The sequence below is a fragment of the Dermochelys coriacea genome, chromosome 7, assembly GCF_009764565.3.
Source record: "Dermochelys coriacea isolate rDerCor1 chromosome 7, rDerCor1.pri.v4, whole genome shotgun sequence".
NCBI classification, from domain to species: domain Eukaryota; kingdom Metazoa; phylum Chordata; order Testudines; family Dermochelyidae; genus Dermochelys; species Dermochelys coriacea.
Window position 1 is genome coordinate 55111461 of NC_050074.1, and position 56761 is coordinate 55168221.

The following is a 56761-nucleotide window of genomic DNA, read 5'->3' on the forward strand; positions in this document are numbered from 1 at the left end:
AAATGGCCACAGTAGGTCCGGGGCCAGAGAGCTGCATGTCCATCTTCTTTGGCCAGGGCCAGGAGTGGGCCAGCTCTGGCTAGGTTCTGCAGTGCAATGACCTGCATGGCTGCTGCAAACCATCTCATCTGCCATGCAATCTGATTCCTGCTACCAGAGAGGCTGAGGATATGTTATGTCAGTTCACAGATAGCATGCTGGTAGATGGTGCTCAAGCCTGCGTGGTAGAGTCCCTGGGCTTAGCAGCACTAATTAAACTCATGCCCTGGGGATGGTTCTCTGGCAGCTCCTCAGTTGGTGGGTGAAGCGGGATGAAAAAAGAGGTGAAGGGGAGTGGCAGACCAGTCCTGGTGGAAGTGCAAGGGTAGCTGTGCACTGCCACCATCATTGCCCAAAGTGCAACTGGGGAACAATGGTCCCCAGGGGATGCCCTGCCCCTGAGTGAGTCCCTGCCACACGGCTACAGATGCGGGCAAGGCTGGCAGTGGCTGGCAGGGGCATTCCTTGGTCTGCACAAACCGCATGTGCCCCCAGCTATGAACACAGAGCAGAGGACACAGAAAGAGAGAAAGAACAGAGTATCCAGCAGGGCCTCCCACCCTGCCACCCTCTCTGTGCCCCCAGCAGCCCTATCCTTGCAGGCATTGATTGTGGGGGTTTCCCACATAAGACTTTAACAGATAGGGACTGTGACTCACTGCAGGGAGCACGTGCTGGTGCTGCAGGTGCAAAAGCAACAGTGGCCAAAAGTGCCTTTGCAAGTTGACGCCCTGTGAGACCCAACCCATCCCAAGGGGCTTCAGCCTGTGCTCCCCCGCAAGCTCCCCTGTCACCCAGCTGTCAGGAGAAAGGCCGCTCCGATCTCAGAGTGGAGTGAGAAGCGGGGGCTGGGACGGGGCTGGTGGAAATGTGCTCAGGCGCCTTCCCTGGGAGCAGATTGCCCCATAACTGGGCTCTACAGGGGATCTTCCCCTTCCTCTAGAGCAGCTGGCACCGGCCACTCATGGTGGCAGGACAATGGACGAGCTGGACCCCGGCTCCAATCCAGTAGGGCAGCTCATGTGCTCCCATTCGCTTGGAGCCCCATTTGGCCTACCCCTTCCTGGAGTTGTGTTTAGCCCCCTTGAAATCTATGGGCCCACATGGAGGGAGGTGCAGCTCAGCCCTAAGAGACAGTATGGGTGGGTTGGGGAGTAGATCATCCCCCACAGTGAAGAGAGACAAGGGAGGCCAGCCCCTCGCAGTCCCTGCCTATGTGCTCTTGAGGGACATCCCTTCCTGACTTCAGGTCTGACCATTACCAAGATAAATGTCACCAGCTCCTTGCTCCCATAATAACTGCAGCAGTCAGCAGTTTTCTCCTGGCCAGTGGGCCCTTTTATTCCTTTGTGGGCTCCTCCCTTTAAAGATCTGAGCATGCAAACAGCGGGCAGCAGCCGCTGAGTGCTCAGAGCTGCTACAGGTGATGCACATCCTGTGCTCTCCTCGGGGGGTTTACTGCCCTTCTCCCCACACCCTCAACTGAAAGTCCCATTGCAGGGAAAATGCGTGAGCTGCCCTCTGTGTGAGGACACAAACGCAAAGCCAGTTCTACGGTCAGGTCCGCCACCAGTGGAGGGATGCAGTCTTTCTAATGAGGCCCATGACAAGGCACCACCCTAGGCAGCCTCCAGAAGAAGCCAGGAGTGCCTGCCTCAGTTTCTCCTCTCTTCCACCCACGAAAGGAAGTGTCTGATACAAAGCCCATCTCTGGGCATAATTTGTTCTGTGCTTCCCCCAAAGCCTCTCCCATTCCTACAATACACAGCAGGGTTTTCCCATTCCTCTCTCCAGGGACACCCCCTCTAAGACACCACCTGAGAGTCAGTAGCAACACTGCCATCCTAGATCCCCTGACCCTTGAGTCAGGGTCCTGCTCAGGGGGGTCCACCCTCCCAAAACAACCCTGTAGCTTCTGGGCACGGCATCCCCTGGCCCAGCTGGTTCACCCCTGCCCCAAGGGGCCACTGCCTGAGCCTTGTACTCAACAGGGCTCCCCAGCTTGGGTCAGTTCTCCCCAACAGCTCCCACTTGCAGCTCTCCTTAGGCTTCTTCCCTCAGACAACTCTGCTGACTCCAGCCTAACAGGGGCAGCTGCCCTCTCTTAACCCCAACTGTGGGGATCAGCTGACAAGTCACAGGTGCACTGGCCTCTTAAAGGGCCAGGTGCCACCCTGTGACAAGCCCCCACCAAGATCAGGGCCCCACTATGTTAGACGCTGGGCAGACCCATAGTGAGAGACAGCGCCTGTCCCCAAGAGCTTCCAATCAATCGGCTGCCCCAACATGTGCAGAATCTCTTCTAAGGCTGCCAGACATGGGATCACAAGAGAGCAGAGACAGGACGCCCACCCGCTTGAAAGGAACTGGGGAATGACCAGAGCTTAGGGCACACGCTGGCACTCCTTGCTGCTGCAATCTTTCCCTGGCTGCCTTTCAACTCCTCAGTGCCATGCTCCGATCATCCCTAGTGCACTCGTGTTCTCTGGCTGCTCAGCCGTTTGCAGTTCTCCAGTGCTGGAAATTTGGCGGCAGTGCCTTAGTGACCTGAGCACGGGCCAGGAAGCTAGGAGCCTGGGCGCTGTCATCCCCCTCCATGGCCTTGAGCAAATCACTTAATCTTGGGGTTAATGAAAGTCACTCACCTGCCTGCCAGGAGATTCATAGATTTACAAAGTCTGATAATGGTTAACGGTTAAAGAGCAGCTTGTGAGAGGTGTTGGGTATTGTGAAAGATACTTGGAAACAGGGAAATAGTCCTTACTTTCCTTCCCACTCTCTGTAGTTTAATTGTTGCAATAATACCCAAAGGTAAATCCATCCTTGGTAAAGCCCCAAGGAGTTACACCATGAATTAACTGTGCCCAGATTTTAAAAATAGTTATTAGTTTTGGTTGTTTGTTTCCTTAGGTATGTTGCCTAGTGATTAGAACAGAGGACTGGAAGCCAGGACTCCTGGGTTCTCTTACCGGATCTCCCACTGTCTTGCAAATCATAGACTTGTAAGGCTGGAAGGGACCTTTAGAGGTCATCTAGTCCATTCTTCCCCCGTCCCCTCGCTGAGGCAGGACCAAATATACCAAGACTGTCCCTGATATATGTTTGTCCAACTTGTTTTTAAAACCTCCAAGGTCGGGGATTCCAGAACCTCCTTTGGTAACGTATTCCACTACTTAACTATCAGTATAGTCAGAAAGCTTTTCCTAATGTCTAACCTAAATCTCCCTTGCTGCAGATTCAGCCCATTGCTTCTTGTCCTGCGTTCAGTGGGCATGGAGAACAATAGATCACCATCCTCTTTATAACAGCCTTCAGATATTCTCAGCCTTCTTTTCTCAAGTCTAAACTTGCCCATTTTCTGTAACCTTTCCTCATAAGTGAGGTTTTCTAAATCTGTTTTTGTTGCTGTCTCCTGGATTCTCTCCAATTTGTGCACATATTTCCTAAAGCATGCTGCTCATACTTGGACCCAGGACTCCAGCTGGGGCCTCACAGTGCCCAGCAGAGTGGGACAGTTACCTCCCATGTCTGTCTTACAACACTCCTGTTCGTACTCCCCAGAATGATATGATCCTTTTCTGCAACTGCATCCCAGGGTTGGCTCACATTCAGTTTTTGATCCACTATAATCCCCCCCCCCCCCGCCCCCGGCTCCTTTGCAGCAGTGAGACCACTTAGCCAGTTATTTCCCTTTTTGTAGTTGTGCATTTGACTTTTCCTTCTTCAGTGAAGTACTTTGCACTTGTCTTTATTGAATTTCATTTTGCTGATTTCAAACCAATCTCCAATTTGTCACGGTTGTTTTGAATTGTAATCCTGTCCTCCCAAGTGCTGCAGGTTGTTTTGAATTCTAATCCTGTCCTTCAATGTGCTGAAACTCAAGGAGCTGATTGAGGAGATACCTGAGCCATTGGCGATTGTCTTTGAAAAGTCATGGATGACGGAGAGATTCCAGAAGACCGGAAAAGGGTAAATATAGTGCCAATCGATTAAAAGGGAAATAAGGGCAACCCAGGGAATTACAGACCAGTCAGCTTAACTTCCCTGCCCAGAAAGATAAGGGAGCAAATAATTAAGCAATCAATTTGCAAACATCTAGAAGATAATAAGGTGATAAGTAATGTTCAGCATGGATTTGTCAAGAACAAATTATGTCAAACCAACCTCATAGCTTTCTTTGACAGGGTAACAAGTCTTGTGGATTCGGGGGAAGCAGTAGACATGGTATATATTGAGTTTAGTAAAGCTTTTGATACTGTCTTGCATGACCTTCTCATAAACAAACTAGGGAAATGCAACCTAGATGGAGCTACTATAAGGTGGGTGCAAAACTGATTGGAAAACCGATCCCAGAGAGTAGTTACCAGTGGTTCACCGTCATGCTGGAAGGGCATAACGAGTGGGGTCCCACAGGGATCAGTTCTGCGTCCGGTTCTGTTCAATATCTTCCTCAGTGATTTAGATAATGGCATAGAAAGTACACTTATAACGTTTTCAGACAATGCCAAGCTGGGAGGGGTTGCAAGTGCTTTGGAGCATAGGATTAAAATTCAAAATGATCTGGACAAACTGGAGAAATGGTCTCAAGTAAATAGGATGAAATTCACTAAGGACAAATGCAAAATACTCCACTTAGAATGGAACAATCAGTTGTATACATACAAAATGGGAAATGACTGCCTAGGAAGGAGTACTGTAGAAAGAGATCTGGGGGTCTAGTGGACAACAAGCTAAATGTGAGTCAACAGTGGAACACTGTTGCAAAAAACCAAACTTCATTCTGTGATGTGTTAGCAGGGGTGTTGTAAGCAAAACACAAGAAGTTATTCTTCCTCTCTGCTCTGTGCTGATTAGGCCTCAACGGGTGTATTGTGTACAGTTCTGGACCCCACAAAGATGTGGACAAAGTCCACTGGAGAAAGTCCACAGAAGAGCAAAAAAAATGATTAACATTGCGAATGAGGGCAGTGCTGTGGGGCTACCCCACCCCCAGGACTTTGGAACAACCAGATAGTCCTGTCCCAGCATGAACTGGACTCATGGGAACAGAGTCAGGGCTGGATCCAGGCCACGCAGATATGAACAACAACATTCTTGGCTGTGAGCCTCATTAATACCGAATCTTGCTTTCATCAGCTCCCTGTCACCAGGGGTCAGTCCCTTCCCCAGTGCTGGGGGGGTTTTGTAGGCAGTGTGGGAGCTGCCTGCTCCCTGAGGGTGCATGCCTTTAGCTGCTCCCCAATCCTCTCAGAGATGTCCCTTCTCTCCCACCCTGGCAGGTGGCTCCTGGGGTGATGCCATCCAGGGAACTGAGGCACAGCCAACAAGAGTCCCTCTGGCTGTGAACTTGTAACCCACTGGTGGACGTTACAAGGCTCCTATGTGGATCCACGTAGGCGAGGGACTGTCACTGCCCCAGCTAGGTAGCTTAGCTCCATACTGTAGCAGTTCATCCTGGGTTACAAGGAGGTGAGTAGCTCTAAAGGTTCGTTATCTACTTAGAAGAACAGAGTCTGAGCTGCTGATCGGCTTGATCCCCATCTCCCATCCTGCCTGCTTTCTTCGGGCAGTGGTGCACCATAGCAGGAGTGGAATGGCCTATGGGTGCCAGTTCCAGAGCCCATGTCCGAAAGCCTGATGCTCGGTTTGAAGCCACCAGGAAGCAGGCCTGGGCCCACCATCCTGAAGCCACTCCTGGGGAGGAACATGGCAGCTGTTTAGCAATGCAAACGCCAAAACAGCTTGGGGTAGGATGTGAAAAGAAAGAGCACGTCCTCCTGAAAGTGAAGGGGGAATTCCCACACTGGGGTGTTAGGGTTTAGCCAGACACCCACTTCTCTCATGGATCTGCCCAGGGATCCATAACGATCACAAGTGGTGAGTGCCTTGGTTTCACGGCTCCTCCAGAAGCTGGTCCCTCCCTCTCACCTTAGGTCATGTCTACTCTAGTGAGCTTACAGCGGGCACAACTGCACCAATGCTGCTGCGCCACTGTAAGATCTCTTGTGTAGATGCTCTGTGCTGACGGAAGAGAGTGCTCCCACTGACCTAATTAAACCACCCCAACGAGCAGCGGTAACTATGTCGGGGAGACGCTCACCCACTGACAGTGCTGTGCACACTACCACCTATGTGTTTTGCTCACACCCTGGAGCGACATAAGGTTTGCCAACATAAGTGGTAGTGTAGACATGGCCTGAGTGTTGTTACCTGCTGGATGGAGCAGGGTTAAAATACTTCTGCTGGCCAGAGCAGGAGGCATTTGGGTCCCCTCTCTGCCTGGGGCACTAGGGATGCAATGGAATGAACGCCTGGCAGTGAAGGATCTGGCAAAGCCAACGGGAACCCCAGCACCCAAACTGCACTGCTTCACAGCAGGAGCTAAGGCAGGCTGAACCTGTGAATACAGCAAGGCTGTGTCTACAGAGCCCAGGGTATGTCTCCACTGCAGAACCCCCATGGCAGCAAGTCTCAGAGCCTGGGTCAGCTGACTTGGACTCACTCTACAGGGCTAAAAAATAGCAGTGTAGACGTTGGGGCTTGGGCTGAAGCCAGGGCGCTGAACCTGGGCGAGGGGCTGGGAGCCAGGGTCCCAGCCCGAGCCCGGATGTCTTATACTGCTAGTTTTAGCCCTGTACTGTGAGCCCAAGACAGCTGAGCCAGGCTCTGCGACTTGCTGCTGCGGGTGGGTTCTACAGAGTAGACGTACCCATAGATGAGAGGGGTCCGGGGCCTGGGAGCAGAACTGGGCTCACAGACACACGAGATCTCACTCTGGGACAGAGAGAGAAAGGCGAGGTGGTGGCTCCAACAGCAGCATGACTGATGGCACCCCAGCTACCACCAGTCCGAACCCTTCCCTGTGCTACCCTGGGGCTTCCAGTACTGTATCCCCGGTGCCTATTGAAACCTCCTGTCTTGTAAGGCTACCTGGGGTCCCTGCACATACACGCCTGCAAGGGGGGCTGCTCAGAGCTCAGGGTGCAACACAGGTATGTGACAGGCTGAAGGCCCAGTCTCAGAGACACTGAGGCTGCGTGGTCTCCCCTCATGGAGCAGCATGGCCCCTTATGGGTCTGTCTGGTGCACTAATGGCTACTCCCAGGAGACTGTTAAAAGGCTGGGGTGTAGCACAGACCCCGATGAATCCATGATACATGATCCCTGCAGGGAAAGCAGGCAGGTGAACCTGTCACATACAACACTCAACAGCTCCCTCGGTGTGTGAGGGCAGGTTCCCTGCCCACTTGCCACCCATGCTGTGCTGGGACTTGTTCTCCCAGGGAGCTCCTCTCAAGGGTGTTGGAGGGAGGTGTAGATGCCTGACACTGAACAGAAACCCACTAGACCACGTCTAGTCAGGCTGGAGTTAGAAACACCTCAATTCCCCCATGTTGGCCCTCCAGCCCTGGGATGGCATGGCCGGTTGGGTGGCTTGGCATCAGCCAGGGCTGCTGCTTCAGCAAGCGCTCGGTGCAGCATCTCTAGGGCTGCAGAAGGCCCCTGTCTCTTCTTCTCTACCAGCCTCTTTCTCTCTTCCCCCACTGGTTCAGATTCCTCACTTCCGCCTCTCCCCATGACTCCAGCTGGGACAGGCATATGGCATTGCTTTATCAGAGAGGAAGAGAGAATCCGAGTACAATTGCATAAGAGCATAACCTGTGAAATAGACCCATCAGATTAATTTCATGCTCCCCTCTCCTGCGCCCAACTTGTGCAGGAGGCAGCTTCATGGGCACCGCCCTGGCAGTTTGCAGGCGATCCGGACGTCCCGGGGACTGTGACTCACTATGGGGAGGATGTGCTGGTGCTGCAGGTGCAAATGCAACGGTGGCCAAAAGCGCCTTTGCAATTTGAACCCCTGTGAGACCCAACCCATCCCAAGGGGCTTCAGCCAATACTCCCCCACAGCCTTGCGCACCGTCACTGGGCTGTTAGGGGAAAGGCCGTGCCGATCTCAGAGCGGAGAGAGAACTGGGGGCTGGGACAGGGCTGGTGGAAATGCTTAGGCACCATCCCTGGGAGCAGATTGCCCATAACCGGACCCTACGGGGGTTTTGCCCCTTCCTCTAGAGCAGCTGGCACCGGCCACCTCTGGTGGCAGGACACTGGATGAGCTGGACCCCTGATCTGATCCACCTGGGCAGCTCATGTGCTCACAGTCGCTTGGAGCCCTCTTCTGCCTACCCCTTCCTGGAGTTGTTTTTAGCCCCCTTGAAATCTATAGACCCCAATGGAGGGAGGTGCTGCTCAGTCAGACTGCAGGGGCAGCCCCCACCCTAAGAGATAGTCTGGATGTGTGTTGGGCTGCTCCCTGCCCTGCCCTGCCCAGCCCCTGGCTGGGGGGGGTGGCTCTCTGAGCATCTTCCTGGAGCTGCAGGACCCTGCCCGGAAGCAGTCAATGCAATGCTGGTTCCCAGTGAAGGCTGGAGGCGGCTGCTGGTGGTTGCCCAGGCAGAGATGGGCCCTTGGCAGCATCCTGATGTGTGTGCTGGGGATAGAAAGACACTGGACAGATGGACAGAGCCAGGCTCTACAATGAGTGCACTGTTCGCCCTCGGATTCATGTGCCCAAGTCAAAAGACAGCCTCACTGCTCTGAGGGGCCGGGTGAAGCGGCCAAGGGTGGGCTGTGAGGTCATCCTTAATGAGAGCAGAAATGCAGTGTCAACAATGCCACCCATTGTACAGCTGTGTTTGTCCACCATGGCTGGGTTATTTCTGCTCCCGGAGTGGGGCCAGTGGGGGCAGGGGGCTTGAAGTGAGTCAGGCAGCAGGGACTGGAATGAGACAGGGGAAAGCAGAGAGATAAAGGTCTTTTCTGATAACCCACCTGTTAGCGCTGCACTTTATAAGCGCTGATAAGATAACACGGTGAATCGTGGGGACTTTAGGCACATCGGGCACATTGGCTAGGTACAGCCTGGCACCTGGGTCAGAGCTACTCCCACAGGGCTCTGCAATGTGGGACTGATGATTTCATCTGCTCAGAGTCATCCCTTATCTAGCTGCAAACCTGGCAGCTCTCTGCCAGAGAACTGTAGAGCCTTGGCTGCATCCGAAGCCAGTCTGCGGCCTTGGGATCCTGCAGAGGAGTGGGGAGGCTGGGGGAGAAGGGAACCAGCTCCTGTCCCTGCACTGGCCCTGCAAAGCCCCTCACAGGTAGCCTCTGCTCAGGGAGCTTCCATTAAGGGTGGTCCCTGGGGACGGTGTCCACTGGGGAAGCCCTGGTAACACAACTCCAGTGCTGCCATGCTGCCAGAGAGAAGCTGGCTCATGGGAGCCCAGTGGATCTATGGGACTCAGGGCATTAATAGGGCAGCTGTTTGTTCTGTCTAGTGGGGAAGCACACATGTGGTATGGGAGAGAGCGGAAGAAGCCGTGTTGCCAACTCCTATCATTTGATAGGAAATCTCATGATATTTGGTGTTTCGCTTAAAGGCCCAGCCCCTGGAGTCAGGAGATCCTGGAGAATCTCGGCTCTCATTAAAAAGTCAGTTTCTAGCCCTCATAGAGGCAGAGAAATCTGGAAAATGGGACCCGAGTCCACCCCAAAGACTCAAAACCCAGAAAGCCCATGAAAGCCCCCAGCATTGTATTGTGTTTAATAAGCTCATGATACTGTGGGATCTGGCTCATAATGTGTGAATGGCCATACTAGTGGATGTGCATCTATGTCCCTGGAGATACATTCATGGTGTGTGCATAGGTATCTATTGCTCATGGAAAGGACATTTTATTGAGTGACAGTATTGAGTAGTGCATGAAACATCAGACAGGATGCCAGGAACTTGTGGGTTCTGAGGCCGGTTCTGTCACTGTCTGACTGTGCACCCTTGGGCAAATCACATCATCTCTCTGTGCCTCAGTTTCCTCACCTGTGAAAAGAGGCACCAGGAATAGGCTGCATGCAGTGGGGAACTATGCAAAGAAATCAACCCCTTTGAAAACAACATAGCCAATAAACTCTAAACTGCTGGTATGTGATGAGAATGATGGACCCAAGGGGCATTCAGATGATGTGGGAATGGCAGAATGTACCCAGGATAGATAGATGCTGTAGGATGGCTGTTTGGAGGGTTGGATGAAAATGATTCAGTAGGTCTCGGCACATCTCTTAGTGCAGGGGTAGGCAAACTTTTTGGCCCGAGGGCCACATCTGGGTATAGAAATTGTATGGCGGGTCATGAATGCTCACAAAATTGGGGGTTGCGGTATGAGATGGGGTGAGGGTTCTGGCTGGGGGTGTGGGCTCTGGGGTGGGGCCAGAAATGGGGAGTTCATGGTGCAGGAGGGGGCTCCAGGCTGGGGCAGGGGGTTGGGGTGTGGGGGCTCCAGCTGGGAGTGTGGGCACTGGGGTGGGGCTGAGGGGTTGGGGGTGCAGGAGGGTGCTCCGGGCTGGGACCAAGGGATTTGGAGGGCAGGAAGGGGATCAGGGCTGGGGCAGGGGGTTGGGGCGCTGGAGGGGGCAGGAGGTTGGTGCAGGCTCCAGGCAGCGCTTACCTCAAGCAGCTTCCGGAAGCAGCGGCATGTCCCTGCTCCGGCTCCTACTCGATGGTGCAGCCAGATGGCTCTGCGCCCTGCCCTGTCCATAGGCACAGCCCCTGCAGCTCCCGTTGGCCATGGTTCCCGGCCAATGGGAGCTGCGGGGGTCACGCTTAGGGCAGGGGCAGTGTGTGGAGCTTCCTGTGCCACTACACATAGGAGTCGGAAGGGGGACATGCCTCTGCTTCCGGGAACCATACAGAGCCATGGCATGCATGGAGCGGAGCAAGCTCCCGACCCTGCTCCCCAGCTGGAGCTCAAGGGCCAGATTAAAATGTCTGAAGGGCCAGATGCGGCCCCCGGGCCATAGTTTGCCCACCCCTGTCTTAATGGGTAAGTATCCACATCAGAGAAACCACCATTGCAACTGGGTGGATTGTCTGGCCCATGAAGACTGAACATAACATAAGAACACACGAATGGCCATACTGGGTCGGGGGCTTGGTGATGACTGGCAGTAGCCCAGACTGAGGCAAGATGAGGATAGTGGGTTGGGGGTTCCCCAGGAAGGGGAGACCCAGAGGTAGATGTGGGGGTGCTGCCAGTGGGCAGAACCCAGAGAAAGGGGCAGTGGGGTCTGTGAGGGACACAGGGGCCAGAGCTGTGCAGATCACCGGCCTGCAGAGGGTGCTCTGTGCTGGAAAGAGCTAATTCCCCAATGACCAGCAGGAGGCACCACACGGGTGAGTCTGCTCCTTTACACAGCCCTTACAGTTGTGGAGAAACAAGGTGGATGAGGATCTTTTGTTGGATCAACATCTGTTGGTGAGAAAGACACGCTTTTGAGCTTCTCTCACCAACAGAAGTAGGGCCAATGAAAGATCCTCACCTAACCAGCTTGGTCTCGCTAACATCCTGGGGCCAACACGACTACAGCAACACTGCAGACTATTGTGGGAATGCATTCATGTCACATTTTGAAGGTTAAGTGATTAACACAATAATGGCTGCAGACAGCCTGCAACAAAGCTCTGAGAGAACAAACTGCCCCACTTATCACATTGTGGTGTTAACTCTGAAGCACAGTGATGCTCAATGAAGTGTGAAGAGAATTATTTCACAGCGGATCAAAGCACATACCACAGAAGAGGGTGGATCATATCATGAAGATCTGCACTATCTGCCATGAATGGTGTCTCCTTTTGGCATCGAAGAGGGTAGAGCTTGGGTAGTGGACTGACCTTGAAAGATGACCAATATCTTTTTGCGAGCTGTGTAGGAAACAGTAAGAATGCCTGCTTGATCCCTGGGTGATTTTGTAGTGGGAGCATTTTGATGTGTTGTTGAAAAAATGAGAATTTCCAGTTTTCAGGCAAAAGAACTTTCAGATTTTTTTTGTTCTCCTTGTTGAGGCAAAGTTGTTATTTTCAGCACTTTGATAATTATCTATTGATGTGTAACTCAGCACATGTAATCTGGGAGATGAGAGATGATAAATATGTTGTCATTTTTTTGAGTAACTGACACTATCGACCCTTTAAATTGCTTCATTGTGATCATGGTGTCCAAAGAGGAAATTGAGAAGTTGACTAAGGGGGCTCCACAAACTCAGGTGGTTGCAAAGTTCCAAATCCAGGATCAGTTCCAAAGTTATCTGAGCCACCAAGTCACATAGACATTTCAATAACCGAGATCCCAATAGCCTCAGATTTGCACTTGTATGCCGCTTACTAGCCAGAGAGCCAAGCCCTTCCCACAAACACTCGTTAATTCTGTCTCTAGCCACCAAAGTCAGTATTACTTCCCCCATTTTGCAGATGCAAATATTTTTTTTTAAATTAAATGTATTCCTTTTCTTCCTTCTATCCACTGGATAAAGGAGACCAGAAAGGTTTTTTTAAATTTCCTTCTTGTTTTTATCTTTGAAATGCCAGAAAAATCAAGTCAGATCTCCTTGCCAGGCAGAGACAGATCATGGGTGGGTCCAATTGACCACCACCCTGTACTTGTGTTGTCACTCATGTCAGGTGATGAATTCCACCGTTCTGGGCCGCTGGTGCAGGGGACGTGACCGCAACCTCTTCTGGGGATGCTGAGGGCTGCATCCCAAAGAGTGACACTAATTTGAGCCCTTATTGCAATGGCCTCTATGGGCCAATGTTGCAGGGGTGCAAAATCACTGGGGTGCAAGGCCACTCACTCCCAACGACCCTCCTACCCCAGACTGCTCCCAGAATGCCTCTGTGCTGGAAGGGGTTTGGAGGTGGTTGCGTAGGGGACACAGAGCTGCCTGAACCCCTGCCCAGGGCTATTTTGGGGAGCTGAGCCTGGCCTGCAGCGCAGGGCAGCCATGAATGAGTATGCAACATGCAGGGCAATGGTGAATGAGGCACTGTTGGCAGGACAGTGAAGTGTGCTCAAGGGAGACAATGTGTCCTACTACATAGTACCCTAGCTAGGACTCAGGAGACCTGGGTTGTACTCCCAGCTCTGCTGCTGGGTGACTGTGGCTCAGTTTCCCCACCTGTAAAATGGGGATAATGATACTGACCTCCTGTGTAAAGGACTTTGAGATCTAGGGATGACACCTCCTAGATAAAAGCAGTGCATTGTTATTTATACTAGGGCTGGTTGACAGTTTTCCCTGGAAACTGTCTTTCTGGATTAAACAAAAATTTTCATAAAAACGTGTCTCTTTTTCATGGAACATTTTGATTTGTTGTTGAAAAAATGAGAATTTCCAGTTTTCAGCCAAAAGAGCTTTCAAGTATTTTTTTGTTTTGCTTGTTGAGGCAAAGTTGGCGTTTTCAGCAGACTGCTTCCCAACTCCCTTTCTGCCTTGCTCTATTCCTGGCCCCACAGTGCCTGCTGACAGCAGCTGAGAAACCCGATGAGTGGGAGCTCCTAGGTGTGGAGCAGGCTTTTAACATTTCATGATTGCCAACGCTTGTGGTTCCATTGCAAATGTCATGATGTTAGGGCTTTCCCCTAAAACCCTAGCTCCTGGAGTCAGGTGATTTCAAAAGAATCCCAGCCTTCCTCTTTAAAAGAACATGTGCAGCCCTTGTGATTGCTGAGGAAAGCTTAGAAATGGGACCCCCAAGGCTCAAACACCAGAGACAGATACAAAGAAACTCAAATATGCCATTTAAAAACCTCTCATAATTTTAGAGCCAATCTTGCGATTTGGGGGCATGACTCGTGGTTTGGGAAAGGCAGCGATACTGGTATCCAGCTGACTAAATGCAGATGGATTCTCTGGAAAATTTGGCTCCAAATGTCCTTTGCACCCTGATCAGCACAGCGTAGAGACCCAAGGCTTCCAGCTACATCCATCACCCATGTCCGAGCTAGCCGCATGCCTCCAGCCGCCCTTGCGCTAGGTTGTGTCCATTGCTCCCCAGGTAGGCCCTTCGGGGCGCAGGAAGCCTTTAGCAGCAGCCCTGTTAGCTGGAGGCAGCTCTTTTCAAACCAGTTAGAAAGGATGGCGCATCAGAGAGGATGCAAAGCGGGTCCCCCCCCCCGGGCTGGGCTTTGCCAGGAAAGGCAGCTGAAGGATGCTGCCCAGGCGCTGGAAGAAGGGCGGTGGGAGATACTGTGAGCCCAGCTAGCTGGCAGGGTTAGCATGAAAAACACCCCCCAGGAAACTCATGGCATTTCACTGGCAGCTGGTTCCTGGCGATCCTCCCAGGGAAGCCCCCTGGGGCGAGCCACTCACCCCCCTCCCAGAGCAGCCCCCTCCCCACCAGCCGCAAGCAGAGGGTTCAGTTCTAGGACCCAGCGCAGGCGGGACCTCCTGACCCACTTTCCAGGGCAAGGTAACTCCAGGTCATCGCCTTCTTGCTCCGCTGAGGCCGGCAGCTGCGCGTTTCTCTTCCCACTCGGGCAGGGCCCCGGCTCCCAGGCGGCGCGGGGCGCCCGGCGGAGATGGCAGCGCAGCTGAGCCTAGGACAGAGCGCTCCCGTCCAACAGCAAAGCGAACAGCAGATTGCTGGCAGCCAATGGCGAGGGCAGCCTTAGGTGGCACCAAATTTCCGCCAGCCAATAGGATCCCCTCGGCAAGTCTAAAGGCATCATTAGCGATTCTCCTACCCTCTTCCGCAGCATCCTCCGCCTCACCTGCCATTGGGCTGCCCGACCCAAGAGGCAAAGAACCAACCGCAGCGAGCGCCGGGCCCCGCAGAGCTTCGCGGCCTCAGCCCTGGCCGCGGCCGCCCGCTAAGCCCGGGAGGGCGGGCGCTGCTGACGTGCCGCGAGGGCCCCCTGCGGCAAAGCGCGAACCTCCTCCCGGGATCACGTTGCCACCGGCGCCCGCCGAGGCGGCGCGTTCAGCCCGGCGCAGGAGCGGCCCTGCCAGCGGCTCGCCGCTCTCCCGCAGGGGGTCACAGCGGATCTCCGCAGAGGAGGCCGCGGGCAGGAGCTCGACCCACAGCTCCCCCCGCCCGCAGCGCCCAGATGCCTGCCGGCGTACTCCAAGAGGAGGTAAACTCGCCAAAAGGGAGAGCCCTGGGTAGCAACTTCTCGGGACCGGCTACGTGCGCTCTGCTGACTAGCTCCCTCATGCCGCCAGCTCGAGTCCTTTCTCTTTTCCCAGGGGGGTTCGTGACCTAGAGCTGGTAAATCCGGGGGTAGAGGGGACGGGGGGGGTTAAAATCGCCTTGCTTTTAGGTTACTTTCACTTTTAACGAGCGCAGTTTGATGTTAGTCTGAGTCAGCCTGAGCCCACGTAAGTGGAGCAAGATCTTAAATAGTTAAGTATGCCACCGACATCTTCTTGAGGAAGGGGGTGGCCGCGTTTGGAGAGAGGAGTGAATCATAAACTGCTGGTGTTGCGGGGAGTGTGGTTGGGTGGGTGGGTTGGTTTTTTTTTTTTTTAACAAAGCCTTCAGAGAGCCACAGAAATGGTCCCATGCGAGTCTCTTGTGCAGATGGCCGATGGCTTTTATTGAAACTCCCAACAGAAATCTTTTCCTGTTTTGAAACCGACGTTCTCCTGCAGTGTTTGCAACCCAAACATTGCAGCGCTGTGCTAGCCTAGGACGCGCAAGGTGAAATTGACTAGAAACCAAAGTGAAATTGACTATGCTGTGAACAAGGCAAGAGTAAATGAGAGGTTGCAAATGTCCAGTGTTCAGTCATCCTCGGCTCTTAATAATAACCGGGGGTGGGGGGAAATTTAGCCTTTTAAAAATGAATGTTCTCCGGGCAGTTCCCGTTCTAAGTGGATTCAGCTGATTTCCCCCATCTAACGCCTCATGTCCACAGCCACATCTGTGCACAGCGGGAGTGAAATGCTACCAGCTCAGAAGGGCAGAGTGTTCCCGCCCCTTTTCAGGGGTGTAAAGGACGAAACGAGGTGCGAGGCTGCAGAAAGCCCTGCCCTCTCTCCAGCAGAAATGCATGCCAGGGCTGATGTGTTTGTTTCCTTTTTTTAATATTTATTTAGGGACTAGATTTAACTGACACATCTCCTGCCGTCTCACTTTTTCTCAAAGTTGTGAATGACCCTGCGCTAGGTTGCTTGTGGGGTACTGCCACATGCTGGCCTGAGATTGTATGACTGGGATCTGAGTCCAGCTCTATGGGGCGCACAAACTCTAGTAGGCTGTCTGTGCTGGCTGTATACCAGGCACACCTACTGGGTGCTTAATGTTGGCAGTGAGTGGGGGTAAACATTGGGGAAACATGGGAGATGCAGTCATTCAAAAATTAAGGAAATTAGTTAGGGAAGTGGATTGGACTGAAGAACTTTATGGATCTAAAGGTAGAGGAGGCCTGGGATTACTTTAAATCAAAGCTGCAGAACCTATCGGAAGCCTGTATCCCAAGAAAGGGGAAAAAATTCATAGGAAGGAGTTGTAGACCAAGCTGGATGAACAAGCATCTTAGAGAGGCGATTAAGAAGAAGCAGAAAGCATACAGGGAGTGGAAGATGGGAGGGATCAGCAAGGAAAGCTACCTAATTGAGGTCAGAACATGTAGGGATAAAGTGAGACAGGCTAAAAGTCGAGTAGAGTTGGACCTTGCAAAGGGAATTAAAACCAATAGTAAAAGGTTCTATAGCCATATAAATAAGAAGAAAACTAAGAAGGAAGAAGTGGGGCCGCTTAACACTGAGGATGGAGTGGAGGCTAAAGATAATCTAGGCATGGCCCAATATCTAAACAAATACTTTGCCTCAGTCTTTAATAAGGCTAAAGAGGATCTTAAGGATAATGGTAGCATGACAAATGGGAATGAGGATATGGAGGTAGATATTACCATATCTAAGGTAGAAGCGAGACTGAAACAGCTTAATGGGACTAAATCGGGGGGCCCAGATAATCTTCATCCAAGAATATTAAAGGAATTGGCACCTGAAATTGCAAGCCCATTAGCAAGAATTTTTAATGAATCTGTAAACTCAGGAGTAGTACTGAATGATTGGAGAATTGCTAATATAGATCCTATTTTTAAGAAAGGAGGAAAAAAAAGTGATCCGGGTAACTACAGGCCAGTTAGTTTGACATCTGTAGTATGCAAGGTCCTGGAAAAAATTTTGAAGGAGAAATTAGTTAAGGACACTGAAGTCAATGGTAAATGGGACAAAATACAACATGGTTTTACAAAAGGTAGATCGTGCCAAACCAACCTAATCACCTTTTTTGAAAAGGTAACAGATTTTTTAGATAAAGGAAATGCAGTGGATCTAATTTACCTAGATTTCAGTAAGGCATTTGATACCGTGCCACATGGGGAATTATTAGTTAAATTGGAGAAGATGGGGATCAATATCCATCAAAAGGTGGATAAGGAATTGGTTAAAGGGGAGACTGCAACAGGTCCTACTGAAAGGTGAACTGTCAGGTTGGAGGGAGGTTACCAGTGGAGTTCCTCAGGAATCAGTTTTGGGACCAATCTTATTTAATCTTTTTATTACTGACCTTGGCACAAAAAGTGGGAGTGTGCTAATAAAGTTTGCAGATGATACAAAGCTGGGAGGTATTGCCAATTCAGAGAAGGATTGGGATATTATACAGGAGGATCTGGATGACCTTGTAAACTGGAATAATAGTAATAGGATGAAATTTAATAGTGAGAAGTGTAAGGTTATGCATTTAGGGATTAATAACAAGAATTTTAGTTACAAGCTAGGGACGCATCAATTAGAAGTAACGGAAGGGGAGAAGGACCTTGGAGTATTGGTTGATCATAGGATGACTATGAGCTGCCAATGTGATATGGCTGTGAAAAAAGCTAATGCGGTTTTGGGATGCATCAGGAGAGGCATTTCCAGTAGGGATAAGGAGGTTTTAGTACCATTATACAAGGCACTGGTGAGACCTCACCTAGAATACTGTGTGCCGTTCTGGTCTCCCATGTTTAAGAAGGATGAATTCAAACTGGAGCAGGTACAGAGAAGGGCTACTAGGATGATCCGAGGAATGGAAAACTTGTCTTATGAAAGGAGACTTAAGGAGCTTGGCTTGTTTAGCCTAACTAAAAGAAGGTTGAGGGGAGATATGATTGCTCTCTATAAATATAACAGAGGGATAAATACAGGAGAGGGAGACGAATTATTTCAGCTCAGCACCAATGTGGACACAAGAACAAATGGGTATAAACTGGCCACCAGGAAGTTTAGACTTGAAATCAGACGAAGGTTTTTAACCATCAGAGGAGTGAAGTTTTGGAATAGCCTTCCAAGGGAAGCAGTGGGGGCAAAAGATCTATCTGGTTTTAAGATTCTACTTGATAAGTTTATGGAGGAGATGGTATGATGGGATAATGGGATTTTGGTAAGTAATTGATCTTTAAATATTCAGGGTAAATAGGACTAATCCCCTGAGATGGGATATTGGATGGATGGGATCTGAGTTACCCAGAAAAGAATTTTCTGTAGTATCTGGTTGGTGAATCTTGCCCATATGCTCAGGGTTTAGCTAATCGCCATATTTGGGGTCGGGAAGGAATTTTCCTCCAGGGCAGATTGGAGAGGCCCTGGAGGTTTTTCGCCTTCTTCTGTAGCATGGGGCATGGTTGACTTGAGGGAGGCTTCTCTGCTCCTTGAAGTCTTTGAACCATGATTTAAGGACTTCAATAGCTCAGACATAGGTGAGGTTTTTCATAGGAGTGGGTGGGTGAGATTCTGTGGCCTGTGCTGTGCAGGAGGTCGGACTAGATGATCAGAATGGTCCCTTCTGACCTTAGTATCTATGAATCATTCATGAATGAGGAGGTACTCTTGTAAATGATCTAGCCACTCCCCCACCTCTGGACCCCAAAGCAGCTCTGTTCAATCTCCATCATTCTCTCAGGGCAGAGGCAAGAGGAGACAGCATAGCCCTTAGGCCAGGAGATAACTCTTCTCTCTCTCTCTCTCCTCACCACCCCATTGGTCTCCAGCCAAGCGAGCCCCCCGTCATATCTTCTAGCTGGATTTCAGAGCTGTCTGTGGGCCATATGGCCCACAATCAAAGGCCTACGCAGGAAAGATGACCATCATAGCTGTGCTGCTATAATTATATTGATGTGGCCAATGCCAGGTGCCCAGAGGGAATGAACAGAACAGGTGATCATCAAGGGAGTCATCCCCTGTCACCCATTCCCAGCTTCTGACAAACAGAGGCTAGCGCAGGGCCGGGCAAACTTTTTGGCCTGAGGGCCACATCAGTTTTCCAAAATTGTATGGAGGGCTGGTTAGGGGAGACTGTCTCTCCCCAAATAGCCAGGTGTGGCCCGGCCCCCACCTCCTTTCTGACCCTCTGCTTCTCAACCCCTGACGGCCACCCCCCAGGACTCCTACCCTCCTGTTCCCTGCCCTCTGACCCTCCTGACCTCATCCACACCCCTGACCGCACGCCCAAACTCCCCTGCCCTCTATCCAACCCTCCTTCCCCCTTACTGTGCTGCTTGGAGAACCAGTGGCTGACGGTGCTACAGCCACACTGCCCAGAGCATTGGGTCAGGCCATGGCTCTGCAACTGTGCTGCCCAGAGCTTGGCCAGCTGCCCAGAGCGTGGCATGGTGTGCTGAGGCTGCAGGGGAGGGGGCAAGCCTCCTGGACCAGGAGCTCAGGGGCCGAGCAGGACGGTCCTGTGGGCCGAATGTGGCCCGCAGGCCATAGTTTGCCCACCTCTGGGCTAGGGACACTATTCTTGCCCATCCTGGCTAATAGTCTTTGATGGATCTCTCCTCCATGAATTTATCTGGTTCTTTTTTGAATCCTGTTATAGTCTTGGCCTTCACAACCTCCCCTGGGAAGGAGTTCCACAGGTTGACTCTGAGTTGTGTGAAGAAATGCTTCCCTTTGTTTGTTTTAAACCTGCTGCTTATTAATTTCATTTGATGACTTCTATCTCTTGTGTTATGAGGAGTAAATAACACTTCCTTATTTACTTCACACCAGTCATGATTTTATAGACATGTATCGTATCCCCCCCTTAGGTGTCTCTTTTCCAAGCTGAAAAGTCCCAGTCTTATTAATCTCTCTTCATACAGAAGCCATTCCATACCCCTAATCATTTTTGTTGCCCTTTTCCAATTCCAATATATCTTTTTTGAGAAGAAGTGATCACATCCGCACGCAGTATTCAAGATGTGGGCGTATCATGGATTTATATAGAGGCAATATGATATTTTCTGTCTTATTATCTATTCTTCCTTAATGATTCTCAACATTCTGGTCGCTTTTTTGACTGCTGCTGCAGATTGAGCAGATATTTTCAGAGAACTATCCACAATGACTCCAAGATGTCTTCCTTGAGTTGCAACAGCTAATTTGGACTCCATCATTTTGTATGTATAGTTGGGATTATGTTTTCCAATGTGCATTACTTTGCATTTAGCAACACTGAATTTCATCTGCCATTTTTTTTGCCCAGTCACTCAGTTTTGTGAGATCCTTTTGTATGTCTTCGCAATCTGCCTGGGATTTAACTATCTTGAGTAGTTTTGTATCATCTGCAAATTTTGCCACCTCACTGTTTACCCCTTTTTCCAGATCATTTATGAATATGTCAAATAGGACTGGTCCCAGTACAGACCCCTGGGGGACACCACTATTTACCTCTCTCCATTCTGAAAACTGACCATTTATTCGTATCCTTTGCTTCCGATCTTTTAACCAGTTATCGATCCATGAGAGAACCTTCCCTCTTATCCCATGAGAGTTTACTGTGCTAAAGAGCCTTTGGTGAGGGACCCTGTTAAAGTGACATTGACTAGAAGAGAGTTGTGGGGAGACAGGGCCCCCAAGCTGGGATGCAAAGAAGACAGCTCTCCAGCAACCAAGTCTTCTGGCAGCATGGATTTGCCCAGGCTGTTCATTTTAAATGGAAATATGTTTGATTCCAAATGGCTGCAAGGGAACCTGTAGGGTGCCTGGGGATCCTCCAAAGGGAATTTCTCGGCCTCTGTAACAGTCACTGTGGGGAGGTATTGCTGAGGCTGTGGATTCTGCCTCTGGGAAAGGGAGGAGTTGGGTTGCCACATAAACAGCATGGATTGCTTTTCATGCCTCCCTCAAGAAACTGGGCCGTCAGGAAGAATGTGTGTGTGAGCCAGCTTCTAATGTCCTGCCACCAAAGATGCCAAATAAACTTTGGAGAGGCAGAGCTGCCTGTCCAGGCCTCCTCAGCGTGCCAGAAATATCAGGCTTGATTCTGCCTTTCTGATTGGGTAATGTCTGTACACCCACTTTGCACAGGTGAAAATGGCTGAGGAAGGCATAGGGCAGCCCAGGCCCATTTGGGCTGAATCTTAGGGGTCAGATGCTCTAACAAGTGGTTGGCCCTTCTGAAAATCAAGCCCATCATGCCCAGATTCAGACCTGAGATGGGAATCTGGTGCACAGACATGAAGTGACCACACCTGGCTGAGAGGAGGATCAGTTACTCCAGATTCAATGAAAGGATCCTGCCTAGTGACGTCACTCGTGCATGTATGACCTGGCACGCCTGCTAGTACAGAGGGGTAGGGCATGTGACGAATGTTGTCATGCTTGCATCGGGGGAACTGGGAGTCAAGACTTCTAAGATCTATTCTAAACTGTGCCACTGCTTTATTGGGTGACCTCGGGCAAGTTACTTCTCTCTGTGCCTTGACTTCCCCATCTCTGAATAATGATACTGACCAGTAGTCATGAGATGCCAACTCCAGGGTTTTAGCTAGGAGCATTCAACACTATCCTTATCCCTGTCACTCCTCACCCAGAGATCTCAAGGCACTTGGCACAGGTCGGCCAGTATCTCTCTCTCCGAACTGGACAGAGAAGGAAAGTAAGAGAGAGGTGAAAAGGCACCACAAATGGGTTGTGAGGCTTAACCCAGTAATGTCTGAACTGCCCTGAGATTCCCCATGGAAGGGGCTGTGGAAGGGAAAGTATTGGTATTAGGAGAAGCCCTGGGAACAAAGTTTCTCATTTCCCCTTGTTGCTGGTTTGCACAATGTAATTTATCGGTGGCTGAAAGAAACAAGCCCAGCCCAAGCTCTTAAGGACCCATGAGTGATTGATGTAAAACATCTATTGACAAAGCCAAATGAAAGTGATTCCCTGTGCCCTACAAATGACCCTGCAGCTGCTCAAACACCAGCCTCAAGGGGATCTCTGCTCATGTGCATCTTTAAACACCTTTGCTCCCACTCTCCATGCCCCTCAAAGCCCCAGGGCTGAGATCAACCCCTGTGCAGGGCACCACAGATCCTGAGTGGTTCCTAGGGATGAAGTGGTGTCTAGGACTCACACTGACCCTGGGGTGAGGGGTGGGTTGCACCACAGAAGAACAACGTGCCATTGGCTGAGTGCTGCTGGGCATGGCCGGAGAACCCCAAACCGAATCCTGCTACCACTCAGAGGCTGCTTTAATGACCTTCTCTTCCCCGCACACCCCTGCTCAGGATATGATGCAGAGAGGAAGTGTCTCAGTGAGACAGCCAGCCCTGGCCAGGGGAGACCTGTTCCTAATGCCCCGCCCCCATTGGGAGATAGGTGTGATGGTGGATCAGTAGCCCAGAGCCAGCCACTTTTGATCCTTGTGGTGGGGACCACATTGTAACCATCACAATGTTTTGTTTTTAATGTCCCCTCCCAACTCCAGCTCTCCAAGGATCTCCCCTCCTTCACTGCCACCACCAGGGTGTCGAGGAATGGGGGAGCAGGCATGGAGAAGGCCCTGCCCAACCAAGAGGACTTGGGAGGAGACCGGGGCATGACAGACGATATCTTTGACGAGAGCTACTGTGAGAAGAAGGGCCCCAAGCCTGCCAGGAGATACGTCTGGAGGAACATCATCCTCATGAGCCTGCTGCATTTAGGGGGCTTGTACGGGTTGTGGCTGATACGTGCAGCAAAGCCCATCACTTTGGCATGGGGTAAGTGGAGGGGACTCTCCCATCTTCCCAGTATGAGTGTGAAATTGCAGGGGGCGGAAAAATAGAATTGCCCAAAAGGGGATGAGGCCAGTGCCTGAGGGTAATAGAGTAGAGGTTGCAGAAACTGTCCCAGGGTCTTCTAGGAGCACAAGAGGTCAGCCTTGCAGAGCTAGGTGTCTCATGTGAGTGAAGGCACAGGAATGAGTTAAAGCTGGAGCTAATTCTTGTTTGGGGAAGCGATACACACAGATAAAAATTGAAACATGAAGTTAGACTCTCAGGCAAAGTTGTACAACTTCATTAGGCTGTTTCACGCGCAGCCAGTTCCAGTCAAGGCTGCAATGGATGAGAGATGACTAGGGCAAACTCGCTGGGTTCAGATACTCTCTTCCCCGCTCAGACTCTCCGGCCAAGGTTAGAACCAAACTCTTCTTCTAAAATGCATGGTTGAGCTGCACCTGGGATTAGGATGGGCGGTGCTGGCTCTCACCAGAGACCCTGTCTTTCACAAAACTTTTTTCTGACCCATTTTGAAGACTTGAGCAGTTTGATTAGCTCAGATGATGAGGTGTGGAGAAACGTGCCTGAAGTTCTGACTGCTTCTCCAATCCCAGCCTCTGACTATTACAGAAATGGAGCATTTTAAACTAGAGATTTGGGGGGGGGGTCTCATTCATGCCCGATTTACACTGCTGGGTAAGAAAGCGGAGTCAGGCCCTCCAGTTTAGATTGTTACCTAGGGAGCATCTGCTTGGAACTATCTGGCAAACCAGGCTGCTGGACAGTACCTTGTGAGATCTGGCTGTCCCTCCTTCCCTTGCTGTCCTTCCATGCCACTGCCAGGCTTGGGATGATTTACTCTGAGGTGACCTTCTGGGATGCTTGGGCCTCTGGACCTGGTTAGAAGCTGGGGCAAGAGTTGGGAAGAGAGCTCTTTCCAGAAGCAGGGTGGAGGCAGGAGGCTTAATTGCTACCTCTTGGATTTCCAAGACCTGCTGGTTTGACTCTCTGCTCCTATGACTGTAGCAGGCAGTGGCTGGTGGGGTTGCCACAGGCATAGTTCACAGTCTGCCGAAAAGCGGTGGCGAAGGCACCAGTGTGAAGCCAGCATCACTCAGAATGCTGCCATGCACACAATGGTCCCTTTACAAAAGAATCCTGTTGGGTTTTACTCTGTGAAACTGGCGTGCTCCAAGGACAGTGTCTTCCCCTGCATCCCTGATAATCTGGGAACTGTGCATGCTGTCCCAGGGGCTGGCCTCGCTCGGGGGGAATATGCAGCATCAGCCTGTCCTTGGGGGAAGCTTTCAAGGCCCTTGACACTGTTTTGGGCAGCAGAAAGCCTTGCTTTTCGGGCCCCACTGCTCTCTGGTGCAGCTTTATCTGTTTGGAAAGCCCCAGCTCCAGCCTCACACACAGAGTTCTGGGAGCCTCACAGACCAACTCCAGTGGAGCATCTGGCTGCACCCTAGAGATGGGCCTGCACCTCAGCATTCAGCATGACAGCCAGATGCCCTCAGAACTAAGTCCAGGTGGGGTGAGGAAGAAGGGGGTTGGCTTGGTGAGCTTCTTCCAGGGAAATGGGACAACCACGTGGCCCAGAAATGGGATGAGCTGGCGTCTGTGTGGGACTTAAATGATATCTGTCCTTCTTACCCTTCCCCACCTAAGAGCACTTCTGATGCATCCCTAAGCATATCTGCTCCCTCTGTTCTCATGCCATTTAGCTCCAGTGCCCCCCAATCTGTGTCTCACCTTCCTCTGCCTCTGGCAGTGCCTCAGACCTCTTCCTCACCGCATACTTGTGTTCTCAGTTTTGTACTGTTGCTTTTCTTTGCTGTTTTCTGTTTCAAGTTGTTCTTTCTGGATTTTAATTTCAATTTAGCAGTGCAAAGACTGTGGTCACTAACACCTGCTGCTCAATATGCCCTACAACCTGGGACAGATGAGCATCTCTTAGTCAGAATATATACAACAGTCGTAGCTTCAGACAGACTATGCTCTACCACTACTGTAAGCTGTGGAGTCTGGGACCAATAGCCTATTCTAGTTCTACCATCCTAAACCACTCCTCTGTCTGCTTGATGTTCACATCCCTCGGAGTCCTGTAGACTCTAGTTCTATCCCCTTTAATTTCCATCTTGCCAGCCTCTACGTACTAAGTTCTCGTTGCCTTTCAAGCTCTCCAGTCCTTTGCTGACGTTTGCCCGTCTCAGTTCCTGCTGGTGTCGTATCACACAATCTCTTTCTGGCCCAGAGTTCCCCAGAACTACATAGTATTGCTGGTCAGGCAATGTCCCTCCGCTGTAGCATCTGTGAGATCCCTTTGGTCTCTTTCAGCATTGCTGCTTTCTGTGCAGCTCCACTATCATTACTGTCCAGCCAGGGATTCTCTTTCCCCAGAGGCACTACCTGCATTTGACAAGGCTGACTCAGGACTCTTATGTCCTGACTGTGACTCTCTTGTGGCCAAAACGCACAGAAGGGGAGTCAGGGAGGGTGATGTGCAAAAGTGGATGAAAGCACCAACCCTCACTGCCCTGTGCCTGGGGCCATTTTGTGCATGCTGTCCTCCTTGAGCTGTGGTGGAGCAGCCTGGGGGTTGCTTTGATTTTCACTGGCCTGTAATGGCCATAAAGGGGCTATACGTGGATCAGCATGGTGAAGGGATGTTTTAACAATGCCCTCCATTTCCTGCAGTGCCAGCAGGGGGGAACATGTGGGGCACTTGCTCTGCGGTGCTGTGGGATCGTCCTTGCACTATAGTCCCTGGGCCAGTTAGGCAGCGCTGGCAGCCAAAGAACCCCAGTGGCACAGTACAAACCAGCAATACTCCACCCAGGGATCTGGCCCATATTATCTAACCTCTCTACAGACGCTCCCTTGTTACTCTTTCCTCAAAGCTGTTGGCAACGCTTCCTAATTTAGTATCCTCTGCAGACTTAATTAATGTGCCTCTCCTCCAGTTCAGAGAGGAGGCAGGGTATTTCTGGACAGAGCTGTCATCCAACTGTATGCGAAATTACTCCTTCTAAACACTGGACTCTGGAAATCATGCATACATGGTACACTTATTGCTGCTCCTGGGAGCCTGTTCCATAGAAGAGTCAGACTTCCCTTCATCTTCAAGCCCCACAGCACCAGAGATAGGGGAGTATTTCATCCCCAAGTTGTGCAAAGAGTGGAGGAACAGAATTTTCCATCTCAATGCCATTGAAGTCAATGCAGTTTCTAGATTCATAGCTTTTTTTTTTTCCTCTCTCTTCCAGCCTTTTGGATCATCTGGTCCACTCTGCTGTGTCACACAGGCCAGAAATCCTCCCCCAAATTGTGTGATCTGTAGTGGATCTTTGAGGCATCCAGTCTTGCACTGAAGACTTTAGATGATGGGGAATTCACCATGTCCCTAGATGAGTTATTCCAATGGTTGTTCATGGTCCCCTGGTATAACTGAAATCTGAATCTGGCTTGCAAAGAGGGTAAGGCCACCACTTTCAAAGCGGTCATTGAGTATTGGGTGACCTGTAAGAACAAAAAGATGGTCCCTGCTCCAGAGTCTAAGATTAGTTTCAGCAGTTGGGCACAACCACCAGGCAGGGGGAGCACAAGGTTACAGTCACACAGCTTTGACCGGTATAAACCAGGGACTCAGCTGCAGCTGAAATCAATCAGAGCTGTAGGTGCTCAACATCTTTGCAAAGCTGATGGCTGTCTCATGTTGGGCTTCCAAAATCAGAGGCTACTTATTAACATTTCAGTCCAAGGGCCGTGCCCAAGGCTGCACAGTGAGTCAGTGGCAGAGCTGGGATCACAAGGACAGTTTTGGGCACCCAGCCCTGTTCTCTAACCCACTCCCCACTACAATAAAACCTACTCTCTTGTTCTACCTAAATTCCTTCCAGTGCCCTGTCTCCCTTTCCTTCTGTGCCTCCCCTATATTTGTCCACCACTCCCCTATCAATTAGCTTTCCTATTGGAGGTGCTATAAGCCAGTCACCACCTGGCATTTGTCTAGCAAAGGGATAGCTGAAGTTCCTGAGCCCCTCTGTCACTCTGGTGACCTTTTGCAGTACCTTAGCCAAGAAACAACATGACCAAGACTGAAAGCAGTGGCCTAATGCAGTGTCTCTAGGCCCTGGCTCAGGGCTATAAACAGGGTGTCTAGTTCCTAACTCTGTTTTCTTTTTAATGCCATTAAAGTTGGCTAAAGATTCTCCAGTTTAATTTTCCAGGGACCCAGCTAGGGATGCTCTGAATCTGTCCCCTGTATGTTGCCTTGCTGTACCGTTCAACTTCTTGATCTCTTGTAGAAAGCATACGGCCTAGTGGGTAGAGTGCAAGCTGGACTCCTGGGTTCTAGTCACAGCACTGCCATGGACAAGCTGTGTGACCTTGGGCAAGTCACTTTTCCTGTCTGCACCTCAGCCTGTCTGTACAATGGGTATAAAGTCACACAGAGGTTTCATGAGCTGAGGTTTGTGACATGTTTCTGTAGCACCTTATGTCTAGGGAGTGCCGTGATCCTCACCCGAACCTGTGGAGCTGTATGTGACTGATTGAACCTTCCCACTCTTCCTTTTCCTGCATCTCCCTGGTTCCAGCAGGATCAGCCATGTGGAAATACTGAGAGTTGCCTTTCCTGCCGGAAATAGGAGACTCATTCCCTCAAGGGCTCCTGACCCAGCTTTGCAGACCTGAGAGGTGCTGAGAAGCTGTCAGATATTTTAGGTGTTGTTTTTTCTGAAGCAAAACCATGCTCCAAACCTTTTGATGCTCTCCTGTCATTAAACCAAAGCTGGGCCTGACCCAAAGTGCCAGGCCTAAGCCCCCTCTTGCTGCTGCAGAGCTGTAGGGCAGGCCAGCTCAGAACTCTGTAGCCCAGGGCCATCTCTATCAACATTGCTCCTCCTCTTGTGTCCTCTTCCCCTGTTGATGTCAGTGAGAGCTTTGCCATTGACTTCCATGGCGCAGAGTCAAGCGCTTTGTTCTCCACCTTCCCTACGCAACCTCCATCCTCCTCACGTAACTTTCACCTGCCCTGGGAATCAGTCGCTCACCCGGTGACCCCTCTGCCTCTGGCAGATTTCAGAGCCTCCTGGGGGAGAGAACGTTTGACCAGGGAGGATATGTAGGGCTAGGCAGAGTAATGGAGAGTGGTGGCCAGAAGCTTGTTTCATATAATAGCGGCTGGGGAACCAGCGGGGGGATTTGAAGAGAGGAATGATGACTCTAGCAATTGCACCATGCACAATGTGGAAGGGGGGGGCGAGTGTGTACTTGAGATGCCAGAGGAGGATGGTGCAGCAGAGCTGAGGCTGGACAGGAGGGCCTGAGGAGAGGTGTGGCCCTGAGGGTGGAAAGAAAGCCCTATCGGGAGCTTTGGAGAAAGTGGCCGGCAATTACTGGAGAGTAAGCACGGATCAGTTTGAACTAAGGATCTGTGAGGAAAAACAAATGGGCACTCCTGGAAACTATGGTGACAGACAAACAACCAAAGGCTTTGTATTTAGAAAGAGATACCTGGAGGATAACTCACACTTGTCCTTGTTTCTCCCAGCAGACAGTCAGAATCCACATTGCTGGGATTCTAGGTGGGATGGGTTAAAGGCTATTGAGTGGGCACCAGAGGTATTGCCAAGTTTACCTGTGAGTCCTGCTTGTATGCACAGGCTGAAATCAGTGCAGCTGAACCATGGAAGGTGTTTTCCCAGGAGATGGAGATGGATTTTTGCACTGAACAAGGATTGACAGGCGGGCGCTATGGGAGCATCCCCCATTCTCAGTCGCCTGAGATTACAGGGATGGGGGGGAGAATGTTAAGGTTTCTTCAATTGTTGTGCCTGAGCTTTTGGCCCTTTTTAGGCACATATCAGAGGGGAACTGGAAGCCTGGATATTCGAACCCTTGTGGCGCTGTTGGAAAAGGGTCTTAGCTCTAGGACCAGTTGCGATAATCCATTGTAAACTCTGTCCTCAGGACAGTATATGGGGATAGACCTGTGCACACAGGGACAGGGTGTCACGGGCTTGGAAGAGAGACGAGCTCATGCTTTTTATCCAAACGGGTTTTCCCCTTTAAGGGCTGGAACTCCACTTGAATGACTCATGACAACAGGATGGGGGAGCAAACAAAAAAGCCAACTGGACGCTCTTTCAATCCACCACCAATCGCTTGTGGCCTGTGTACGACTTGGCAATGAATCTAGAGGCTGAGCAGAGAAGAGAACTGAGGAGTAGGGAGAGGAGAGGGGTGGGAAGGGGGAAGCTGAGCAGTCTCCAGTCAATGGTGGAGCTGAAGGCATGGTCTAGGATCTGATGGGACAGCCACTTTCCCCAGCCTGCTCCTGCTTGGGTATTCAAAAGAGTGGGGGAGAGAAGATCTAAAAACACCTGCCAGTCAGTGTGATGTCTAACATTGTGTGTTGTGGGGATGGTGAATAAGCATATCTATAGGGAAATCTTAAGGGCTTAAACCTATAGCGGGGGCCCCTCAGTAACTATGCAGGATAGCTATCCGGGCTCAAGCCATCTACCACAGAAGGGTGTAAATGCCAAAGAAGTCTAATAGGAGAAATGGGATGAAATTAACTAGGAAGAGGAGAATTTATCCAGACTATCAGGGAAATGCCAGAAGAGCGAGATCTGTTAGAGTTGTTGCCACAGGGCTGTCCTGGAAGCAGCAGTTTTATTCATTGAGTGTCCATCATGATATCAAAGCACAAGTGTCTCTTTTGCCTGTGCATCTTCAGAAGAAAGTTCTGCCCTTGTGTTAGATCAATGGAAACTTTCCAACTGGACAACTTGCTCTAACTTAGCTGACTCGCTGTATTTCCCACCTTTTCTTATGTCCAGGGTTCCTGTGTTTCCTGTTGAGTGCTCTGGGGGTCACAGCAGGAGCACATCGTCTCTGGAGCCATCGGTCCTACAAAGCCAGCTTGCCCCTCAGGATCTTTCTGGCCATTGCCAACTCCATGGCTTTTCAGGTAGGAACCCCTCTCACTGGTTGTCAGCTTGCCTGTCCATAGAGGGAAGCAATGAGTCCTAAACTGTAACCACACATACAACAGGGAAGCAGGTTGCAGTCACATTCCCTTCTTCTGTACCATTCCCCTCTGACAGCTGTATCTCCAAAGTTATCAGAACTTCACCTTTCGCATGAGGCAGAGACTCACTGAGTAAACACTGCTGCTGGGATGGGTGAGGGGTATTGGGAGTGGGAGAATGGCTAAGAAAATACACCAATAGGAAATCACTCCAAACCAGGTGGATTTCACACTCTCTCCAGGGGCTCTTCTCTTGACAGTTGTCTGATTCCCATGAAGGACTTGGTAGAATTAGAAAGTGCTGACTTGTGGGCCTAACTTTCATCTTGCTTAAAAAGTTGCTAAAAGGAAATACTTTCACCCAGCATGTAATTAGGCAGTGGAACTCACTGCCACAGGAAGTCATTGAGGCAGAGAACGTATCAAGATTCCAAAAGGGATTGGACATTTATACAGATAACGAGACTATCCAGATTACCATCATAATTAATGACGACAAACCTTCTGGCAGACCTCCCGCTTAAGGGTGTAACTATTAGAGACCATGACAAGCCTTAATGGGGGGCAGATCTTCCCACGTCTGCTTCTGTGTAATTCTTACACCTTCCTCTGAAGCAGCTGGTGCTGGCCATTGTCAGACAGGATGTTAACTTGGGTCTACTCTGGTCTGGCAGTTTCTTGCAGGCAGACTTGCTGTATCTCCCACTCGCCAGAACCTTTCCCATCTCTGGAAAATGGATAGTCACCTCCTTGGCCCTGCCCCTCATTGCTCGGAACCACTAGCAAACAGTGGGATCACAAGTGAAGCTCGTTAGCGCTGCTCTGGTGGTACATGTGCTAGCTAGCAGCCGTCCGAGGCAACCAGGGAGATGGGTACTTAAAGAACAGTCAGAGGTTCACCCATTACTACTGAGTTTGGGGTTAGAAGTGGGAACAGGAGAACCTACCCCAGCTGTGCACTACCCCTCACAAGGTCCATTGCTAGCACTGGCATGGTACATGTTCCACTACTACTTGTATGGGGAACGAGGCTCTGCTGCCGCCTCAAGAGCCTATTCTCGCAAGGCGCTGACTGCCCCAAGCTCCAGCTGACTTCTGGGGGAGTGGAGGATACTTGGCATGATGGGGCTCTAAGGGCCCAGTGGTTGGAACTGGGCATTAAGGCCTGGCACTTGTATCTAGCCCTATCACTAATATGTTGGGTGACCCATAGGTAAATCACATCCTCACTGCAAGAAGGATGGCTTTGTGGTTAAGGCACTAGACAGGGATGCAGGAGACCTGGATTCAGTTTTTGGCCCAGATTTGTAAAGATACATAGGAGTTGTGATGCCTAACTGATTTAGGAGCTTAAACCGCATTTCAAGTTATTTAGGCATTTCAAGTTATTGGGGCTCAGTGATGCTTCCTACCCCAAAGAGTGCTGAGGAGAAATCCCCTGTGCTTATGAGATGAAGGGAGAGCTCTGATACTTAAGCGACAGGTGCCCATAGAGGAGCTGACTCTCACCACCAGTGCCCCCCTCAAGGCTGGGAATGGCAGCGCTTTCCTGTTTAGCGCCCCCGGGTGACGGGCGCTCCAGCCCTGCAGTGGCCGGCCTCTTCATGGCATTCAGCCCTCTGGCCAGGTCACTTTATGCCTCTCCCCTTCCAAGGTAACAAACTACAACAAATAGTTTCAAGACCTCTATGAGGTTTCCAGCCCGTGGGCCCAGCAGCTCTTACAGCCTCTCTCTGGGCTCTGATTTGTCCTTATCACCTCATGTGAGGGGTTCACGCCACCTTCCCAGTGACTGGGATGGAGAACCCAGGCCTGCCCTCCTCACAGGTCCCAGTCCAATGACCTGAGGACGAGCAGCCAAGGTCTGGTCTGTCACACACCTTGCTGCTGCCCCCCAGAACCCTTCCTCCCACCCTCTCAGCCCTTCTTGCCAGCCCCTTCCTGGACTCTTTGTAACGAGCCACATCTCCCAGGGTTTCTCCTCTGAGGTCTGGGTCCTGCTCTCATGGTAGGGACAGCCACTGCAGCTCACTCCAGGACGGTGTCTTCCAGAGACATCTGAGTGCTGTAGAGTCCTTCCCTGCAGCTCCTTAGATGTGTCCAAACATCTCGTGGGCTTCCCCACCTCCAGCTTCCTCCTGGCTCAGGGTAACCCACCTCTGGCCCCAGGCTTCCTCCTAGCTCTGGATCTTCCAATTCTGGCTCCAAGCTTCCTTCTGCATTTAGTCTAGGAAGCTCCCAGCTTCCTATCTCCTGTGATTCCCCCGGGTCGTCTTTTTTTTTTTTTTTTTTTAAACTGTCCTGTGCCCCCTCCTTTAGGAAGACTCAGTTTTGTTTTGTTTTTTTTTTTTTCCCCAAGTGGGTTTGATCATCAGTGTGCAATACCCCTCCAAGTGCCACCCACTTGCCTAATGGGGCTCAGGCTCCTGTTAAGCTATGGTTAACCATAACCAGTGTGGGGTTTATAACACCCTATCACAGTGCCATAAATGTGCCTGCATAGTGCTTCAGTTTCCCAACTGTAAGACCAAATGATATTTACCCAGCTTTTGAAAAGTGCTGTAAGATCTTTGCGCAAGAGGGATCATGTAAATGTGAACTGGTCACATTTACAGCTGGTCAAAATGAACTTTTTACATAAAATCATGCACATTTCAACACTTTCAAATCTGGGTTTGTTCCCATAGGGTTTTGAAATAGACTGATACTTTGGGTTTTAAAAAAAGTCAACAGAACTTTCTTTAAATGATTTTTCAGGGGGGGGGAAGAAATGTTTGAAAAACTTTTTTTTTTTTTCCATTTCAAAATGGAAAATTTTAATTTTTTTGAGAACATCCAATTTTTTTGAGGGGAGGGACCTCACCCTGGAGCTAAGCTGACAAATCAGTATTGGCAAAGCAGCAGAGACAGGGAAAACCAAATCCCCCAAATGATGGTTTAAAAAAAGTGACTTAACAAACAATAGAAGCTTTTGAGGGAAACCTAAATATTCTGAGCAAAAATTTCTGGTTTTGAAAAAATGGCCAATTTTTTTTCAAAACGAAAATCTAATAAATCCCACAAAAAATATGGACTTAAAGTCAATGAGATTTAGGCACCTAAACCAGTTAAAGCATTTTGGTAAATTCTACTAGGTGCCATTTTTGCTTCTTTAGACACCCGACTACATTGTGTATATATAGCCCTAGCTCTAATCCTTGCTGACCCGGTGAGTCATCCAGCTGTGTTCATTCCAGAATGACATCTATGAGTGGGCCCGAGATCACCGTGTCCACCACAAGTTCTCAGAGACCGACGCGGACCCTCATAACGCCACGCGGGGCTTCTTCTTCTCCCATGTTGGCTGGCTGCTGGTGCGCAAACACCCCGATGTCATCGAGAAGGGCCAGAAGCTGGACCTGGCTGACCTGAAAGCTGACAAGGTGGTGATGTTCCAGAGGAGGTGAGCTGCGTGCAGCCGGGGTAGGGGAAGAAAATAGGGTGATTGTGGTGCAAAGTGAAGGGCAGGTGTTGTGACCAATGTATCACTGGGGAACCAAAGGCATGACATCTGGCTACAGGAATCTCTCGCAGGGGTAGTCAATAGGCGGACGGTGGGCCAAATCTGGACTGCCAGCACATTTGAATGTACCTCAATCTTTTATTTACTTATCATTATTTTTATATTTTCTCTGGAGTCTAGACCTTGACCACAACATTTGGACCTTGACAAAAAATAGACCACCCCTGCTCCAGAGCAAAACTAACCCTTTTCGGATGGCTCAGGTTTAAGTGTTTGGAGTATTGGGGCCGTTGTTTGGGAACCTGGGCAGAAATCCATGAGGAACAAGTTCTGTCCAGCACAGCAGTGGGATATATTGCACGTTTTCCTTTGTGTGTGGGAGAGGAGGAAATGGGGTCAGAAAAGGAAGGGCTCCAGCCTTGCTGGGAAAGTTGCTGGCACAGAGGGCCCAGTGCCAACCAGCTGAATCCCTCTTGTAGAGAACATGTCCCATTGCTGCGGCAGCTTTAGCAGGGGCAGTCTGAGGAACAACAGTTCCTAGGTAGGTGGGTGAGAGGAGAGGCTTCTGCTTGTATCTCAGGGCCTGCCTCTTTCCCAACCCCTGCCCCCACATGGAAATGGAAGAGGCACAAGATTCCCTCTTCTCCACCCTCCTCACACCCCAGCTGCACTTAGACTCCACCATCTGGTTTCTCCCCCTGTGCAATCTCTCACATGCTGGGATTGGGATCCCCTCCTGCACGGCACGCACACGGCCCAGTTCCCCGGGGCAGCTGAGCACCAGGCCTCCCCCAGTGTGGGTGACAGGTCCCCTGACAGTCGGAGGAGAGGAGTCTGCTGCAGCCTCCAGGTAGGGAGCCAAAGCTCCAGCTGCAGCAGCATAAACTCTGAGAGTTGGAGGTCACTGGTGTAATCCCAGGTGCCTCAGCCAAGATGGCAGCTGTCGAGCTTCCCCCAGTACAAATGTGACCTGGTGGCAATAATGATAAATGGAGCCCCAGGAAGCCTGGCAGCTCTGCTTCACGGCACCTGTACTCCATTCCCAGCTCATCTGCTGAGTCCTTCTTACCCCCTGCCAGCGGGTGTGTGGCTCTTATTGTGTGCCCAGCCTATCCCCTTTATTCTTCTCTGCCCACTTTGTCACTGCCCTTTTTCCTTTTTCTCCAGGGGGAAAATCAGCAGAGTTGGGCTGGTTCTGCGCTATTTTCTTTGTATAGTTAAAATTAGCACCTCTCCCCCACCCCGGAGACTCAGCCCTGGTCGATGACCTGAACTGCCCTTGTCCCTCAACGCCCCTCTGTGGGATGTGCCCGCCCACTAACTCTCTCTCCCCATTATCTCTTTCCTGGCAGGTTTTACAAGCTTTCTGTGGTGGTCATGTGCTTCCTGTTCCCCACGCTAGTGCCCTGGTGCTTCTGGGGGGAATCTCTCCGCAACAGCTTCTTCCTCCCCGCCATCCTGCGCTACGTGCTGGTGCTCAACGCCACCTGGCTCGTGAACAGCGCTGCACATATGTTTGGCAACCGGCCCTATGATCGAAATATCAACCCCCGGGAGAACCGCTTTGTCACGTTTGGAGCCTTAGGTATGTTGGTGGCACCTTTTAATTCCAAACCACTCCGCAAACTGACTGTGAGTGAGACAGGCAGATCACTGCACCCGCCACTGAAATGCAGCTGTGTCTGGGGAGGAATACAGCAGCTGTTCAGTAGTGCATAGCAACAGTGCACGAGAGTCTGGGAGAGAAGGGAAGAGGAATAACATCCATTTATAAAACTGTGGGATGGGGGAGATTTTAGGTGCATAATAACATAAAATGGACCAGATCCTTAGCTGGTGTAAATCTGCATTGCTTTGAAGTCCATACAGCTATCCTGATTTACATCGGGATCTGACCCTATGAATTTAGGCAGGCCACTGGGGTTAACACCCCAATGTTCCTACACTCACGTACGGGAAAGCCAGAAGCATGTAGACTCCAGCTGGATGATCTCGTCCGCAGACCTGCATGTTCACTGGAGTGTCTCATGCTCTAGTCAATAGGCACGTAGGGCAGTGGGGTTATCTTCTCCAGTGTCTTGCATGTAGCACCACCTTATCTCGGCAATGAGATTTATTTGCCTTGCCTGAAGGTCTCGTCGCCTGTTTGTTATGATGACAGTTGCCCCCCCCCCCCCCCCCCAGTCTCTCTCTCCACCTCTGGGAAATGATGCTTCTGAAATAGCTGGACACGGGAGGCCCAGGCACAAGCAGAAGTGCCAGAAATATCCTGAGTTTTCTCACCCAATTTGGGAGCCTCAAACAGCCAACTGAGCCCTGGCTGGACCCGTGCTGAGGTTCACCACCGGTCACGTGTTCTCCCCTCCAGCCTGCCGTGGCCTCCACACATGCCCTGTACTAACCTTAGCGCCATCCTGGTCCTCCTCTGGTGTTGGACTCGGTGCAGAGGAGATGGGGCTGTTGGGTGATGTTACACATGGGCAAGTGGGGCAGAGGGAGTCTGAGCTGGTGTAACTTGCACACCAAATGTTGGAAGAGGGGAGAGCAGCAGGACAGCCAGCCACCAGGGGCTGCTCAGCCCCTACTTCCCCCTGCCTTTCCCTGCCCACTTAGGATGCTGCGTGCCTGGCTCCGGGCGCTGTCCCTTTGTGACTGGCCATTTGTAGACAGGTCCCATTGACAGGGCTGGTATTTTCTGACATTCTCCCCGGCTTGGCCTCTCACCAGTGCATTGTCAACAGTTTGTTGATGGGGAAGTGCACACGTGGCCGATGCTTCCACCACTGCCTTGTTGCACCCTGCTCCAGAGCAGGGTCGATGGCCCAGTGGTAGCAGTGCTCGGGCTAACCCCACGCTGGCACTTACAGCTCAATCAGTGGGCCAGGGATAGACCCATGCTGGGAGACTTTCTAGAAACCCTCCATGTAGACACGGCCTCGGCACGCAGAGCCTGAGCAGCTCTCAGTGAAGTCAATGGGCTGCAAGTGGAGGAGGATCGGGGAGCTGTCCCTGCCCCAAGGGGAGCAGTCTGCATTCGGCACAAATGGCCCATTCTGGGGACATGGTGCTTGAGCCTGGGGACGGGGCTTCTAGAGTGTGACAGTTTCAAACCCAGATTCAGGTGTATTTACAGTGTCTTGTCCTGCTCTTCTGTTCCAGGCGAAGGCTTCCACAATTACCACCACACCTTCCCCTACGATTACTCCACGAGCGAGTTCGGCTGGCACTATAACTTCACCACAGCCTTCATCGATCTCATGTGCCTCCTGGGGCTGGCCAGCAATCGCAAGAAAGTCTCCAAGGAGACCATCCTGGCTCGGAAAACTCGGACTGGCGATGGGAGCCACAAGAGTGGCTGAGGACTTGTCGTCCCCCCACAACCTCTTCACTCACCCCAAGCAAGCTGGGCACAGGGTTTTATGTTCTATTTTACTAACCATTGAATAATGCTACCGGGTTGCTTCAGATGATGATTTTAACCCCCTCCTGCACAGTGTATTTTAAATGATGATGTATTTAAGACCTATAACTTTTGTCTCTCTAATGCTCGGCAGCTCCCTCCCTCTTTTCTCTCTCCCTTCTTTTTGTTCTTTTTCTCTCTCTGGAAAGATCTCTCCCTTTCCCTCTAACTCCTCCATGCTTCATTTTGTTCTTGCCTCTGACTCTCTCCTTGGCAGGGAGCTGGTCGAAAGCCTGTCTGGGGCAGATTGTGCTGCTGGCTGGACAGAGGGAGTGGAGGGGGGTCTGTACCAGCTGGCTGAAGAGTTGAGCCAAAGTCAGGGACTCTTTTCCCTAGAAATCCCCCTTTCCTGCCTCTGGTTCTCCTGCCCTCCCAGGGCTGCTGACTCAGGATATGAATGAGCGTTTCTGTATGATAACAGCAGCAAAGGCCTTTCCCAGAAGGAGTAGCAGCCCTGTCCCCTTCCTTGCTATCAATGAGAGAGCACAATGTTGTCTCCTTGGTGCTGGGCCTCCTTTGGCTCCTGTAGGCCAAGGAAAGGTCATGCTGGGGATGGGGAGAGGCTACCCCTGCAGAAGAGGCTTTCAGGGGTCTCATCAGCTGCAGAACATGGCAGCATGCGTCCGCTGCCTTCTCACCTTGCTGGAGTGTCATAATGGCTCCTCTTGCCACCCTGCAGAGCCTCTGTGCTAGAATTGCCTGGAACGACTCAGACTGGGCTCCTAGCTGCCTGCGTGGGAAAGCAGCAGTCAAGGATATCTGGGGAGACGAGGGGCTTGATGCCATTGAAATACACTGGCTTGGGAAGGAGTGGAACTATGGGCAGTATTTCCCAGGAAGAGACTCTTCCTGAACGACAGCAGGAGAAACCAGAAGGAAGTGACACAAAGCCCCATCTGTGTTTAAGCTGTTTTGTGTGTCAGAGGAATGAGGTCCCATTTCTATGGAGAAGGAGGTCCTAGTTTGTATCTGTGTCATACAGATTCTTGTTACTGAACCCAGTTGAAAGAGGGAGACTAAGGGGCAGCTGATATGGCCACATCCAAGTGAATTGATCGTGTGTGTGACCAGCTAGAAAGCGGGGATGATGCTATGTCGGAGACGCAGGGGAGCCTTGTGTCTGCAATGGGCTTCCTGCAGCCAATTAGCAAGTATCTGATAGAAACCGACGCCAAAGCAGGGGCACTGAGGGGGTTAAAGCCTGAGAAAGTTGCAGGATCCCAGCCCAGTGCTCTGTGGGACCCCCTTCCCAGCACTGCCCCTCTGAAGCCAGGGGGTGGAGCCACATCTACTGGGCAGATCCAGGCTGGAGATGGGACTGAATTGCTCCACTCTGCTGAGGGCAGGAAAGCATGTTAGGGGTCTCATGATCAGCTCCCCAGCCCCTCCCAAAGCAAATCAGAGATGCCCTGGGGACAATGGCTGACTGTTGCACACGCTGCCGTGGGAAGCGCTGGTGCAGCCGTTGCTGCTGGCTGCCGTTTCTATAACTTCCCCCAGACACACGGCGTTAGAGCAGGTGCTGGCTGCTGGGCTGTACATAATTCATCCCCTGCAGACAGGGCCTTCCCGCCGGCGAGGGGGGTCTGCTGCACAGCACCTGGGCACAGAAGGTGCCTGTTTCACTCCCTGGCAGCACTGACAGCAGAGGCTAATGCCAGGCTGACTGCGCTGTCTGAGGGCCCCAAGACATTGCGGGGAAGGGTTAAAAACCCTTGTGTGTTTCATCCCATAGCACTTGCAGATGCTGCAGACAGGCTTGGCAGGGCGAGGCCTCATTTCCATGAGCCACTCACCAGATAGTGCTGCAGCGCTAGGTGAAAGCTCGCAAGGTGCCCAGGCTGCTGGATCCTTGGGAAGGCTGGGCTGGAATGGAGGAATGACGCCGAGATGCTCCTTCCCCTTCCTCAGCCGTGCTGTATATCCTCAAGGGCAGGCTCCAGCCTTCCCATGCAGGCCAAGGTGAGCACAGCACTGCTGATGCCCTGCTGTGGTCGCAAAGCTCTTGCTATCGGCCAAGAGGTCATCCCTGGCCTTGTTCCTGTGCATTGCCATGACCAAAACTGTCCAGCTTTGCAGCCCAGCGGAGCAGCCTGCCCTCTGACTGGGCTAACGAGATGAACAGGCTCAGGAGTGGAACATCAGCAGATAAGCCAGTCGGGAAGCTTTTAATTCCTGGGCTCTAAACCCGGGAGGTGGATGGCTGGGTGAGGATTCCCCAGAGCTGAGATTTATAACTGCCCAAAGGGTGACTGTGGATAGTTTTATCCAACTGGATACAAAGACACCTGCATGTCATAATCCTGGGCCAGATCCATCCCTGGTCCAAATTCCATTGACTGGAGTCTACACTGTGGGTGAATTTGGCCTCCCCTAATAGTTCTTCCCTCACCTCATGATCTGGACATGTTGTATTTGAATTGAATGTTGCAACACACATGACACAACATGGTATAGCATCCACCATCCTCTCGGGAGAAAAGCAAGGGGTTGATTCAGGTGTTGCCTCTAGATCCCAAGAGTATTGATCAGAGCCAAAAATCCTGATATCGTAGGGAAGCAGAGTGGAAGTAACCAAACAGCGTCGGTGTTTGCCCAGTCACTTTGTTGGTAGAGTGGCATACATCTCTGGGTGCCTTAAGTCTTTAATACACATAGGAGTATTGACAGCTATTTGCAGGATGTTTTTTTTCTTTCTATGATGAATTATGGAAATTTAATTATTTAATTGCCGTCATCAAATTGTGGGTGCAGGTGATTTTTTGAATGTATTGAGTTAGAATTTGTTAGATTAAGGAACAGATGCATCATTTTAAAGGTAACCTTGTTTGCTTTGTATTTCTTTCTTTGGTGGCATGTCTGTATCCAAATGCGTTCTCTGTGAGTTTAGATAAAGTGAGTCAGAGTGAGAGGTGGACGTAGACAAAGCTCCAGCGTGTCTAGTGGCTAGAGCACCAGGCCTCCTGAGCTCGATTCCCAGCTTTGCCACTGACTCACTGTGAGATCTAGGGCCAGTCAGTTAACTTCTCCATGCCTCAGTTTCCCTCTCTGTAAAATAGGGATAGCATCCTACCTCACAGGAGTGTTGAGGAGGTGTAATTAATACTTCTAAAGCACTGAGAGATCAGGGTGTGGAAGGCCCAATATATCCACTAGTGGTGGTAGTAAATGACTGGATTGCAAACAGTGTTCTCAGCCCCTCTGGTATCCTAGAGACGGGACGTGCGAGTGTTGGATAAGTAGTGAAGGATTGGAAGGTTGAATCTGTGCATTGTCTAAGCTCTGTTGCTATTGAAACGTGAGTGGGATACAACTTTCCCAAGTCAGTTTCTGCATTCTAAGATCTCCATGTTTTTGTCTACTGAAACTTTTTTGGAAATAATTTCTACTAATTTGGAATTGGACGGCTGGTTGTACTGAACTGGTATTTGTTCATAATAAAAGTTTACTTTAAAACTTGACTGCCTGACTACAAAGGGCTGGGCGGGCTGGAGCCTTCAGAGACTGCTGTTCCTCCAGATATTTCCCCCTATGGGAAGTGGGCGGGGGGGAAGAACCTGTCTTTTTATTTTTTTTTTTTTTTAAATCTGGTGAATGAGCTGGTTTGAGGGCACTCACTCCCAACCACGTACTGTACAGTCACACCCCTGGAAGTGGGACACTAACAGTCCCTTCTACTAGGGGTTACTTCAGTTTAAATTCCACCCAGAGCCTCTCACCAAAACACTGCAGCAGCTGACCAGTATGCATGCAGCAAAACGCACATAATGCCAGCAGCTCAGTTCTGGGCATGCCTAAGCGTGGCACAGGACTTCAGTAACCTTGTGCTGCAAGGGAGGAGGAATTTTTCTTCTGACAGAGCATCACCAGAGAGTGGTCCTGACACCTCTCCTCCAGCAGTTGGGCAGAAACTAGTCAGGGCAAGGACAGCCCCATTTAATACAGGTCTATACTCCCCTATTCCCCCATCACTTCAATTGTCTCAGAAGCTGTAGTCGGGCTGGACCATCATTAGACAGCACTGTCCGGCTTCTCTAGAAGGGATCTCTGCTGTCATTCTCGTGGCCACTGTTAACCACCAGATGTGGCTCCTAGAGACGCACGATGGGCCAGATTTCCCAAAGAGCTCAATGCTCATGATCGCTGTTGGATTTTCAAACATGCTGAGCTCTTCTGAAAAATCTGGCTCTGCAGGAGGGCTGTTGGTATAGACTGTGTGCGCGTGCGGGGGAAGGGAGCAGTTTCATCTCATTTCTAAGGTTCTCATTGTTCTCCCCCTTGTACATGACAACCAGGCCCATGTGCCACAAGGCTGCTCTGAGCTATCGGACAGCTTCTGTTCTTCAGCCATGGGGCTATGCATGCCAGTCCCCAAACAAGCTCTGATGTGGAAGAGACCTGGCCACACCTGCCTGATAATCTGATGCTCCTTTTGTCCAGGCTTTGCAGCATATACCCGTGTCAGAACAGGACACTGCATGCATTCTCTTCCACTTGAGATGAAACGAGAGGCTGTGATGGCAAATTTCAAAGCCTCAGATTACCCATTTGGTAATAACCACCCTGCATGGATTCGTCAACATATTGAACTCAAATTGCTAGCTCTCCCTCTGGGTTAAGGTTATTAAATTCCCTGTCCAAATTCCTTTCCCAAACAATAGAATCCTTCCCCACAGCACCAAATCAGCAGCTCACCCTCTTCCCTCAAGTTGATTCCTGCATTAATAGTGCTAGAGCTTTAAAATGTTGCTACAGGGGGAGATTTTCAAAGATACAAATGTAATCCAAGCAGTGAGGTTAATGGGTTTGCCATGTACATTAGTACTGCACAAAATGCAATGGAACTGCCAAGGAATCCACAGTGGAAATTCAGTCTTCAACTGAGAATCTACCTAATGGAGTAAGTATAGGATGCACCACAGTAACTGCACAGATTTCACTGGGGCTGGAGAAATTTGCACTGTCACCCTACCCTGGTGCCCTACGATGAGCACATCACAGTGAGGGCAGAATCTGGCCTCCTCCCCATAAGTCTGAGCCGAGTAGACATGTTGCATTTTTGCAAGCTTTATGGCAATGGGGGATGACCTGTTAGACCTTGGTAGAAGGCAGGGGGGCTCCTACCACAGAAGTGCCAATGGCCACCCCATCAGGAGAGGGGAACTGCCATGAAGAAGCCAGGGTAAGTTGATTACTGGGGGCAAATCGACAGTGCAAGGCCAGGGCGGGGGTCAGAGGAACAACAAGAAGGAACCAGCAGTGGACAATAGTGGCCTAGTCTGATCTCCAGTGGGGTCCACTCAGAGAGGAGATTGGCTGCCCCCACAGGAAAAGGGAAGAGCCAAAATGGACCAGCCTAGGGGTCAAATGAGACAGCTCGGGGCAGAGAGTGGATGGAGTCGGAGGCACATCTCAACAGCACGAGCATTGGAAGGCGCTGGATTCGAGGGAAAGCACCTGTCAGCAGAACTGGCAGCTTGGAACATGCCTGCCCCCCAGGCATTTCCTCCAGTGGGTAACAGGGCAGGTCAGTTTCCATTGCCCATGGCACTTGCTTTGACTGGTGCTTATTGTAACGTGGACACCTGTCCCCTAGGAAGTGGGCTGAAGCCACGGACTCATGCACTAAGAGACCAGCGAGTGGGAAAAGGGGAACGACTAATACTGTGAGGGGGCCAGGTAACCCATAATGGCCAATACTCTCCTCTCCCAGCAGAGACCCACCACTGATCCCATGCAACCATTGCCCATTAGTACAGGCCCTTATGGTTCCAAGTGCTGCCTTCATAGGGCTCTTGCATTTATTTCACTGGGAGGGGGCAATCCAGCCCCAGCCACCGAGTGCGGCAGGAGCTGTAAGCATCTGGGGTGGATCCACAATGCTTTTGGAGATAGGAGTGTGGCAGCAGTTTCTGCATACAGAGAAAGGCTGGGTCGTTTTAAAGGGGCTTAGGGAATTAGGGAACCAAATCCTATTAGCAGTCAATGGGATTTGGGTGCCTGATTCCTCCCAGCCCTTTTGGGAATCCCAGCCAAAGGCTTTAGTGGTGACTCAGGGTCTAGCGTCCCCTCCCCCCCAAAAAGGCTGCAGTTCAGATGTGCAAAAAGAAACGGCGGACTTGTGGCACCTTAGAGACTAACAAATGTATTTGAGCATCAGCTTTCCTGAGCTACAGCTCCCTTCATCGGATGCATTCGGTGGAAAATACAAGGGGGGAGACTTGTGGGCAGGTTTCACCAGGCTCCCCTGCAAATGCCAGCGCGCTGTGCGCCTCAGAACCATGAGTGGGCGGAGCCAGGCCTGTATATCGCCCCCCACCCCCATCGCACCCGCTCCGTCCATGCCCTCCACTGCAGCAGCCCCTCGCCCACAAGGGGAGCACGGAGCTGCGCATTGGCTGGCGAGCCGGGGCGGGGCTGGCACGCGGCCGCCCTGTGCCACGGGCCGGGCCCGGCCGACCGAGCGGCGCAGCTGAGGTTACTGTCGGTCATTCAGCGCCTCCCGCAGCGCGCGCGCGCCGCGCCCTCTGCAACAACCGCCAGCGCCTGACCGCGCCGCGGCCAATCCGCAGCCCAGCTCCTTGTCTGATCCGGGCTCCGCCAATCAGGGCCCGGGGCGGCTGCTCCCGCCCTTCCTGTCAACGCCCGAGTCGTGCGGGCTGGGGGTTAACCCCTGCCGCGCCAGGGGGCAGACGCGCCGCCCCTGGAACGGGAGCGGGGCCGCGCTGTCTCCTGGCCGCGAGCTCCCGGCTCTGCCCTGGTGCCGCACCCCTGCCTGCAGCCAGGGCGGGGCGGACCTCGGGCAGCGGGGCCAGGGCCGCGTTTGACAGGAGCCTGCGTCCCCCGCCTCCCCGGGGCGCCCTCCCTGCCCACTGCGCTAGAGAACCGGCCTCGGCGCTGGCCCCCGTCCCAGTTAAGTCCTTGGGCCGGCGAGAGGCACGGTGGCCCCAGTGGTTTGGGACCCAGCTCAGTGGGCGGCCTCCAAGCACCCCAAGCCCGAGCGCTGCGCACGGTGTGGGCCGCCGCCCAGCGGTTTGTGAATTGCTCTGCGCCCAGCGGACACCCCGAGTCCAAGAGCAGCCCAGAGTCCCCAGCCAGCGAGCCGGGACTTCTGTGACCAGTGAAAGCGAAGCGCCCCTTGCAGCGGCCGCTGCCTGTTCTCCCATCAAGGACTCAAAGCAAATGTAAATGTTGAACGCGGTTGAATCAGTGATGGGCAGAGATGCAGGAGCTTCCTGTGCCTGCTTTATTCCCTGCGTGGGTTCTCAGGAGAGCGTTCTGGCCTGGGCTAATACGCAGCATGGCGCGTTGTTAGGCATGTCTGGGCCGTGGGAGCTGCTCAGAGATCCTAGACTTTGGTTATCTGCTAGCAGGCGTATTGCTGCTCCCTCCTCCGCCTCCCATCGCACTGCAGAGGGCACGGATTGCCCTTTGTCTCCTGTGTCTGGACCGGCTGTTTTGACTCAGCTGACTTTCCTCTGCCCCTTTGGATCAGTGTTTGCAACTCTCAGGGGTTTTATCATCTCACAATATTTGATTCTTTTCTCAAACCCACAGCTCCGGGAATCAGGTGACTAGGAGAGAATCTCAGCTTTGGCTTTTTTTCAACAAAGTCTCTGGCCCTTGTGAAAAGCTTGAAAATACGACCTTTAAAGACTCAAACACCACAAGGCAAAGACAACAAACCCAGTACTTATTTGTTACTGTCACAATTTTTAAGCCAAACTCATGTTTGCAGGGGAGCCAATCACAAGAGTTTTGAACGCTTGGTCTTGGCTATATCCCTGTAAGTGGCTTCTTTCCAAAATTAATACACAGATAAAATAATACAAACTGATCCTGAAGATACTAACAATATTCTTATTACTTATTACATGGGAGTACTCATGGTACAGCCTAGTAGTGGATATTTTCAGAATCAGTTAGTTATTTTGTATAAAACATTTCCCAAGCAGCCCATTTGTCACTATGTGTCACGGAGTCCGGGGCGATGCTCTGGAACTTCTCCCTATGAAGCAAGATAGGACTCTCTGAGCATACTGTCTCCAGGGAAAGAAGGGTTTCAGAGTAGCAGCCGTGTTAGTCTGTATTCGCAAAAAGAAAAGGAGTACTTGTGGCACCTTAGAGAGTAACAAATTTATTAGAGCATAAGCTTTCGTGAGCTACAGCTCACTTCATCGGATGCATTTCCTTACACAGCTTCAACCTTCCTGGGTCTGACCGGAGCATTCAGCATCCCTTTCCACACTGCACTTCCAGCAGCGAGTCCGCCCAGGTGGGGCTCCTGGGGAAGCCAGAGGGCCCTGCACCCCACCTCCGCAGTCAGATGTGACTCTCAGCCAGCCAGTAAAGAAGGTTTATTAGTCAACAGAAACAAAGCGTAGAATAGAATTTTGTAGCACAGAAATCAGTGACTTTCAACCAAGTCCATCTTGGGGGGGAAGAGAGCCAAGAGCCAGGGCTCTGGTCCTCCCCTTGTGCCCCAAGCCAGCCAAGACTGACTCGCTTTCAGCTGCCTGGCCCCTGCCCTGCCCATTGCTCCTCCTCTGACCTTTGTCTCGCTTCCCGAGCCAAGAGTCACCTGGTCGCATCCCCCTCCTGGGTCTCAGGTTACGAAGGGGCGTCCATAGCATCCTTGCAGGCAACTGGAGCAACCCCTGCAAAAGTCACACACACTTATTCCCACCACGTAGACATTGGTGCAGTAGACTGGGAAATTGAGGCGCACACAGCATTCATGCAAAACAGTAAGACTGACAGAGGCTCACATACTGTACAACATAACAAGGGGAAATGCCCACTTCGTCACACCATGCTTTACAGAGATCAAATGCAAATAACTCAAGAAGGTGAGAGAAATTCAAAGGCATGGGCAAAGGGATGCTTTCAGATTAAATGGAGGAGGTGGGGAATTGCAGGATGGCTGTTCCAGATGGCAGGCACTGCAGGGGAGAAGGCTCCTGCACTAGTCTGGGGAAGGGGACCCAGGCTCTCCTACAGAGCAAAGTGCATGCAGTGCAAAGTACCAAACAGATACGTGCATCATTTTTTCTTGTGCCCTGTAACTGCACTGAGGTTCCGTTCCGGGTACATTTGTAACTAACTGCAATGTATCTGGTGTCCTTAAGGTATAATTGTGACAGACATGAACAGACCTTAAGAACATATAAGAACGGCCATACTGGGTCAGACCAAAGGTCCATCTAGCCCTGTAGCCTGACTTCCCACAGTGGCCAATGCCAGGTGCCCCAGAGGGAATGAACAGAATAGGTAATCATCAAGTGATCCATCCCCAGTTGCCCATTCCCAGCTTCTGGCAAACACCTTACTAAATTATGTGAAGTATCATGGGAGTCTGTTGTATTAAAAATGAAAGTGCTTATGTATTATTGTGGGATTGTACGTAACGTCTCTAGCAGGGAGACATGGCTAATGTAAATGCTGGGAAATGCTATGCGCTTCAAAGGACTCTTTGAAACAATGTGCCAGACAAGAATTAATTTTTAAAATTAAGTGGGTCTCCCAGGATGTCTCTAGGAGGAGATGTATGCAAACGGACCCCCTCCAGTTATGCACAAACTCAGCCTTTTGAAGCTGAACCTTGAGGTGGGGACCTTTATCTGCTGCTCACCTGTTATGTGAGGACAAGATCAGTGGCCCAGGCTGTATAAAGGGACTCACAGATTCATGGGGGTGCTTGTAACCACAGGGGAACCTCTGTGTAGGGTTTGAAGGACTGTTCACCTGCCACAGCCCTTGTTGGAGTTGGGGTGAGCTCTGGTGCACTTATTAGCATGGATGGAGATGCTCTTAGGGTTGTTACTATGGTTTCTCTGTGATGCTTTCACCTTAAGAGTAAATGTGTTTGCTTAGGAAAAGCTGTGCAGGAATTTATAACTCTGGGCAATAGGGCTGTGTATAGCCTCTGAGGAGATGGCAAAGCAGGCCTGGTTAGGCAGTCTGTTCTGCTGGGGAATTCAAAGTGTGGACAGGGAACCATGCAGCCTGGAAACATCCTGGTAAGGAAGGGGATTGATGTATGTCTCTGCGCAGCTGAGGTGATGGCTGGGGAGATGGAAGCCTGAGAGTTGCTGCCCTTGGTGGAGCACAGAGTGGGGAATACAGGTGCATGTGCCCTGAACTGTGACAATGCTGTGCTATTGATATAAAGACATCCAGGCCTGATCCTGCAGCTCGTACTCAGGTGAATAGTTCCCTTGACTTCAATGGGCGTTTTCACCCCAGGAAGGGCTGGAGGACCAGGCCCCTCTACTGATGATCTAATCTAATCCCAGTGTAACTACAGATTGGAACACAAACCTCAACATAGGTTGGATGGTGGCTGAGAGCAAGGGGATAAGAGCTGGGGTAGCAGGATGGGCTAGTGGTTCACCAGACAGTCTCAGAAGATCTGAGTTCCTGGCTCAGCCACAGACGCCATGTGTGACCTTGGGCATGTCACTTAATCTACCTTGTCCCTCAGTTTCTCCTCTGTAAATCAGGGACAATACATCCCTGCCTTCCAGAGGAGCTGTGCTGATAAATCCAGTGGATGGTTGTGAAGGGGCCTACATACTGCTGTCATGAGGCTAGATAAATGGAAGCAGTGTTAGGTTAGCACTTGAGTGGGTTTGAAATAACGCAAAATGCACTCAGTGACCTCTAACAAAAGGGTTCAGAGCAACTGGTCCAGATCTGCAGTTGGTGTAGAGCAGCATAACTCTGGAGAAGACAAAGAGGCCGCCCAAGTTTACCCCAGCTGAGGAACTGACCTCTTTGGCTTTGTCGTAGGAAAAGGTTTTCCTTGCACTTTTGTATCCTTTCAGTTTGCTTCTAGGGGAGAAATTACACCATGTTTCCGTGGCACCAAAAAGGAGCCAACAGCAACATCCCTCCAGAGGAGAAGCTGCAGCTCCTCCCCAGCCTTGGGGCAGGTTGGTCATCCGATGGGCAAGCTAGAATTTGCTGAGGAGTCTGGCTGAGCCAGGCACCTACAAGTACAGAAACCAGACTGAAGTGCATTCCAGATGAGGGCCTGGCTTAGAACCTACAACGTGTGCATGCTGTGCCTGGCAGTGTTACTGCATTGACATTACCTGATACAAGGACAAGGTGCGTGGCTCCCTCCCCTCCTAAAGCACTAGGAGTCGAGGTCTGGCAGCAGAAAGTTGCATAAGGTTCTCATTACATGGGTTTGCAGTCAGTAGCTCTACAACCATAGCACATTTGTTGGCTTTGCAAAGCAATTGACATCACTCAGCTGGTGGGTGACAGATCTCTAGCCCTTATATCCGCATCACCATGAACTTTTTCAAGCTCCTTGTTATTTATGATCTTGCTTCATGAGTAGGACCCTACCAAATTCATGGTCCATTTTGGTCAATTTCACGGTCATAGGATTTTAAAAATAGTTTCACGATTTCAGCTATTTAAATCTGAAATTTCATTGTGTTATAATTGTAGGGGTCCTGACCCAAAAAGGAGTTGTGTGTGTGTGTGGGGAGGGGATTTGCAAGGTTATTGTAGCGGCTGTTGTGGTACAGCTACTCTTACTTTTGCAGTGCTGCTGATGGTGGCACTGCCGGCAGAGCTGAGCAGCTGGAGATCAGTGGCTGCTGGCCAGGAGCCCAGCTCTGAAGGCAAAGCCGCCACCAGCAGCAGTGCGGAAGTAAGGATGGTGTGGTATGGTCTTGCCACCCTTACTTCTGCGCTGTCTTCAGAGCTGGGCACCTGGCCAACAGCCGCCACTCTCTGGCTGCCCAGAAGACAGCGCAGAAGTAAGGGTGGCAATACCGTGACCCCCCTCCCCAATATAACCTTGTAACACCCCTGCAACTGCATTTGGGTCAGGACCCCCAATTTGAGAAACGCTGGTCTCCCCTATGAAATCTGTATACTATTGGGTAAAAGCACACAAAAGATCAGATTTCATGGTGGGGAGACCAGATTTTATGGTCTGTGATGCGTTTTTCACGGCCGTGAATTTAGTAGGGCCCTATTCATGAGCCACAAACACGATTCCTTTTGAGTTCTTTAGGCAATTGGACTTTAAACTCCTTCCTCATTACAATGGCAAAACACAGCATTCATGCAACAGGCAGGGACAACATTAAGGTTGAATGGGTCATGTTAACTGTGCCCCCTGGACTCGTGCTCTTTAACTACATCCTCACATCCCAATTTGCAAAAAGGAAAGTAATACCAGATCATTTTCCCTATCATGTGGCTGTGTCTGGATTCATCATTCACCCTTCACCATTACCCCCAAGCCTGTGGGAGGCACATAACTGTTCTCCATGATGGTTATCTTATCTCTGCATATCATACCTCTTAACTGTGTGTGATTACCAGGTATGTACTCAAATTCCGCTCCCTCCCACTGGGATATACTAGAGCAGACTATGGTCAGCGGAGCCCTTGCTGGTTGCCCTGGGAGTTGCTTGGTCACATGGTGCTGGCTCTCCTCCCTCATTTCCAGCTTTAAAATTGCATTAAAAAGCAGCTACAAATACACTCTTTCTTTATAGCTGTGGATGCCACAGAGACACTGTGCATCGGGACAGGGTGTGGTCTGCGTAAAGGCAAATGGGAGAGGAAATGTTTCTCCCACCCAGTGGGAGAGAAACACATTTCCAGTAAGATGAGGTGCATGCTATGAAAGTCTCTCATTGTCCATTCCTCCCCTGATTCCTTTGGTCGCTCAGGCACTACTCCACACGAGCCCTGTGGGGATCAGACTCCTGAGGTTTTAGGAGGCAGGGCTGGAATGGAAAGGGGCAGCTGTTCACACTACTCTCCCCTTCCTAGCTAGTGGACATCCAAGCAGGTATCTGCAACCACGTTAATGCTGCTTGCTTGGACAGGCTTAAGTCAGACTCTGGGCCTCCAGCCCCACCACTGAGGAGACCTCCGTCTCTAGGTGCAGACAGAAAGGTGCTTCCTTTTACTGCAGCAGAGAAACCGAGTGTCCCCAGAGCTGAGCCAAGAAAAGCCAACCTGGTGGGGCCATTGTAGCAGGGGCCAGGCCAATCCAGCACTTCTGAGAGCAGAGGAGCCAGGCTAGCTGAGACCTGGCAAGGAAGGAGGGAGGCAGATCAGCTGGGTAAAGCCATGACCAGCCCATATGTAACCCAACGGCATATCCCGTGGAAGACGGAAAGAACAGTAAGAATTCCCTGGCTGGGGGTTTGAAGGCTAGGGGTTTCCAGGTCTAGATACCAGTGCTTGCTGCCTCCTGTGCTGAATTATCACACAGTATTTGCAGTGCTCACCACGGCCCTTCTGACCCCCATGGTCTGTGAGTAAATCTGTTAGCTTCAGCCAGCCTGAGTATCAGCAGCCTGCCAGGGGGGCTTCCAGAGAAAGGTTGTTGCTGTGTGCAGGGGCCTGCCTGTGTACAGATGTGCCCAGTACTGAGACCCTTCAGGGATGCTCACCCCATCTCCGTGGGGTTGTGTGGTCCCTGTATTGCAGGGAGGAGATTAATGCCCTCCCAAGAGTAAAGCTGCAGCTGGGTGCAGCCCTTACAGCCCATCTGGAGGGGCATTATAGCACCAGACGGGGAAGTGGAGGGCATCAGCAGTGCCTGCAGAACAGGAGCCTCCGAGCTCTCAAGAGTGGGTGAAGGAGCCAGACTGATTTTCACTGGATGAGGGGATAGGAAGAGCGGCCCTTTGATTGTTCTGAAACCCAACAGAGTCCCCCAAACCGTGGCCAGGATGGACCAAGTCAGTAGATAAGAATCCATGGACATAAAGGTTGTGTGGGCGTGAGTTTGGAACAATGGAGACAGGAGAGAGCCATGCAGCGTGTCCTCAACAAATACTGCTTAAAACCCTTCTACCATTGCACCACGTACAGGTCACATGAGCCAAGGGGAAATCTGGCTGGCAAATGATCCAACTCTTTGGGGCTACTTCTTGTCTGTCTTTAAACCAGGTCCCTGATTGGCATTAGCCCAACTTGACAGGGCTCAGATGCAGAGAAAGGATTGCATTTAAATCACCTCTAAAAATGACCTGGAAGATCAACCACCAGCCCATCTCCCTGCCAGTGTAGGAAAGACTGCTTAGCCACTCAGTCCCCATTCACTGCTACAGTCTGGGGTCTGACTGGCTAAGCAGCATTCTGCAGAAAAGGACCCTGGGGATTACAGTGGGTGAGAAGCTGGATATGAGTCAGCAGTGTGCCCTTGTTGCCAAGGCCAACAGCATATTGGGCTATATTAGTGGGAGCATTGCCAGCGGATGGAGGGAAGTGATTATTCTCCTCTATTCGGCACTGGTGAGGCCACGCCTGGAGTATTGCATCCAGTTTTGGTCCCCCCACTACAGAAGGGATGTGGACAAATTGGAGAGAGTCCAGCGGAGGGCAATGAAAATGATCAGGGGGCTGGGGCACATGACCTACGAGGAGAGGCTGAGGGAACTGGGGTTATTTAATCTGCAGAAGAGAAGAGTGAGGGTGGATTTGATAGCAGCCTTCAACTATCTCAAGGGGAGTTCCAAAGAGGATGGAGCTCAGCTGTTCTCAGTGGTGGCAGATGACAGAACAAGAAGCAATGGTCTCAAGTTGCAGTAAGGAAGGTCTAGGTTAGATATTAGGAAACACTATTTCACTAGGTGGGTGGTGAAGCACTGGAATGGGTTACCTAGGGAGATGGTGGAATCTCCATCTTAGAGGTTTTTAAGGCCCGGCTTGACAAAGCCCTGGCTGGGATGATTTAGTTGGTGTTGGTCCTGCTTTGAGCAGGGGGCTGGACTAGATGACCTCCTGAAGTGTCTTCCAACCCTAACCTTCTATGATTCTAAGAGCCTCCAACAGCAGAGTGACTGCTGCACTGTATCAGGTTTAACCAAGAACAGCATACAGTGACTCCTTAGAGAGGAAAGATGGCCCAGTGGTTAGGGTGCTGGCCTGGGACCTGAGCTGTGCTCCTGGTTTTGCCCCAGGCATCCTGTGTGAGCTTGGGCAGGTCACAGTCTCTCTGGGCTCCAGTTCTCCCTCTGTACAAAGGGGTTAATAGCACTGCCCTGCTTCCTACGGTGTTATGAGAGAAAATGCATTAAAGACTGTCCAAAACCAAATGAAATGCTGGAGGCTCCTGGCACTGTGCACTTTCTGAGTCTGAAGTGTGCCTGCAGGTACTGGGCACAGGAGATCTCTGGTTCTCTTCCCTTGCTATGAGCCAAGTCCTGCCCTCAACTTCAGCAGGAATTGCATGCCCATATCTGAGGGCAGAGTCTGGCTGTAAACACCTAGATTTCTAAAGGAAACTGAAATGGCTTTAACTAAGATTCAGTGAAACCCCCTTGGCATTCAGCTTGGAAGCCCCCAGAAATCATAGAATTGTATGACCGGAAGAGCCTTGAGACCTTGAGAGCTCATCTAGTCCAGTCTCCTGCAGTCATGGCAGGACTAAGTACTACCTAGACCAGGGGTGGGCAAACTTTTTGGCCTGAGGGCCACATTGGGGAATAGAAATTGTATGGCAGGCCATGAATGCTCACAGAATTGGGGTTGGAGGTGGGAGGGCATGCAGGCTCTGGGGTGGGACTGGGGATGAGGAGTTGGGGTGTAGGAGGGTGCTCTGGGCTGGGACTGAGGAGTTTGGAGGGCGGGAGGGGGGTCAGGGCTGGGGCAGGGGTGCGGGAAGGGGTGCATGTTCCAGCTGAGGGGTGCAGGCTGTGGGGTGGGACTAGGGATGAGAAATTTGGGCTGTAGGAGGGTGCTCCAGGCTGGGATTGAGGGGTTTGGAGGCCAGGAGGGGGATCAGGACTGGGACAGAGGGTTGGGGCATGGGGAAAGGCTCATGGGGTGCAGGCTCCGAGCGTGCTTACAACAAGTGGCTCCCAGAAGCAGTGGCATGTCCTTTCTCTGGCTCCTATGTGGAGGTGTGGTTCTGCATGCTGCCCCATCCGCAGGCACCACCCCTGGAGCTCCCATTGGAGTGCGTAGGAGCTGGAGCAGGGCCATGCCATGGCTTTCAGGAGCCATGTACTGGGCCCCTGACCCTACGCCCCCACCAGAGCGCCGGAGCGGAGCCGAGCCATGTGGTATGGCTCATGGCCCAGATCTGGCCCGCGGGTCGTAGTTTGCCCACCCCTGACCTAGACTATCCTTGACACGTGGTTGTCTAACTTGTTCTTAAAAATCTCCAATGATGAAGATTCCACAACCTCCGTAGGCAATTTATTCCAGTGCTTAACCACCCTGACAGTTAAGCAGTTTTTCCTAATGTCCAACCTAAACTGCCCTTGCTGCAATTTAAACCCATTGTTTCTTGTCCTATCCACAGAGGTTAAGGAGAACAATTTTTCTCCCTTCTCGTTGTAGCAACCTTTAACAGGTACAGCAAGGGGCTGGGAGACAGGAGACCTGGGATCCTTCCCCAACTCTGCCACTGACTCCATGACCTTCAGCCAGTCATTTGGGCCCACATTTTCAAAATAGGACAACAATAATAACGTCCAGCTCTAGTCTAGCACTTTTCATTGGTGGGTCTCCAAAGCGCCTTATGAAGCCGCAGGTCAGTATTGTTATTAAAAGTGCCCACTCATTTTGGGGTGTCTCGTCCTGAGATGCCTTAGGCTCCACCTGACTCCTGAAGCAGCTGCAGGGACTCAGCACTTCTAAGAAGGATCAGGTGCCAGGTGTCTCACATTGAACAGCCCAAAATTAAGAAGCACATTTTAATATGGAGGCCTCTACCTTTCTCTGCCTCAGGTTGTTCTGCCTGCCTGCCCATCTTTCTAGGGCACACGTCACCGCAGCATCCAAGTGCATCAATTGTGTAATAAGAGGGATAACAACTAACCCGCCTTTGAAAAGCACGCTGAGGTCTTTGTATGAAAGATGTAATATCAGTACTGAATGCCACCTTAAGTAAAAAAACACAGGGACCTGCACATAATAAGACAGCCCCTGCCTCAAGCAGTTTACAGTCGCAATAGGCAAAGGAAATATTACTAACCCCCTTGTCTACACAAGGAAACTGAGGCAGAGAAAGATCACATGATTTGCAAGAGGCCTCACAGGGCATCTATGACAAAGCTGGGAATTCAGCACAGATCTCCTGAGTCCCCCTGACAGGGCTGTAATTACAAGACGATCCCTCCAGAGCAGTCAGAACCACTTCAAATGTTTTTAAAAATGAAGGATATTCCCAGACAAAAACGCTGACAGCTGAACCTTAACTCTCAATTTTGGGTTTTTTTCCCTATTAATTGAAGATTATATAAATATATATACATTCTTCTTGTGAGGAATTTGTGCCTTCAGTTACTGATCTATACTCTCAGCTTTACCTGCACCCAATGAAGTTTTTCCTCTGTTGTCATATGCTGGAGCTCTTATGACTACAGTGAACAGGTGCTATAATGTAATGTATAATGTAGATTTCTAGTAGCTTTTCCCCATCATTGTCCTCACAGCATAATCCCCAATTTGAAAGCACTCTCTCTTGAGTGCCAGCTTCGCTTGTACCTGCATAAATGAACTGCTGGGTGCAAATGTTAGCCTTTAGACAGCTGACTGATGTCCCTGCAATTCAGGCAGACATTAAAGTGCAAGCATTTGTGCCATACAGATAAGTATGGGTGCAGTGTTTGGATCCCCACCCTAAGAGTTTATAAACCTACATGTTGGCTCTAGACTGGAGCCTGGAGAGAAAAGTTAGTCCCAACTGTGTTTTATCCTATTTAATGTCCTTTTACTAGATGTTACAGCAAAGCTGCTCTCATCTTGGTATTCTTGTGCTTCAGGGCTGGGGAAAGCAAGTCACAAAGTTCCATGAAAGTGCCCATGCGAAAGTTATAAGGGTTAACGACTTATCTTTTTCTAACTTGCATTACCCAGACATGTGAAATGCTTTTTCATAGGATTAGAAAGTCTGATGATGACAGGACAAACATTTCTGAAAACATCATTTACTTTCAACTAGTTCAGTTTTACTAAAATTTAAGGCAACCAGGGACATTTGGATGCCAACAGGCTCAGGCTGACTGATCCCTTTATAATGTTCTACTGTAATGCCAGCCTTATCCAGTCCTCATGCTTCAGGGCAAAAGCTAATCACCTCCTGAATCAGGAGGTAATTCATTTCCTTCCCACACCAGCATTGCATAAGTGAGTAGGTGCTTGAGGAGGCTGATTTACAGTCCTGTGAAACATCAGGTGTTGGCCACTCCAAGAGAAGAAATATTGGAGTGGATGGACTAACGCTCCGATCTGGCCTGGTGATGTCTAAGAAGCCACAAAGGGTTTAGTTAGAAAATTGTCTCTGGCCATATCACTGCACTTGCCCCACAGCAGCCAGCAGGAACTGGAACAGTAAAGCCCACTGTAGTGGAGATTAAATTAAATGCAGTGTAAAGAGAATAAAGATAAAAACAAGTTTGAATCCGGTAACTAAAAACCACACCCATGCTCCGCATGTATGCATGTGCTTTGGCAGCTCAGAGCCCACGTGGTTCTATTGTCAGGAGTGACCAATGGCAAGCAGCTCCCGCTGACCTCCCGGGGAGCTGTTAGATGCTCTTTCGAAAGTCTGGCCTCTTCCAGATGACTGCATATGGCTATAGCCATTTTGAGAACTGTAGTCCCAATCCATTAATTACAACACTGTTAAGGGCTGGAAGCAGCTCACCAGCCAGGGCAGCAAATAAAGCTCCCAATGACAGCAGAATTTCAGTCCTGTTATGCACGGACGGGTTTATTTCTCAAAACTGCAATAGTCCAGCATCAGACAACTAAGCCAGGTCTGTTCCCCAGAGCAGGGGCCTCCAGCAGGAGCCTGCTTGCTCCCTGCATGGGTGGCGGCTTTCATCTGAGGAGCAGCTGACCTGCAGGCTCTCACCTGATCCCTGCCCCCACCCCATTGCCTGGGAGACAACTAATGGGTCACAGTGAGAGCGGGGCTAAGCCCCATCCATGAGAGGGTCAACCCACCCTATGACAAGGCTCATCAAAGAGATGTTCCTGGTGATGATCTTAAGCTGGAGGGTGGAGGGGGGAGGTGGGGAAAGGAGGGAAGAGGCCCCATTCACTTGCAAATAATTCCATTAACTTTAATAACCCCATGGGACAGCCACTTCCTCTCCCCTGAACCTAAGTACACGCCATATGCTGGTGCTTGCAGTCCACGAGATCACGGGTGGCTCCAGCAGGGCAGTCCACTCACCACTTGGCAGAAATCCTATTGCCCATAAAGTTCAGTGAACATCTGTTTCCAAGGCAGGCGACAGTTCAGCAACTCCCTGCCCTTGGCACCCACACGCCCAGACAGACAGAGCTTCTGCTCCGTTGTCAGCACCAGCTGGGTCCCAAGCGCATTGGTGGCGAGGGGTTTGATCAGCAAACAATGATCGGAGCCACAACAGCGAATGCAGGATTTCCAACTCGTCCCTGCCAACACCAGACACCTCCCTCACCAGCCCAAGGGCAGGTATCTTAGGGGAAGGGAGCTCAGGAGCCCTGCGTCATTGTAGCGGCTGCAAGCTAGACAGTGAGGACCCTCCTCTCCCTTCCCCCACTCTTGACTCTCCCTGAAACAAGTCAGCCACCCAGGCTGGGTGAAAACGAACTTGCTGCCTCAGTCAAAGGATCCCTCATCTCATCTTCCCCTGCTCTGCCCTGCGATCTCAGCAGTTGGGCCATTCTACATCCACCCTCCAGTGTTTCTGGGCACAACGGGCCCCCAAACTGCTGGCACCCCAGGTGGGTACCACCCAGTATATTATGATTTGTATGACAGGAGCACCTTGGTCCCCAAACCAAGCTCAGGGCCCCGTTGTGCAAGGTGCTGTACACACACAAAGATTAAGAGACTGGCCTTGGCCTGAGAAACAGAGGTAAAGTGATTTGTGCTAGGTCACACAGGAGAG

The 56761-nt window shown here is 51.0% G+C and overlaps 1 protein-coding gene and 1 long non-coding RNA gene across 2 annotated transcripts; one reads left to right on the top strand and one right to left on the bottom strand.

Annotated features, from left to right (window-relative positions):
- Nucleotides 1–9710: 9710 nt before the first annotated feature.
- Nucleotides 9711–14750, bottom strand: LOC122461210. The gene is made up of 3 exons (XR_006283028.1): nt 14616–14750; nt 11664–11794; nt 9711–9916 (listed from the first exon to the last, which is right to left on the bottom strand). It is a non-coding gene; the product is annotated as an uncharacterized LOC122461210 (long non-coding RNA).
- On the top strand, nt 14360–40339 carry SCD (stearoyl-CoA desaturase). Its single transcript, XM_038408946.2, has 6 exons — nt 14360–15005; nt 22601–22874; nt 29726–29856; nt 33153–33358; nt 34771–35003; nt 36578–40339. The coding sequence occupies exons 1-6, from the start codon at nt 14979–14981 to the stop codon at nt 36775–36777; spliced, it is 1071 nt and encodes a 356-aa protein (XP_038264874.1). The 5' UTR covers nt 14360–14978; the 3' UTR covers nt 36778–40339.
- Nucleotides 40340–56761: the final 16422 nt, after the last annotated feature.

Excerpts from the sequence above, each read along its gene's own strand:
- SCD (XM_038408946.2), top strand. The coding sequence starts at position 14,979 with ATGCCTGCCGGCGTACTCCAAGAGGAG. Across the intron at positions 15,006-22,600 it reads CCGGCGTACTCCAAGAGGAG|CTCTCCAAGGATCTCCCCTC; the intron begins GTAAACTCGCCA and ends TCCCAACTCCAG. Across the intron at positions 22,875-29,725 it reads GCCCATCACTTTGGCATGGG|GGTTCCTGTGTTTCCTGTTG; the intron begins GTAAGTGGAGGG and ends TCTTATGTCCAG.